Here is a 72,089-nt window from a genome sequence, read left to right as displayed (position 1 = left end):
CCTAGCGCGGCCTGATGTCTAGTGGGCCACCTGGCCCAACTCTAGCGCCCATCTTCTGGTATATATTCTCCTCTGACCTAAAAAAATTAAAGAGGGGACTTTAGGGACGAAGAACCACCGTCTCGAGGCAGAACATGGGCAGGAGCACTTTTGCCCTCCGGCGGAGCGATTCCGTCGGAGGGGGAAATTGTGTCCATCGTCATCGCCAACAACGCTCTAATCTTGGGGAGGACAATCTTCATAAACATCTTCACCAGAACCATCTCCTATCAAAACCCTAGTTCATATCTTGTACTCAATCTTGTACCAGAACCTCGGACTGGTACCCGGGGTGTGTCTAGTAGTGTTAATTGCATCTTGTAGTTGATGCTTTATGGTTTACTTGGTGGAAGATTGTATGTTCAGATCCATTATGTTATTCAATACCTCTCTGATCACGAACACGTTTATCACTTGTGATTAGTTACTTTTGTTCTTGAGGCACGGGATAAATCATGTTGCAAGTAGTCATGTGAAGCTGATATTCGTTCGATATTTTGATGATATGAATGTTGTGATTCCCTTGGTGGTGTTATGAGAACGTCGACTACATAACACTTCACCGTATTTTGGGCCTAAGGGAATGCATTCTGGAGTAGTAATTAGAGGGTGGGTTGCGAGAGTGACAGAAACTTAAACCCCAGTCTGTGCAGTACTTCGTAAGGGGCTGATTTCGATCCCTATGTTTAATGCTATGGTTAGAATTTATTATTAATACTTTTCTCTAGTTGTGGCTGCCTGTAGAAGGTTTAATCATAAGTGAGAGGTTTGTTCAAGTAAGAATATCACCCAAGCACCGGTCCACCCACATATCAAATTATCAAAATACCGAACATGAATTAACCTAACATGACGAAAGTGACTAGATGAAATTCATGTGTGCCCTCAAGAACGATGTGCCTATTATAAGAAATAGTTTTGGCCTGTCCTTTGACACAAAAGGATTGGGATACCTTGCTGGACCTATTGCTACTATTGCTACTTGTCACTTGTTACAATTATCTTCCTACCAAACAACTTCTTACCACTATTTTAGTGCTTGTAGAAATTACCTTGCTGAAAACCGCTTGTCATTTCCTTTTGCTCCTCATTGGGTTCAACACTCTTACTTATCTAAAGGAATAAGATTGACCCCCTATACTTGTGGGTCATCAAGACTCATTTCTGGCACCGTTGCCGGGGAGCGAAGCGCCTTTGGTAAGCAAAATTTGGTAAGTGAAAAATTATATTACGTGCTCAAATTTACCGTTACTTGTCACTATGGAAAGTAATCCTTTGAAGGGCTTGTTCGGGGTATCTTCACCTCGACTGGAAATACCAAGATTTGTGCCTCAACCTGCTGCACCTACTGAAAATATTTATTATGAAATTCCTTCGGATATTATAGAGAAACTGCTAGCTAATTCTTATGCACGAGATGGAAGAAAACATCCCGATTTGCACCTAATCTATGTGGATGAAGTTTGTGGATTATTTAAGCTTGTAGGTTTATCCAGAGATGAAGTCAAGAATAAGGTTTTCCCTTTATATTTGGGGGGGAAAGCATTGACATGGTACAGGCTATGTGATGATACAGGATCTTGAAACTGGAATCAACTGCAATTGGGAGGGGCACTACTTCTAAGGTACAGCAATTAGTGTTGAAACAAATATTATCCAAATCATGACACTGGAGGAGCACATTAGGGCGACCTTCCAGAACACTCCCGAACCCTTAAAAGGAAGAGGTATGTGATACGGTAAGTAAACATGCTTAGAAAAATCCACAAAAATAGTTTTCGTCGGTTTTGGAATTTTAGAAAATATAGGAAACTGAGAAACACACGGGAAGGCAACCCGGGTGCCCACTAGACCCCACGACACGCCAGGTCCCCCTAGCGCGACCTAGTGTCTAGTGGGCCCCTCGGGTACCTTCCTGACTCACTACTAGAAAAAAGGCTATTAGTGGCGCACCTATTTTGTCTATTAATGGCGCACTATAGGTGCGCCACTATTATCACGCCACTACTAATAAATAGTAATGGCGCACTCCTCGTGCGCCACTGTTAATCTACATAACAGTGGCGCACCACCTGGTGCGCCATTACTAGGCCCAGAAGTGCGCCACTGTTGTGGGTTACTAATGGCGCACTTTTAGATGGTGCGCCACTACTATGAATATTAGGGGAAATTTTTTTGCTTTTCTGATATTTGCACATGTTACAAAATACATTACAGCACAGAATATAAGTGATGTAGAAGTAAATGATACATATTCTATACAATAGTTTCATAAAATATCATCACATTATCTCCAAAATAGCGATACATAGTGATGTAGAAGTAATCATCATAGTCAATGAGACATCATATAACAAAAGTTGGTCACTAGTCATAATCACAACTCCTCCTCATCATCATCGTCAACTCTAACACATTGTAGCACATCATCACATCATCTCGGAAATAGCTGATAATCATCATAGTCATTACCACCAATACTATTTAATACATTGTAGCACATCATCACATTAACACATTGTAGCACATAATAACACATTGTACCTAGGACATACTCATCTACTGAGGTAGAATATCATAAAACAAGATAGGCCCTGACTCTTCATTATGGAGGATGGAGATCATTTTGTCTCCAATTCTTGGCCTATGCACAATGTTGCTTCCAAGTACCTCTCTAGGATAGACCATACATTTTTTCCAATCTTTGATTGTCATGACTTCATCGGTTTTAGAAATCCGGTATGGACAGGAGTAAATCAGATACCTAGGTTGACCTGGCCGTGTTGGTCGTATCATCATAACATCAACGTGACCTCTTGGTAACATCAGATGAGGCACACAATCTTCTGGGATTTTCTGTTGAAAAACATAGTATTAGCTTTTTAGCTAGCAATGTAGTTTAGTTTTACAAGAAAGATGCATGGGTGTCGTAATAGTAGAAAATCTTACCATGCAATCTCCATGCATGTTACCGTAGTTCACCACGTGCACTAGTGGCACATATTGACCATAATGTTGGGGAGTTTGCTGATAGGTATTGTAATTCTCAAGATCATTGATAAATTGGACAAGATGATGTTTCTCCTTACAAGTTAATTCTGCTTCATCATTGTAGTAATAGGTTCTGTCTACCATTTTCCGTACATTTTTTGAAGAATGAAAATAAGTTGTCAATGGAAATAAGTTGTCAACTATTTTTAAATAAACAATATAAATTACTTAATAAATGTGGTTGAGAAACTCACATAATGGTAGGACTGGAGGCGTCTGCACATCGACCCAGATGTCGATATTACCTTCAATTTCATCTCTCGGACGAATATCGAAGGTGATAAGCATATTAGGCTCAAATGCATAAGCCTTGCATAGTGCTACCCAAGTTTTGCATTCAAAAAAGGAGTAGGTCTCTGCATTGTACAATTTTACGGCAAAAGTATAACCATGCTCGGTCCTCAAGTGAACTATCTTTACCTCCATATTTATTTCAGTACTGAAACCAATCTTATCCAACACATAATGTCTTGCATGGCAGGGGATACGTAGTAGAATAGTAAAAAAAATAAAAATTATAAGTTGAAGCAAAAGAAGTCATGCTTAATTACGAAAAAAGACTTGTCGTTGTGACTTACTGTATCCACTTCGAAGTCCTCATCCAGCATGATGTTGAAGCGCCTATCATCAACTAGGAAAGGCGTGTCACAAAGGGCGCGCTTGTCTTGGCAGTATTCGCACATAACGAATTCGTCGTCACACGACATTTTCTAAAACAAAGAAAATTTGGGCATTTACTAAAAAGTGGACATATGGAGCGCCTGAAATTTGCCGGAACGGAAATGAATCAACATTCCGGCAAAACAAGAAAAGCTACCAAACATGAAGAGCACTCTTTCGGTGCAAGGGAAGTATCAAAAAGGAAAATCATGAATGAACAAGAATAAAGAACATCGGCATTCTACTTTCATCTTTGTCAGATAATAATTGGTTCGGATTTTCTTTCAGCATGGCAAGCACCCTAGGCAGATAATAATTGTAGTCTGCTCGCAGCTAGCTACTCCAATTAACCATTGAATGTTCGTGGAGCTCCATCTTATGATCATATCATAGGAGGGGAATGTGAGGATTAAACAGCACCATCACAAGTTAACAACAGAAGCTAATAAATTTTTACCCAAGAGAGCATAGCAACAAGGTTTAATCAACCCCATAGATTTCAGAGTGACACTGCTGATATCTTATGATCAACTTAAGATTTAAAAAAAGGTTCGGGTTCACCATAGGGCATAGCTCTCTTGTGGTTGAGATCCAGATAATATAGAGATGACAAGAGCGCAAGTGTTTCCTTCTGGAGATTGTAAAACTACACTACAAGCAGGCCAACAAGATGACAAACAGATAACTATTTCTCAGTCTGAAATTAATTTGTTTTGACGATCAAAATCACAAGATGATAGGAAAAAGGTTTAATCAACTCCATCTTATAGTCATAGCATGGGAGGGGAATGTGAAGAAGATTAAACAGCACCAACCCAAGTTAACAAGAGCAGTTACAACATTTTTCTCCAAGACAGGATAGCAACAAGGTTTAATTAACTCCATAACACTTGGTATTGACGTTGATGCCTTATGATCATAGCGGAGTAGGAGAAGAAAATCTGAAGATTAAAACATCACTAAACTAAGCTACCAGTAGCTAGGAGTACTTGTTGTGACTGATAAACGACACATGGATGGCAGAGGAGGGAGATGAATCTCCATGTCCATCTCCATGTCCTCAAGCAGTAAGAAATTGTCAATCACGTCAATCAATGTTCATCAATCCCCTAGTGACAATGGTTATAAATATGTTTTTGTGCAGGGGAACGAAGGAGGCGTGAAGGGAGGGAGGGGGCGAGAGGGGCGAACCTCGCGGCCGGAGGAGGAGAGCATGGCGGAGGCGGAGGGGGAGGCGGCGGCCTTGTCATCGCCCATCATCGGGGGTCGGTCCGCGCGCGGTGGCCGGCTCGGGTTGGAGGGAGGAGCAGGCCCTCGCTCGTCGGAGGGAGGGGGCACGGACCGGTCGGCGGGGGAGGAACCCTAGCGGCGGCGGCGGCGAGGGAGGAACCCTAGCGGCGGCGCTCGGTCAATCGGCGGGGGAGGACCGGGCGGCGGCGGGAGTGGTTAGGGCCGGCCTTCGGGGGAGGAGACACGTGAGGGAAGAGTCTGGATAGTGGGCGAGGGTTACCAATGGCGCACCTCCTAAGAATGCGCCATTGGTAAATAGGGTTACTAATGGCGCACCTGGTGTGTGGTGCGCCATTACTAGTTTTGAAACAAAAATTGAAAAAAAATGTTAGTAGTGGCGCACCGTGGGTGTGGTGCGCCATTACTAGTTAAAACTAGTAATGGCGCACTTTCCCCTGGTGCGCCACTGCTAAGTCTGGGAAGGGTGTGGGGCCAGGACAAAAACTAGTAATGGCGCACCGCACACCAGGTGCGCCATGAGTAATATGGCCAATAATGGCGCACATGTATCTGGTGCTCCACTACTATATAGCAGTGGAGCACCACATACATGGTGCGTCATTAATGTCCATATTAGCTATAGCCTTTTTTCTAGTAGTGACTCTGTTTTCTTGTGGGACACGTATTTCCTTGTATAAAAAATCTCTACATATATCTCCTGATGATTTGAACCGAGTACCACGGAGAAATCCTCTGTTCTTGTTCCGTGCTATTTTTCTAACAGATCTAGATTACCATGGCCTCATCAAGCTCCTCCAAGGACAAGTTCTTCGAGAAGGTCATCAGCCCCTACTTGACGGAGGTGATGAATCACCCTCAAACCATTGATATGCGTGATGGGGTGCTTCACATTCGGGATGTTTAAGTGTCGAAGAAGATGGGAACTGACACGTCTCCAACGTATCTATAATTTTTTATGGTTTCATGCTATTATCTTGTAAAACTTTGGATGTTTTGCATGCCTTTTATATATTTTTGGGACTAACTTATTAACTCGGTGCCAAGTGCCAGTTCCTGTTTTTTCCATGTTTTTTACCGCTTTCACAGGAGATTTTGAAACGAAGTCCAAACGGAAGAATATCCCCGAAAAGATTTTTTCTGGAACGGGAGAAGATCGGGAAGCTTGGGAACCAAGGCAGGGGAGCCTCAGGGGACCCACAAGCCCCCACCCCGCGGCCAGGGGGGAGGCCGCGCCATCCAGGCTTTTGGGCCCACTGGACGGCCTTTGCCCTAGGTCTTTTGCCTATATATTCCCATAAGTTCCAGAAAAAATCAGGAGATCATCGAAAGTACTTTTCCGCCGCCGCAAGCTTCTGTCTCCGCAAGATCCCATATGGGGCATGTTCTGGTGCCTTGTCGGAGGGAGGATTCAGACACGAAGGGCTTCTCCATCAATACCATGACCTCTCCGATGATGCGTGAGTAGTTCACCATAGACCTACGGGTCCATAGTTAGTAACTAGATGGCTTCTTCTCTCTCTTGGATCTTCAATACAAAGTTCTCCATGATCTTCATGGAGATCTATCCGATGTAATCTTCTTTTGCGGTGTGTTTGTCGAGATCCGATGAATTGTGGATTTATGATCAGATTATCTATGAATCTTATTTGAGTTTCTTCTGATCTCTCTTATGCATGATTTCATATCCTTGTAATTCTCTTCGAGTTGTGGGTTTTGTCTGGCCAACTAGCTCTATGATTCTTGCAATGGGAGAAGTGCTTGGTTTTGGGTTCATACCGTGCGGTGAACTCACCCAGTGACAGAAGGGGTAGCGAGGCACGCATCATGTTGTTGCCATCAAGGGTAAAAAGATGGGGTTTTCATCATTGGTTTGAGATTATCCCTCTACATCATGTCATCTTGCTTAAAGCGTTACTCTATTCGTCATGAACTCAATACACTAGATGCATGCTAGATAGAGGTCGATGTGTGGAGTAATAGTAGTAGATGCAGAAAGTATCGGTCTACTTGTCTCGGACGTGATGCCTATATGTATGATCATTGCCTTAGATATCGTCATGACTTTGCGCGGTTCTATCAATTGCTCGGCAGTAATTTTTTCACCCACCGTAACGCTTGCTATTTTGAGAGAAGCCTCTAGTGAACACTATGGCCCCCAGGGTCTACTCCACACCATATTTTCAGCCTTACACTTTTTACTTCGTTGCACTTTCTGCCTTCAGATCTCACTTTGCAAACAATCTTGAAGGGATTGACAACCCCTTTGAAGCGTTGGGTGCAAGCTTGTTTGTGTTTGCGCAGGTACTCTGGACTTGAGGAGACCCTCCTTCTAGATCGATACCTTGGTTCTCAAACTGAGGGAAATACTTACTGCTCCTTTGTTGCATCACCCTTTCCTCTTCAAGGGAAAAACCAACGCAAGCCCACCCTCTGTCAACGTGTCAATTTCTGGCGCTGTTGTCTGTGGGATAGCGGAAGAATTTCTGGCGTCGTTTCTAGGGAGGAAGATCAAGTCAAGAACTCATCCAAGTAGGTGTCGCAAACTCATCTCTTGCATTTACTTTGTTTGCCAGTTGCCTCTCGTTTTCCTCTCCCCCACTTCACCAATTTGTCTTTTTCGTTCGCCCTTTTCTCTCGCTTGCTTTCTGCTCGTCTGTGTGGGATAGTCTATCCTGATGGCTAGATTCACCACTTCAAATGATACTCCCGAGAGTGAAGTCCTCAATTTCAAACAAATTGAGGAACAAAACCTAAAGGATGCTTGGTATAGGATTTGCAACGCTCAGAGCAGATCTACTCATAAGCAATCCACTACCATCTTGCTTCGCAGTTTTTATGTGGGTGTTTCTCCTTGGAATAGGTATATTCTTGACACCATCGTAGGTGGAAATTTTTTGGGTAGCCATACTGTTGATTCTTACGGAGCTGTGATAAATTTGGTAGGCTCACCCCCACTCTTGGTTAATGGAACTACCTTAACTCTCGAACATGTGATGCGTAGGCTGGACGTTATTGAAAATAAAGTTGCTACTATTGAACTCATTGAGAATTTGGATAAAAAGATCGACAATTAAATCACTTAGTACATATCCAAGGTGGGAATGGTTTTGAAAAATTTAAAGGAGAAGGAACCCACAGTTAACGAAAAGCTAGGTCATGATTCCGCTAGGATTGGCAAACTAGAGGATGTTATAACCAACTTGGATTCCGCTTTTGCCGCTATGCAGAATACTCCAAATTTTGCCCACAATAAAATCACCAAGTCTGTTTTTGTTCCTAAAAGTAGTGGTGAATCTTCTAGCAAGAATGATGAAAACCTTAAGATGATGAGGGCCACTTATGGTTTGAGCACCAAAGACGACGATAAGTGATTCTATCGCTTCTATGCCTAGCTAAGGGCGTTAAACAATAGCGCTTGTTGGGAGGCAACCCAATGAATTTATCTTTTTATTTCTGTTTTTTTGCGTCCACACTTTCATAATTATGTTGTGATTGTGTTTTTTGTGTTTCTTTTTGTGTTTGAGCCAAGCAAAGCCTTTATGACTAGTCTTGGTAATGGTTGTTTGATCCTGCTGGAAAAAGACAGAAACTTTTCGCTCACGAGATGATTTTTAATTTTTATTCAGAAATAGATTTTGAGTTGATTCTTTTTGCTGCTGATTGATATGCTTTTTTACCAGTCCTTAGTAACTTTTCAGATTTTTTTTGAGGTACAATAAGTATACGAAGTATACAGATTGCTACAGACTGGTCTGTTTTTGACAGATTCTGTTTTTGTTGAGTTGGTTGCTTGTTTTGATGAAACTATGGTTAGTATCGGGGGGTACTAGCCATGGAAAAGTGAGAATACAGTATCCCATCATCAATATAGATAGAAGTCAAGTTTGCTACAGTACCAAAAGAAGTGGTAGTTTGTTTTCTTGCACTAATGTTATCACAAGTTTCTGTTTAAGTTTTGTGTTGTGAAGTTTTCAAGTTTTGGGTGATGTTCTCATGGACAAAGAGATAAGGAATGGAAAGAGCTCAAGCTTGGGGATGCCCAAGGCATCCCAAGCCAAATTCAAGGACACCAAAAAGCCTAAGCTTGGGGATGCCCCGGGAAGGCATCCCCTCTTTCATCTTCAATCCATCGGTAACATTACTTGGAGCTATATTTTTATTCACCACATGATATGTATTTTGCTTGGAGCGTCTTGTATCATAGGAGTCTTTTCTTTTTGTTTGGTCACAATCATCCTTGCTGCACACCTTTTTGAGAGATAGAGACATGCACTCATCGTGATTTTGCTAGAATACTCATAGTGCTTCACTTATATCTTTTGAGCTAGATACTTTTTCTCTTGTGCTTCACTTATATCTTTAGAGCATGACGGTGCGTGATTTGGTAGTTGGCTTATGCTATGAAGGTTGTCCAAATGTGCTAGGTACCCAAAGAGGATGCAAAAAACCTCCATCTTCATGTGCATTGAGTAGAAAGAGAAGTTTCGATTCCTCTCAATTAGTTTTGAGACGTGGATTCGGTAATATTAAGAGCTATGTTAGTAGGGTGTTGTGAATCTAGAAATACTTGTGTTGAAGTTAGTGATTCCCGTAGCATGCACGTATGGTGAACCGCTATGTTAGGAAGTCGGAGCATAATTTATCTATTGATTTTCATCATTTGTGTTGAGGTCGGGATCGCGCGATGGTTTACACCTACCAACCCTTCCCCTCGGAGTATGCGTTTAGCACTTTGTTTCGATTACTAATAAAAACTTTTGCAATAAGTATGTGAGTTCTTCATGACTAATTTGAGCCCATGGTATAGATGCACTTTCACCTTCCACCATTGCTAGCCTCTCTTGTGCCGTGCAATTCTTGCCGGTGCACAAACCCACCAAATTCCTTCCTCAAAACAGCCACCATATCTACCTACTATGGCATTTCATAGCCATTCCGAGATATATTGCCATGGAACTCCCACCGTTCCGTCTCATGACTTGTGTCGTCACTCTCATATTGCCATTGCATGATTGTAAGATGGCTAGTGAGATGTTTCAATGCCATACACCATGCTAGATCGTTGCACATCCCGGTACACTCCTGGAGGCATTTCCTATGGAGTCATCATCATTGTGATCTTTGAGCTATGAGTAAATAAAAGTGTGATGATCATCATTATTAGAGCATTGTCCCACATGAGGAAATAAAAAAAGAGGCCAAAGAGCCCAAAAATAAAAAAAGAGAAAAAAAGAGAGGCCTAAGAGCCCAAATGAAAAAAAGAGAAAAAGAGAGAAGGGACAATGCTACTATCTTTTTCCACACTTGTGCTTCATGTTAGCACCATGTTCTTCATGATTGAGAGCTTCTTGCTTTGTCACTACCATATGCTAGTGGGAATCTTCATTATATAACTTGGCTTGTATATTCCAATGATGGGTTTCCACAAAATTGCCCTAGGTCTTCGTGAGCAAGGAGGTTGGATGCACACCACTAGTTTTCCTTTTGAGCTTTCACATACTTATAGCTCTAGTGCATCTCTTGTATGGCAATCCCAACTCATTCACATTGATATCTATTAATGGGCATATCCATATCCTATTGATACGCCGAGTCAGTGTGACCATCTCCTCCTTTTTGTCTCACAACCACCACCACACTCTATTCCACCTATAGTGCTATATCCATGGCTCGCGCTCATGTATTGCGTGATAGTTATAAAAAGTTTGAGAAAGTAAGAGTGCGAAAAAAAAATACTTGGCCAATTCTGGGGTTGTGCATGATTTACATTAGTTGTGTGAGGATGATGGAGCATAGCCAGACTATATGATTTTGTAGGGATAACTTTCTTTGGCCTTGTTATTTTGAAAGTTCATGATTACTTTGCTAGTTTGCTTGAAGTATTATTGTTTTCATGTCAATAGAAAACTATTGTTTTGAATCTTACGGATCTGAACATTCATGTCACGTGAAAGAAGTTGCAAAGTACAACTATGCTAGGTAGCATTCCACATCAAAAATTCATTCTTTATCACTTCCCTACTCGAGGACGAGCAGGACTTAAGCTTGGGGAAGCTTGATACGTCTCCAACGTATCTATAATTTTTTATGGTTTCATGCTATTATCTTGTCAAACTTTGGATGTTTTGCATGCCTTTTATATATTTTTGGGGACTAACTTAATAACTCCATGCCAAGTGCGAGTTCTTGTTTTTTCCATGTTTTTGACCCCTTTCAGAAGAGATTTTGAAACGGAATCCAAACAGAAGAAAATCCCCGAAAAGATTTTTTCTGGAATGGAAGAAGATCGGGAAGCTTGGGAACCAAGGCAGGGGAGCCTCAGGGGCCCCACAAGCCCCCACCCCGCGGCTAGGGGGAGGCTGCGCCATCAAGGCTTGTGGGCCCCCTGGATGCCCTTTGCCCTAGGTCTTTTGCCTATATATTCCCATAAATTCCAGAAAAAATCAGGAGATCATCGAAAGTACTTTTCCGCCGCCGCAAGATTCTGTCTCCGCAAAATCCCATCTGGGGCTTGTTTTGGTGCCCTGCCGGAGGGGGGATTCGGACACGGAGGGCTTCTCCATCAACACCATGACCTCTTCGATGATGCGTGAGTAGTTCACCATAGACCTACGGGTCCATAGTTAGTAACTAGATGGCTTCTTCTCTCTCTTGGATCTTCAATACAAAGTTCTCCAAGATATTCATGGAGATCTATCCGATGTAATCTTCTTTTGCGGTGTGTTTGTCGAGATCCGATGAATTGTGGATTTATGATCAGATTATCTATGAATCTTATTTGAGTTTCTTCTGATCTCTCTTATGCATGATTTCATATCCTTGTAATTCTCTTCGAGTTGTGGGTTTTGTGTGGCCAACTAGATCTATGATTCTTGCAATGGGAGAAGTGCTTGGTTTTGGGTTCATACCGTGCGGTGACCTCACCCTGTGACAGAAGGGGTAGCGAGGCATGCATCATCTTGTTGCCATCAAGGGTAAAAAGATGGGGTTTTCATCATTGGTTTGAGATTATCCCTCTACATCATGTCATCTTGCTTAAAGCGTCACTCTATTCGTCATGAACTCAATACACTAGATGCATGTTGGATAACGGTCGATGTGTGGAGTAATAGTAGTAGATGCAGAAAGTACCGGTCTACTTGTCTCGGACGTGATGCCTATATGTATGATCATTGCCTTAGATATCGTCATGACTTTGCGCGGTTCTATCAATTGCTCGGCAGTAATTTGTTCACCCACCGTAACCCTTGCTATTTTGAGAGAAGCCTCTAGTGAACACTATGGACCCCAGGGTCTACTCCACACCATATTTTCAGCCTTACACTTTTTATTTCGTTGCACTTTCCGCCTTCAGATCTCACTTTGCAAACGATCTTGAAGGGATTGACAACCCCTTTGAAGCGTTGGGTGTAAGCTTGTTTGTGTTTGCGCAGGTACTCTGGACTTGACGAGACCCTCCTTCTGGATCGATACCTTGGTTCTCAAACTGAGGGAAATACTTACTGCTCCTGTGTTGCATCACCCTTTCCTCTTCAAGGGAAAAACCAACGCAAGCCCAGCCTCTGTCAACGTGTCAATTTCTGGCGCTGTTGTCTGTGGGATAGCAGGAACCGTGGAAGCTGGGCTCGAGGCGGTGCAGCACGAGGTCTTCAGGTGCCAAGGTATGCTGGAGTGTGGACTCAGTGCCAACCCCACCATGATCACGGAATTCACCCATGATCTAAAGGTGGATGGCAGGCCCTTGGAGGATATCGTCTTCACCCTTAACAGTCAAATTAAATCTCTGCAAGGCCAAGTCTTTCTTCTCCAAAACCAAATCTTTGAGTATGAAGAGAGGTTTAAAGGTATGAGTTTGGCTGTCAGTTGCAGGACTCTAGAGACTTGTGTCTCTTCTTATAATGTTGAGCCACTGCCATGGAAGCCGGAGGGCAAGTTTGATGTTACCTCATCATCTACACCACCACCTTCACCTTCACCACCAAAGAACGAGACTTGAGTACACGGGTATGGGTACTCCCCTTGGCTTGTGCCCGGTTTGGGGGAGGCGCCCCGGTATCGTATCACCGTCACCCTTCCTTTTCTTTATCCATCCTAATTTTATCATTAGCTATTCATAAATCTAGTCAAATAAAGTTTAGTTCAATCTTTTTCTTTTGAGTTCTAGTTTTGTGATCTATCTATCTATCGATATAATCGAGTGAGAGTTATATAATAAAGTTTAGTTTGATTTTTGCTTCTCTACTTTCTTGCTGCAATCAAAATAAATAAAATAATAAAAAAGATCATATGCTAATCTTATAGTAAGTAGTGAGATCACATAAGGAAAAGTTTAAGTGGTAAAATTTGTTCAAGATTGAAAAACATAGCATTGGTCGGTGATGCAACACATGAAATAATTAATAAAGGAAGAGAAGATTTACATGCAAATACACTATCCTTGACATATTTTATGGTTGTGATCCCCCATTAATTATAATATGTCAAACTGTTGACCTTGGACAAGGAAAACAACGTAATGGTTTATGCTTGTTCACATTCACACAGAAGTTATAATGTTATAGATCCTCTAACATGTGGGGCTTTCCAAACACCTTTGCTAGCCAAAAACTCCGCACTAAGTATAAATACAACTTGTGCATCAAAAACCTTAGACACAAACCTATGTTTCAAGAGTCCACCATACCAACCTATGGATTGAGTAAGATCCTTGAAGTAAGTTGTCATCGGTGCACAAAGTAATAAAAATTGCTTCTAAACATGTTTGATCATTTAGGGTAAAGGAAATTAAGAGTTGTACAAACTTGTGATGATGATAATAAAAGCAAAGGACTGCATAATAATGGTTGCCATCACAAGGGGAAATATAACATAACATTCCCTTGCACTAAGAGATCTAGCATACAACCAAAAAGCACATGACAAACTATGCTTCCCTCTGCGAAGGGCCTATCTTTTACCTTCATAGTTTTACTTTTGTGCAAGAGTCAAAGTATTTTCCTATACTTCCTTTATCTTCCCTTTGGAAAGCATCATGTGGTGGGTAAAGATCTAAACATAGATATCGAGTTGAATGTGGGTGGCATGAATTATTATTGTTGACATCACCCTTGAGGTGAATACGTTGGGATGCAACACTATAAGCCCCAATCTTTCTATGTGTCTGGTTGAAACCTTTTGCTCATATGTATGCGGTGAGTGTTAGCAATCATAGAAGACTAAATGATGGTTGAGTATGTAGACTTGCTTAAAAGCTCCAACATGTGACCCTTCCTGAAAATATGATGAATTGTGTTGCAAAGTTGACTAAGTACATAGTTTCTTAGTTTTAGTTTATGCTTCATACTTCAACGTTGTGATGAATTGCTACTTGTTTATAAGAAGCCTTTATGATAAAAGTTATAGGATGATAATGCTATGCGGAAGTATTTTATAAAGTTTTATTTGTTTTTGTAATAATAATGATGATGTTGTTATGTACGTACTTTGATTTTATCGACACCTCTCTCTAAAAGCATGTGGTCATGATTTTCGCTATCGACTTTCGCTTGAGGAAAAGCGAGGTCTAAGCTTGGGGGAGTTGATACGTCCATTTTGCATCATGTTGTATTACTGTTATTTATAGTGTTTTTATGCTTTTAACATGTTCAACACCCAAGCACCGGTCCACCCACATATCAAATTATCAAAATACCAAATGTGAATTAACCTAACATGTCAAACGTGACTAGATGAAATTCTTGTGTGCCCTCAAGAAAGCTTTGCCTATTATAAGAAATTGTTTTGGCATGTCCTTTGCCACAAAAGGATTGGGCTACCGTGCTGGACCTATTGTTACTATTTCTACTTGCACTTGTTACCGTTATCTTTCTATCAAACAACTTCTTACCACTATTTCAGTGCTTGCAAGAATTACCTTGCTGAAAACCGCTTGTCATTTCCTTCTGCTCCTCGCTGGGTTCGACACACTTACTTATCGAAAGGACTACGATTGAACCCCTATACTTCTGGGTCATCAAGACTCTTTTCTGGCGCTGTTGAAGGGGAGTGAAGCACCTTTGGTAAGCGGAATTTGGTAAGGGAAAATTAATATTACGTGCCAAAATTTACCATTACTTGTCACTATGGAAAGTAATCCTTTGAGGGGCTTGTTCGGGATATCTTCACCTCGACCGGAAACACCAAGAGTTGTCCCTCAACCTGCTGCACCTACTGAAAATATTTATTATCAAATTCCTTCGGGTATGATAGAGAACCTACGAGCTAATCCTTATACACGAGATGGAACAAAACATCCCGATTTGCACCTAATCTATGTGGATGAAGTTTGTAGATTTTTTAAGCTTGCAGGTTTATCCGGAGATGAAGTCAAGAATAAGGTTTTACCTTCATCTTTGGGGGGGGGGGTCATTGCCATGGTATTGGGTATGCGATGATACACAATCTTGGAACTGGAATTGATTGCAATTGGAGTTTCACCAAAACAATCCTATGCATCTTGTTCACCGTGATCAGAATTTTATCTATAATTTTTGGCCTCGTGAAGGAGAAAGTATCGCTCTAGCTTGGGGGAGGATGAAGTCAATGTTATATTCATGCCCCAATCATGAGCTCTCGAGAGATATTATTGTTCAAAATTTGATATTATGCATTATGCCTAACTAGGGGCATAAAACAATAGCGTTGTTGGGAGGCAACCCAATAGTTACCTTAAATTATTTTTCTTTTACTTTATCTTCTTGTGTGTTCACACACTTAGTAATATTGTAATTATTGTGTTTTATATTTTAGTTAGTGTTTGTGCCAAATAAATCATTTGGGATAATTTGGATGATAGTAGAATTGATCTTGTGCAAATATAGAAACTTTTGCGCCCAGTATTTAGTTTCTATGATTTTGATGGAACGTATTTTTGATCTGAATGTTTTATATAGTATTTATATACAAATTACCCAGGTTTTTCTAAAGTTTCAGAATTGTTTGAGTTCCATAAGTATAATTACAGAGTGTTCTATTTTAGATAGATTATGATTTTTGCTTGCATAGTTTGCTTGTTTTAATGATCTATGGATTATATCGGGGGGTATAAGTCATGGAGAAGTTGAATACATTAATTATTATGCATTAATAAAATATGAATTAGTTTTTAATAGTACCTAAAGTTTATGATATATTTATTATACTAACGGATCTCACGAGGTTTCTGTTGAGTTATGTGTGCTGAAGTTTTCAAGTTTTGGTTCACATAACGATGGATGACGGAATAAGGAGCGGCAAGATACTAACATTGGGGATGCCCATGGAACCCCAAGGTAATATTCAAGGAACACCTAGGCGTCTAAGCTTGGGGATGCCCCGGATGGCATTCCCTCTTTCGTATATTATCCATTGGTATGTTGCTTGAAGCTACATTTTTATTCATCACATGATATGAGTTTTGGTTGGAGCATCGTGTATTATAGTTTGTTTTCTTTTTAGGTTGCAACAATTGTTTTGCTGGACACACCTTTTAAGAGAGGGGCACACATTTATCATGATCTATTAGAATACTCTATGTGCTTCACTTATATCTTTTGAGCTAGGAAGTTGTTCTAGTTCTTTACTTATATCTTTTAGAGCATGGTAGCGGTTATATTTTATATAAATGGTTGCACTATCATGCTTCACTTAGATATATTTGAGAGTCTAGATACTATTAATCGCAATATGCACGTGTTATAAGACTAGTCCGAAAAGGATAGGTATTCAAGGGGTTATAATAAAAAAATCATGTAGATCACTAAATATGAATACGTATAGCTTAATTATATTGATGACATAATATGAAATGATATTTTTTCCTGATCATTGGTTTCTAGAAATATTGACATTAAATTTTGTTATTAACTTCTCATCTAAATGTTGGTCATGGCAGCGATGACATATTCACATTTTTATTTCTGATTGAAATCCCTGAGTGTTGTTATAATCGGATGTGCACGATGGTTAACTCCTACCAACCAAGTCCCTAGGGGCATGCGAGTAGTACTTTGCTACGAGGGCTAACAAGGTTTTCACAATAAGTATATGAGTTCTTTATGACTAATGTGAGTCCATGGATTATACACACTCCTACCTTTCCACACTTTGCTAGCCTCTCCCGTACCGTGCATTGCCCTTTCTCACCTCGAGAGTTGGTGCAAAAAAATTTGGTGCATACATACCCCCTGATATGATACACTCTATCACACATAAACCTCCTTATATATTCCTCAAAATAGCCACCATACCTATCTATTATGGCATTTCCATAGCCATTCCGAGATATATTGCCATGTAACTTCCACCGTTCCGTCAAATGACTTATGTGTTCATCATCATATTCCTTTGCATGATCATATCGAGTTGATATGATATTTGTGGCAAAGCCACTGTTCATCATTATTATACATGTTACACTAGATCATTTCACATCATGGTACACCGCCAGAGACATTCATATAGATTCATCTTATCGAGTTGTAATATCGAGTTGTAAGTAAATACAAGTGTGATAATAATCATTATTTGAGAATTTTCCCAGTGATGAAAGGATGATGGAGACTATGATTCCCCCATGAGTCGGGATGAGACTCCAGACAAAAAAATGTTGAGAGGAAAAAAGGGAGAGAAGGGGCAATGTTACTATATTTTTACCACACTTGTGCTTCAAAGTAGCACCATGTTCTTCATATAGATCTCCTAAGTTATAACTTACATATACTAGTGGGAATTTGTCATTATAGAACTTGGCTTGTATATTATGATGATGGGCTTACGCAAATGCTTGAGGTCTTCATGATCAATAAAGTTGGATGCACACCCACTTAGTTTCCATCCAGCTTTCATACACTTATAGCTCTTAGTGCATCCGTTGCATGGCAATCCCTACTCCTCGCATCGACATTAATTAATGGGCATCTCCATAGCTCGTTGATCCACCTAGTTGATGCGAGACCTTCTTCCTTTTTCCTTTTGATCTCCACCACCACATTCCATTCCACCTATAGTGTTACATACATGTATCACGCTCATGTATTGTGTGAAGTTGAAAATGCCGAAGTGCATTAGTAGTACGATCCAATTTCCTGGTTTAACACCGGGGTGCTCATGATTTATGCTTATGTGGTGAAGACAGAGTCGTGCCATGCTAATATGATAAAATGAGTTTGGTTAAATATTCATTAAGGATCATATATTTTGAAAAAGTAATGCTTATGTTTCTTATATTTCTGAATACTATTATGTTGATATCAATTACTTCATCATTTTCAATATTTATACCGTGATTAAGATTACATGATACACATGTTAGGTAGCATTCAACATAAAACATTATTTTTTTATCATTTACCTACTCGAAGATGAGGAGGGATTAAGTAGGGACGGTCCTGAGATTTCTTGGGGCCGGGGCGAGACTAGAAACACGGGCCCCTCAATATATGTATATGTGAAATATTATTAATAAACACTAGTAAAGTGCATCCAAATTTAAATAATTTATATTACCTTAAAATTTTCCTCTAACATTCCTAGATGCGATTATATTTACTATGGTATCAATATAAATCTCAATCAATATTTTCTAAAGTTACCAAACTATTTAAGCTCCCATGGAGTATATAGCTATTTAAAAGATGTTCATGCTTCTTATGGTATGACAATAACTATCACATAAGGCAGCATACCTCGGCCATCATTCACACATCCAGTGCCTCCGTATACATATCTTTCTTTCTAAAAGAAATTGTTCAAAGCATTAGAACTATCTTCTAAGCTCCAGAGATAACATGGATAATGGATTGAATGTCACAGACTATACGAGAAACCGTTGAACAGAAGATTCAGTATATTACTAGATATCATCTCCAGATCTAAAAGGCAGTCTTTTATACTAACTTTGATACTCGAGATATATGTTGAAACTTTCTACAAGAATAGATCAAAAATAGAGCAAAGTGATCCTTACCAGGGCCTGAAGGCGAGCCTACATGTGTACTCCTCCTCCCTTGCCGTCGTCATAGCACCAGCAGCGATGTCCTTGCCGTGATTGGGTTCTAAAGTTTGGTGGTGGTGGCGGGCGATGCGCATCCACAACGGGAAAATAAAGGACACGAGGGCGTTGTGCGCTATGCATTGGGTCAGGCCCAGTTTCTCAGCGATAGGGATGGATGTATCGCAACAATGAAAACATGACAACGTACGAGGTGATCTTCATCATCTAAAAAAAGTATGACGTGATTTGACCTGATGGTGCATACGGCATACCTGATCAGAGGGGCCCCCTAGATTTGGGGGCCCGGGGCGGCCGCCCCGTGCCCCCCTCAAGGTCGGCCCTGGGATTAAGCTTCGGGATGCCGATACGTCTCCAACGTATGTATAATTTTTTATTGTTTCAGGCTATTAAAATCTTGGATGCTTTCTATGCATTCATGTGTTATTTTATATTATTTTTGGGCACTAATCTATTAACCCAATGCCCAGTGCTAGTTACTATTTTTTTTTCTTTGTGTTTTTTATCAAAAAATCAATACCAAACAAAGTCCAAACACGATGAAATTTTACGGTGATTTTATCTGGACCAAAAGGGACGGTGGAAGCTTTGGGAGAAGGCCAAATGATCCGCGGGAGAGCCACGAGCTCGTTTGGGGCGCCTTCGGGGTAGGGCATGCCCTGTACGCTCGTGACTCCCTCGTTATGCCTTTTGACCTAATTCCACCTCTATATATTCCCATATATTGCCAGACCAACAAGAGATACCCATAACACTTTTTCCTTCACCGCAAGCCTTTGTACTTGTGTGATCCCATATGAAGGACTTTTCATGTACTTTGTCACACGGGAAATTGATCACGGAGACCATCTACATCAACCTTGCTGCATCCATGATGATGTCTGAGTAGTTCAACCTTGTTGCTTCCACAAACCTTGTAGGAAATATGCCCTAGAGGCAATAATAAATTGGTTATTATTATATTTCCTTGTTCATGATAATCATTTATTATCCATGCTAGAATTGTATTGATTGGAAACTCAAATACATGTGTGGATACATAGCCAACACACTGTCCCTAGTGAGCCTCTAGTTGACTAGCTCGTTGATCAAAGATGGTCAAGGTTTCCTGGCCATAGACAAGTGTTGTCACTTGATGAATGATGTGATGGACAAGACCCAAACTATAAACGTAGCATATGATCGTGTCACTTTATTCCTACTGTTTTCTACATGTCAATGTATCTGTTCCTATGACCATGAGATCATGAAACTACCGAACACCGGAGGAATACCTTGTGTGTACCAAACGTTGCAACGTTACTGGATGACTATAAAGGTGCTCTACAGGTATTTCCAAAGGTGTGTGTTGGGTTGGCGTGGATCAAGGCTGGGATTTGTCACCCCGTGTAACGAAGAGGTATCTCGGGGCCCACTCGGTAATACAACATCACAACAAGCCTTGCAAGCAATGTGACTAAGGAGTTAGTCATGGGATCTTGTATTACGGAACGAGAAAAGAGACCTGTCGGTAATGACATTGAACTAGGTATGGAGATACCGACGATCGAATCTCGGGCAAGAAACATACTGAAGGACAAAGGGAACAGCATACGGGATTAACTAAATCCTTCACATAGAGGTTCAACCTATAAAGATCTTCGTAGAATATGTAGGAGCCAATATGGGCATCCAGGTCCCGCTATTGGTTATTGCCCGGGGAGTGTCTCACATCATGTCTGCATAGTTCTCGAAGGGTCTGCACACTTAAGGTTCGGTGACGTTTCGGTATAGTTGAGTTATAGGTGTTGGTGACCGAAGGTTGTTCCGAGTCCCGGATGAGATCCAGGACGTCATGAGGAGCTCTGAAATGGTCCAGAGGTAAAGATTGATATATAGGAGGTCATGTTTTGGTCACCGGAAAGGTTTCGGCCTCATTGGTAGTGTACTGGGAGTGCGGGGAGGGTGCCAGGGGACCACCGGGAGGGGTGTGACGACCCGAGAGCCTTATGGGCTATAGAGGAGGTGTACCAGCCCTTGGTGGGCTGTACGAAGCCTCTCTCAAAATCCCACGCGTCTAGGAGTGGAGATAAAAGGCAAAAGTCCTTGAAAAGGAAAGGAAGGAGGAATCCTCCCAAAGTAGTCCACCTCCCTTGTGGGAAGGTGGACTCTTTATTGTAGGGTTCGGCCGACCCTTTCTCCTTGGATTAGGGGCCAAGGCTGCCTCCTCTCCTCTCCTCCTATATATACTAGAGGTATTGAGGGTTTTGGATATATAGAAGTCAGCCACGGCTGCCTCTCTCTCTCTCTAGATCTGTTTTTCCTCTAGTCTAGTTCGGCAGTGCTTAGGTGAAGCCGTGTTGGACTAGTTCGCCACCACCACCACCACGCCTCCATGCTGGAGAACTCATCTAACTCTTCACCCCTCTTTCTGGATCAAGAAGGCGGGGATCGTCATCGAGATGTACGTGTGCTAAACGTGGAGGTGTCGTTCGTTCGGCACTAGGTCAGAGTGGATCGTGATGGGATCATGGGACGGATCGTGATGAGATCGTGGGACGGGCTGCGATTTGGAATGCAAAGATGTTCCACTACATCAACTGTGTTATATACGCTTCCGCTTAGAGATCTACAAGGGTATGTAGATTCACTCTCCCCTCTCGTAGATGATCATCACCATGGATAGGTATTGCGTGCGCATAGGAAATTTTTTGTTTCCCATGCAACGTTCCCCAACAGTGGCATCATGAGCCAGGTTTATGCGTAGATGATATCTCGAGTAGGACACAACGGAGTTTGTGGGCGTTGATGTTCAATTTGCTGCCCTCCTTAGTCTTTTCTTGATTCGTTGGTATTGTTGGATTGAAGCGGCCCAGACCAACATTACTCGTACACTTACGAGAGACCGGTTTCATCGACTAACATGCAACTTGTTGCATAAAGATGACTGGCGGGTGTCTATTTCTTCAACTCTAGTTGAATCGGATTTGACCAAGGCAGTCCTTGGAGAAGGTTACATAGCAACTTGCATATCACCATTGTGGTTTTGCGTAAGTAAGATGCGATCATACTAGATACCCATAGCAGCCACGTAAAACATGCAACAACAAATTAGAGGATGTCTAACTTGTTTTTGCAGGGTATGCATGTGATGTGATATGGCTAAAGACATGATATGATACATTGGATGTATGAGATGATCATGTTGTAATAGTTAAATATCGACTTGCACGTTGATGCTACGGCAATCGGTAGGAGACATAGGGTTGTCTTTAATTATTTTTCTCTTGGAGATGCTTTGCTTTATCGCTAGTAGTAGCTTTAGTAGTAACAACATAGTTAGCGCGGCAACCTCAATGGCAGAACAATGATGGAGATAATGATGATGGAGATCATGGTGTGGCACCGGTGACGATAGAGATCATGTCGGTGCTTTGGTGATGGAGATCAAGAAGCACAAGTTCATGGCCATATCATGTCACTTATGATTTGCATGTGATGTTAATCCTTTTATGCACCTTGTTTTGCTTAGGACGACGGTAGCATTATAAGGTGATCCCTCTCCAAAATTTCAAGATAAAATTGTGTTCTCCCCGACTGTGCAATGTTGCTACAGTCCCTCGTTTCGAGACACCACGTGATGATCGGGTGTGATGGACTCAACGTTCACATACAATGGGTGCAAAACAGTTGCATACGCGGAACACTCGGGTTAAACTTGACGAGCCTAGCATGTATAAACATGGCCTCGGAATACAGGAGACCGAAAAGTCAAGCATGAGTCATATAGTGGATATGATCAACATGGAGATGTTCACCGTTGAAGCTAAACTCAACGCACGTGATGATCGGACTTGAGTTAGTGAATTTGGATCATGTGACACTCGAATGATTAGAGGGATGTCAATTTGAGTGGGAGTTCTTAAGTAATATGATTAATTGAACTCATTATCATGAACATAGTCAAAGGTCTTTGCAAATTATGTTGTAGCTTGCGCTGTAGCTCTACTATTTTTGATATGTTCCTAGAGAAAACTTAGTTGAAAGATGATAGTAGCAATTATTCGGACTGGGTCCGTAAACTAAGGATTGTCCTCATTGCTGCACAGAAGGCTTATGTCCTTGATGCATCCCTAGGCGTGTTGAACCCCGAACGTCGTCTTTGGATGTTGCGAACATCTGACATACCCGTTTTTTATGACTACGTGATAGTTCAGTGCGTAGTACTTAACGGCTTAGAATTGAGGCGCCGAAGACGTTTTGAACATCACAGAACATATGAGATGTTCCAAGAGCTGAAATTGGGATTTCAGGCTCGTGCCCACGTCAAGAGGTATGAGACCTCCGACAAGTTTTTGGCCTGCGAAGTAAGGGAGAAAAGCTCAATCGTTGAGCATGTGCTCAGATTGTCCGAGTACTACAATCGCTTGAATCGAGTGCGAGTTGATCTTCCAGATAAGATAGTGATTGACATAGTTCTCCAAAGTCACTGTCACCAAGCTATAGAGCTTCATGATGAATTATAATATATCAGGGATAGATATGATGGTCCTTTAGCTATTCGCGATGTTTGACACCGCGAAAGTAGAAATCAAGTAGGAGCATCAAGTGTTGATGGTTAGTAAAACCACTAGTTTCGAGAAGGGCAAGGGTAAGAAGGGATACTTCATGAAAGGCAAACCATTTCCCGCTCTAGTGAAGAAACCCAAGGTTAAACCAAACCCGAGACTAAGTGCTTCTATTATGAGGGGAACAGTCACTGGAGCGGAACTACCCTAGTTACTTGGTAGATGAGAAGACTGGCAAAGTCGACAAAAGTATATTGGATATACATGATATTGATGTGTACTTTACTAGTACTCCTAGTAGCACCGGGGTATGAGATATCGGTTCAGTTGCTAAGTGTTAGTAACTCGAAATAAAGGCTATGGAATAACGAAGACTAGCTAAAGGCGAGGTGACGATGTGTGTTGGAAGTGTTTCCAAGGTTGATCTGATCACCATCGCACGCTCCTTCTACTTTCGAGATTAGTGTTGAACCTAAATAAGTGTTATTTGGTGTTTGCATTGAGAATGAAGATGATTAGATTGTGTTTACTTCAATACGATTATTCATTTAAAGAGAATAATGGTTATTCTATTTGCTTGATTAAATACCTTCAATGTTTATTGAATCTCGATCGTAGTGATACATATGTTCATGATACTGATGCCAAAAGATACAAAGTAGTAATGATAGTACCACTTACTTGGGGCACTGCCGCTTGAGTCATATTGGTGGATCTATGGACTCACTCGTTTTTTAAACGTTTGAGACATGCGAACCATGTCTATTGGTATAAACGCATGAAGAAACTCCATACAGATGGATCGTTTGGACTCGCTTGATTTTGAATCACTTGAGACATGCAAATCATACCACATGGGCAAGATGACTGAAGGCCTCATTTTCCAATGAGATGGAACAAGAGAGTAACTTGTTGGAAGTAATACATTTTGATGTATGCAGTCAATTGAGTGCTGAGGCACGCAGTGGATATCATTATGTTTTTACTTCACAGATGATTTGAGTGGATACTGGTATATTTACTTGATGAAACACAAGCCTGAATTATTGAAGGGTTCAAGTAATTTCAGAGTGAAGTTGAAAATCATCGTGACAAGAGGATAAAATGTCTACGATATGATCATATATATGAATACTTGAGTTGCGAGTTTGGTACACATTTAAGAGAATGTGGAAATTGTTTCACAACGAATGCCACCTGGAACACCATGGTGTGATGGTGTGTCTGAACGTCGTATCCATGCCCTATTGGATATGGTGCGTTCTATGATGTTTGTTATCGAAATTACCATTATCGTTTTTGGGTTAGGCATTAGAGACAACCGCATTCACTTTAAATAGGGCACCACGTAATTCCGTTGAGATGACACCGTATGAACTATGGTTTGGACAAACCTAAGCTGTCGTTTCTTAAAAATTTGGGGCTACGACTCTTATGTGAAAAAGTTTCGGCCTAATAAGCTCGAACCCAAAGCGGATAAATGCATCTTCATAGGATACCCAAAACAGTTGGGTATATCTCCTATCTCAGATCCGGCAGCAAAGTGTTTGTTTCTAGAAACGTGTCCTTTCTCGAGAAAAAGTTTCTCTCGAAAGAATTGAGTGGGAGGGTTGTGGAACTTGATGAGGTTATTGAACCGTCACTTCAAACAGTGTGTAGCAGGGCGCGGGAAGTTGTTCCTGTGGCGCCCACACCAATTGAAGTGGAAGTTGATGATAGTGATCGTGAAGCTTCGAGATCAAGTTACTACAAACCTCATAGGTCGACAAGGTCACGTACTGCTCCAGAGTGGTACGATAACCCTGTCTTGGAGGTCATGTTGTTGGACAACAATGAACCTACGAGCTATGGAGAAGTAATGGTGGGCCTGGATTTGGATGAATGGTTGGACGCCATGAAATCCGAGGTAGGATCCATGTATGAAAACAAAGTGTAGACTTTGGAAGAACTACTTGATGGTCGTAAGGCTGTTGGGTACAAATGGATTTTTAAAAAGGAATACGGACAATGATGGTAAGTGTCACTATTAAGAAAGCTCGACTTGTCGCAAAGATGTTTCTGACATGTTCAAGGAGTTGACTACGATGAGACTTTGTCACTCGTAGGAATGCTAAGAGTTTGTTGGAATTATGAGAGCAGTTGCTACATTATTTATGAAATCTTGCAGATAGGATGTCGAAACATTGTTTCCTTGAGGAAAGGTTTTATGTGATACAATCAGAAGGTTTTTTCAATCCTAAAGTATGCTAACAAGTATGCAAGCTCCAGCAATCCATCTATGGACTCGAGCAAGCATCTCGGAGTTGGAATATATGCTTTGATGAGATGATCAAAGTTTTTGGTTTTATACAAAGTTTATGAGAAACTTGTATTTCCAAAGAAGTGAGTGGGAGCACTATAGAATTTCTGATAAATATATGTTGTTGACATATTTTGATCGGAAATAATGTAAAATTTCTGGAAAGCATAAAGGGTTGTTTGAAAGGAGTTTTTCAAAGGAAAACCTAGATTAAGCTACTTGAACATTGAGCACCAAGATCTTTGGAGATAGATTAAAGCGCTTAATAGAACTTTCAACGAAATGCATGCCTTGACAAGTTTTTCAAGGATTTCAAAATAGATCGGCAAAGAAGGAGTTCTTGGCTGTGTTGTAAGGTGTGAATTTGAGTAAGACTCAAAGCCCGACCACGACAGAAGAAAGAGAAAGGACGAAGGTCGTCCCCTATGCCTTAGCCATAGGCTCTAAAGTATGCCATGTTGTGTACCGCACCTGATATGTGCCTTGCCATGAGTCTGACAAGGGGTACAAAGAGTGATCCAAGATTGAATCACTGAACATAGGTCAAAGTTATCCTTAGTAACTAGTGGACTAGGGATTTTTTCTCGATTATGGAGGTGATTAAAGAGTTAGTCATAAAGGGTTACGTCGATGCAAGCTTTGACATTAATCTTAATAACTTTGAGTAGTAAATCGGATTCGTATAGTGGAGCAGTCATTTGGAATAGTTCGAAATGGCGCGTGGTAGCAACATCTATAGGATGACATAGAGATTTGTAAAGCACACACGGATCTGAAAAGTTCAGACCCGTTGACTAAAACCTCTCTCACAAGCAAGACATGATCAAGCCCCAGAACTGTATGGGTGTTAGATTCATTACAATCACATAGTGATGTGAACTAGATTATTGACTCTAGTGCAAGTGGGAGACTATTGGAAATATGCCCTAGAGGCAATAATAAATTGGTTATTATTATATTTCCTTGTTCATGATAATTGTTTATCATCCATGCTAGAATTGTATTGATTGGAAACTCAAATACATGTGTGGATACATAAACCACACAATATCCCTAGTGAGCCTTTAGTTGACTAGCTCATTGATCAAAGATGGTCAAGGTTTCCTCGCCATAGACAATTGTTGTCACTTGATAACGGGATCACATCATTAGGAGAATGATGTGATGGACAAGACCCAAACTATAAACATAGCATATGATCGTGTAAGTTTATTGCTACTGTTTTTGCATGTCAATGTATCTGTTCCTATGACCATGAGATCATGCAACTCCCGGACACCGGAGGAATACCTTGTGTGTATCAAACGTCGCAACGTTACTGGGTGACTATAAAGGTGCTCTACAGGTATCTCCAAAGGTGTGTGTTGGGTTGGCGTGGATCAAGACTGGGATTTCTCACTCCGTGTGACGGAGAGCTATCTCGGGGCCCACTCGGTAATACAACATCACAACAAGCCTTGCAAGCAATGTGACTAAGGAGTTAGTCATGGGATCTTGTATTACGAAACGAGTAAAGAGACTTGTCAGTAAAGAGATTGAACTAGGTATGGAGATACCGACGATTGAATCTCGGGCAAGTAACATACCGAAGGACAAAGGGAACAACATACGGGATTAACTGAATCCATGACATAGAGGTTCAGCCGATAGAGATCTTCGTAGAATATGTAGGAGCCAATATGTGAATCCAGGTCCCGTTATTGGTTATTGACCGGGGAGTGTCTCGGTTCATGTTTGCATAGTTGTCGAACCCGCATGGTCTACACATTTAAGGTTCGGTGACGTTTCGGTATAGTTGAGTTATAGGCTTTGGTAGCCGAAGGTTGTTCAGAGTCCCGGATGAGATCCTGGACGTAACGAGGAGCTCCAAAATGGTCCGTAGGTAAATATTGATATATAGAAAGTCCTGTTTTGGTCACCGAAAAGGTTTCGGGCTCATCGATAGTGTATTGGGAGTGTCGGGAGGGTGCCGGTGGACCACCGGGAGGGGTGTGATGACCCAAGAGCCTTATGGGTTGTGAGAGGAGGTGGACCAGCCCCTGGTGGTCTGGGCGAAGCCTCTCTCAAAACCCCATGCGGCTAGGAGTGGAGATAAAAGGCAAAAGTCCTTTAAAAGGAAAGGAAGGAGGAGTCCTCCCAAAGTAGTCCACCTCCCTTGTGGGAAGGTGGACTCTTCCTTGTAGGGTTCGGCCAACCCCTTCTCCTTAGAGTAGGGGCCAAGGCTGCCTCGTGTCCTCCCCTTGTATATATAGTAGAGGTATTAGGGGTTTTTGGATACACAGAAAAGAGCCACGGCTGCCTCTCTCTCTAGATCTGTTTCTCCTCTAGTCTAGTTCGACGGTGCTTAGGCGAAGCCCTGCTGGATTAGTTCACCATCACAACCACCACACCTCCGTGCTGGAGAACTCATCTAACTCTCCGCCCCTCTTGCTGGATCAAGAAGGCGGGAATCGTCATCGAGCTGTACGTGTGCTGAACGCGGAGGTGCCGTCCGTTCGGCACTAGATCGAGATGGATCGTGATGGGATTCTTTCCGATGTAATCTTCTTTTACTATGTGTTCTCCGCGATCTCTTGGAATTCTTTCCGATGTAATCTTCTTTTACTATGTGTTAGTTGGGATCTGATGAATTGTGGGTTTATGATCTATTCATTCAAAGTAATTGAGTCTTTTCTTAACCTTATTATTCATGATTGTTATAGCTTTGTATTTCTCTCTCATTTATCCGTTTGGTTTGGCCAATTAGATTGATTTATCTTTAGTGGGGGGAGGTGTTTTCTAATGGGTTGAATTTTGCGATGTGATACTTTTGATCTGCGTTGGATTTTTCCCCGAAGAGGAGCGAATGATGCAACACAGTATTGATAAGTATTTGCCTCAGTGAGAACCAAGGTTATCGAACCAATAAAAGGACCACGCAATTTCCCTTTGTTGCCACCTACACACAAAAGAGAAAACACTTGCATCCAACGCGGACAAGAGGTTATCAATTCCCTTGAACTCGATACTTGAAAGCGATAAGTAGTGATAGATAGAAAGTTGAAATATATTAAATATAAAAAGTAAATACAAATAATAAAAGGCGGCTTGTATTTAGAGTATTTTTAAATATATTTATGAATAAACCCGGGGCCATAGTTTTCGCTAGAGGCTTGTCTCTTGTAGAAAGCATACACCGGGTAAACAAATTATTGTTGGGCAAATGATAGAAAAACGAATAGTTATGCAATATTTATTAATGACAATGATCATTACATATAAAAATCATGTCCGTAAGCAAGTAGACTGATAGGTCTCCAACGTATCGATAATTTATGAAGTATTCATGTCAATATTTTACAACTTTTATATACTTTTAACATCATTTTATATTATTTTTGGGACTAACTTACTTACTTAGTGCCGATTAACTTACTTATTCACTGTCGAGTGTCAGTACCTGTTTTTTTTTGTGTTTTCGTGGAAAATCCATATCAAACTAAGTCCAAACGCGATAAAAATTTACGAAGATTTTTTTAAAAATATATGTGAATTTTGAAAAACATAATCAACGTAACACGATGTCCTAGGGGCCAACAAGCCAACATGGCGCGACCAGGGTGGCCATCTCCAAAGTTAGTGAGGCTAGCTTTTTAGATATAGAAAATATATGGTGACCAATGTCTTCTCTTTCTCCATGGCCCATGGGATAACACACATGAACGCTCACGTTAAAAATACAATATGAATTATTTATTTTATTTATCATACAATATGGGATTTCTTGTTTGTAAATATATATATTCACAAATATGTGTGATGCTAAATATCAATTATTATTATTATTTCAAAATCCATAGAAGATATATATTTGCTGATACAAATAAAGCTGAGATCAAATATCGCAATCATCAATGCCTTCAGTCTCGCGCTCTATAGCTGTCATTTGTAACTTGATTAGTACTCCCTCCGTCTCAAAATAATTATCTTAATTTTATACTAGTTTTAGTGTAAAATTATATTAAAATTAAGATATTTATTTTGGGACGGAGGGAGTATTAAGAAGAGTTCAAACTTCAAACTAGGTGTAGCGAAAGTAACTAACCTAGTAGCTTGGAGCAAGCACGCTTAACGAATACGAAGAGTGCAATAACTAGCCAGCTCGCGAGGACCCTATGTTGTGGTCCTAACCGGCGCTGGGACCACCAGCTCGACGGCTTCCGGCCGGCGCCCCTGCTGGCCATGCCGATCAGCATGCCTATGGATTCCCAGCTCCCTGCCGGCCCACACCTCCATGTCCTCGTCGGTGTCGGTGGTCGCCGGGCTGTGGTGGTGGTGGTCGTGGTGCGCCACGCGGCCGTCCTTGAGGCACCGCACCAGGGCGCAGATGAGCAGCCTAACCGCGACGACGGCCGCGACGACGATGAGCACAGCGAGGAAGTAGTCGAGCGCCGTTCGGTGGACGTGCTGGCACTCGGCGACGCCCATGCAAACCATTGTTGCACTCGTCGCAGCTCAGCGCCATCGAGCTGGCTATATAAGGTAAGTTGAGAGAGAACAAGGTATTCCTTGCTTGGCTCGGGGCAGGGGAGAGGATGGAGATGGTTGCACCTTTGCGGTGCGGTGCCTTCCTTTGGCCTTTTATTTTTTCAGCTTTGGAAGATCCTTGGAGCCTTTCGAATGTGGTTGCATCTTCGGAAAAGACTGATCAATGGCTTTTGCTTCAAAGTGCTCGTGGAGTGGGCTCAGGTGAAGCTTGATCTGCAAGGGACGGGGACATTGGCGATTCTCCCCGGCTGTTCCAGGATTGAGCAAAGTAACAAGTATAGTGCCTGAAAGTTGATCTAATTGACCCAAGATAAAGCGATTGCAATTGACTGCGACAGAACTAGGATGCTCATAGGACGGGAAATCTTATATTACTGGAAGGTTTTCTCTGGCATTCAAAATCCATATATACAAAGGCTGATAGCCTAAAGTCTCACAAAATATTGAAAACTACCTACGGAAGGCAATACCACCACCACCCAATCCATAGCATTCCTTGGGCGCTTGTTGAAAATGACACTCCCACAAACTGCTAATCCAGCGTTATGTGAAACCTTGATCGTCATATTTGTACCAAAGAAAGCACCGGTGAAGTTCGACGAATCCCACAGCACCAAACTTATGCACCCGAAGCACCACATGAGCCTCTGGGTAAGAGGCAACCGTCGATCTCATTCCATCATTTGTAGTAAACTTCAATTGGGCGGTCAAAACCAGCGACGGATCCGACCAATCCGTTGGTAATCACCTCTACTGACCTGAATCCTACCTGCAAGTACAACTGCATGGTTTACAACGATTCTGCTGCAGGGAACTGGAAAAGAACATAGCATTAGTCGCCGATATAGAACGCACCTTGTCCAGAAGTACCTCCCGGAATTTCTCAGGGTATATACAGATATACTTGAAGTTTTCTTTGGCAAACTGAAATCCACCAGATAAAAGGACAGGACGATGTGAGTTAACTTCACCCCATGAAAGATTGAGAAGAAATATTTTTGCATCGATGGATCAGTATTTTGTTACTACTCATTCTAAGATGCATAAGATTGTGCGATCAGGGGAAACAAAAGCAGGTTGGGTGAGAGTAAGACCCTGTCGTAAATGATGAAAGACTTATTCAGAATGAAAAACAAGTAAATGATGACAGAGCAGGAAGCAATTCAAACCAAGGAGTACATCTAGCATTGAAACACGCAAGGGACCAAAAGAACAGTTCGATGCAACATACTCATGGCTACCCTTCAGCATTCACAAACAGAGTTAGAGCTTTAAAGTTGAAACTACCATCTCAAGCCAAAAACAAATCATGTAGCATCAGTCATCAGTATGACAATCAGAAATTACCTCTGACACTAATCTGTTTTTCCTATACGAGGTCCAAGGTTGAGGCTCCATGATAAAAATCCCTCCCTGCATAACAAGAGAAGCCAGAGGAAAGAAGACAATGTATTGTTAGTTTTTCCTCTTGCCACAGAGATCCAACATAGCGACAGCAAAAGAGAAATAGATACCGGTCTTAGAAGACTCCATATCTTCACAAACAAAGTGATTATGCCATCATCACCCCAGTTCAGGTGGATCCATTTTGTCACGCTCAAACTTTAAGAGAACAAAAGCACAACAAATCAAGATGACATTCAATTTGGATGGTGACTATACAAATAAACCAAAAAATCTATGGCATGTCTCTCTTGTAAATTTGCAACTTACCACATGATGGTGTCATACTGTTCTGAACATTTGCGTCTCTGTATAAAATTTTCAGACCGAAAAGAGACAATTTCAAAAAGATCAGGCCGAGCGTGCTTAGAAATATTTCCATTTGGCATCCCAGATACCACTTCTTCTTGATGGCTCTGAGTTGTGGACTCTGACGAGTTATGAACCTTGGCACTTTCTGGAGCCATGTTGCCTGTTCGGGATATCCTTCTTAAATTCCACTTAGCAAGGTCAATCAAACCTACAAGGTTAAGATCAGAATCAGTTTCATTTGACAAACCCAACCCAGCCAACCATACTACATTTAACAAGGCAAGAACAAACAAACATTACGTAACTACAAGGAACTATTCAAGTATGCTTGATGATATTTATTGGTAATCTGTCAAATATTTTTACTTAATTACGAACCGTGCATCTAACGTCAGAAAATTACAGAAATCCAAGTTTCGCTGTCATAAATGCACATTCTACTAAAAAACAAATTATAACACTATAAATCGCATAGAGTTTCATAATTTCAATTTTCAATATAGGTTGAGTTATCAATACAAAAACATCAAATTTGTGAACAGGAAGGTGTGGACATCAGCAAGGATTTTATACCATTTTAAAAATAAATAAAATTCTACTTCTTTATACTTGCAACCACAACACGCCTCACAAGCATTCTGTCGATACAATAATTACAAATTACTATTAACAACACTGAGATGGGATATGCAGTAACTGGTCGAACAGGACTAGATTTTCTTATTGGCACTTTATATTGTTCAGAAATGAGCATTAATACTCTCAGCACACAACATTATGTATATAAAAACACAAAATGTACATAAAGGCTGCTGTGAGACAAGCATCAATCAGATCTTTAGATTGTTTATTTGAAACATTCCAGCTACCAGCTACTTCATGCACTAAAAATAAACAGTATGAAATCGTATTACAAATAGACAATATTACTTCATTAAATATTAAAATAATAGTTTAAACCTTCATCGATGTCAACTCCAAGGATGCTTTGACATTCAAACTTCATCGCTGCAGACCAAAAAATTAGAGATGAGAAACTGTGTTTGTCACGAAATTTATCTAGAGAAAAAACATTCTACAATCCCTCTCCCTCTCCCTCTCCCTCTCCCTCCTCTCCCTCTCTCTCAATTGTCACATCTGCCCCCAAAAAATTGCATATGTCACCTTGATGTATTGATTTCTAACAAATGAGTGTCAGAAGAGCCACTAAGCCATCAATGCAAAGAATAATGAAGCACAAGACCAGCTACAGCTAATTGGCATTCTGTTCTTATACGGTCAAGAGTCGTGAAATGAAAATTATGCTATTGCAGACCAATATAATACTCAATACTGATAATACTACCTCTGTAAAGTAATATAAGATGTTTTAGATCACTATTTTAGTGATCGAAAACGTCTTATATTACTTTACGGAGGGAGTAATAAGTTAACAAAGGTAGCTGACATTTTCTATCCAATGCTTCATTTCTTTCTTCGATTGGATAAATATAACCGAAACGGGAGTAATCATCTGTGAATGTTATGAACGAATCATAACCATCCACACTTTTCACCGGAAATGGTCCACAAATATCAGTGTGAATAATTTCCAGTGTTCTTGTGCTTCGGTTTGCACCTTTTTTGATTTGTTTAGATATTTTCCTTTAACGCAATCTATGCATTGTTCTAAGTCAGAGAACTCCAACTGAGGAAGAATTTCACTTTTGACTAATCTTTCTATTCTCCCCCTGGAAATATGGCCCAAGCGACAATGCCATAATTTTGAGGAGTCCCGAGTTCTCTTTCTTTTCTTTTGTTCTTTGTTCGACGAGGAACTTTGCTCATTCACATTATATGCATAGTGCACTTTTTCACGAAGTGATAACAGATAAAGCTCATTATGGAGGAAGGCATCGCCTACATAATCATTATTATACCAAATGGCACATTTGTCATGTACAAAAAAACATTCATAATTGTCTTTATCCAAGCATGAAACACTTATTAAATTTCTATTACATGAAGACACGAATAGTACATCTCTAAGCAAAAGCTTGAATCCTTCGACGAGGAGCTAGCCGAAGGATTCAAGCTTTTGCTTAGAGATGTACTATTCGTGTCTTCATGTAATAGAAATTTAATAAGTGTTTCATGCTTGGATAAAGACAATTATGAATGTTTTTTTGTACATGGCAAATGTGCCATTTGGTATAATAATGATTATGTAGGCGATGCCTTCCTCCATAATGAGCTTTATCTGTTATCACTTCGTGAAAAAGTGCACTATGCATATAATGTGAATGAGCAAAGTTCCTCATCGAACAAAGAACAAAAGAAAAGAAAGAGAACTCGGGACTCCTCAAAATTATGGCACTGTCACTTGGGCCATATTTCCAGGGGGGAGAATAGAAAGATTAGTCAAAAGTGAAATTCTTCCTCAGTTGAAGTTCTCTGACTTAGAACAATGCATAGATTGCGTTAAAGGAAAATATGTAAAACAAATCAAAAAGGATGCAAACCGAAGCACAAGAACACTGAAAATTATTCACACTGATATTTGTGGACCATTTCCGATGAAAAGTGTGGATGGTTATGATTCATTCATAACATCCATATATGATTACTCCCGTTTCGGTTATATTTATCCAATCTAAGAAAGAAATGAAGCATTGGATAAATTCAAAATATTCAAAGCTGAAGTTGAAAATCAGCTTGACAAAAAGATAAAGATAGTGAGGTCAGACCGTGGGGGGGAGTACTACGGTCGACACACTCCATATGGCCAAGTCCCTGGACCTTTTGCAAAGTTCTTGCAGGAGAATGGCATAGTTGCCCAGTATTCAATGTCGGGCGAGCCTTAGCAAAATGGAGTAGCTGAAAGGCGCAACCGTATCCTTATGGATATGGTGCGCAGCATGATGAGTTACTTCAACCTGCCATTGGGATTATGGATGGAGGCGCTTAAAACCGCCATTCACATTTTTTTCCCCGAGAAAACGCAAAAGACTTTGCGTTTCATTGCATTGAAAAGAGGGGGGGACATCCTCCTAAGAGGCTAGTACAACGGTGTTACCAATGGATCAATGAACGTCCCAGGAGGGTGGCAGGGTGACCCTAAGCCCTTTGGCCCCTGCCTTAGCCCAACTCCTGGACTCATCCTTGATCGCATCAGCGAGCTCAACTAGCGATGGGGTTACATGGTCAAAAACACACGCGTTCCTATGCTTCCAGATCATCCAAGGCACAAGGAGCGCAACCGAGGCCAGCGCTTTGCAGAGCGGGGGTGGCGTGGCATCGCGAGCACGCAGCCACCAATCCTGGAGCGTGGCGTCCTGGTCAGGCACCGGAGTCGGGAGGCGCAGCCAGGACATGATCCCGTGCCAGGTCTACTTCGCGAATGGGCAGGTGAGTAGCAGGTGCTGTATCGTCTCCGGTTCTTGGTCGCAAAGGAGGCACCGAGGGTGATGTGTCAGGCCATGGCGAGCAAGGCGCTCAGCAGTCCAGCAGCGGTCCTGATTGGCGAGCCAGTGGAAGAACTTGACCTTCGACGGGGCCCAACCCTTCCAGATCAACTTCCAAGACCGGCAAGTGATAGATCTGTGGAAGGTGGCTAGGTAACAAGACCTAGCTGTGTAGCTGCCGCTGGCTGTCCACTTCCAGGATAGCGTGTCCGGCTCTGAGGAGAGGGTGGTGCGGGACACCAGCAGCCATATCTGGAGGTACTGCCCAATCTCCTGTAGGCCAAGGGTGTCGTGAATATCCCTCGCCCAAGCATTGCCGGCAATGCCCTCCGCCACCGTCCGAGATTTTCTGCGATGTTTGGGGATGCACATGTACAGCTAGGGCGCGTGCTCGCGGATGGAGAGGCCGAGAAGCCATCGGTCCTCCCAGAAAAGTGATGTCGTTCCGTCTCCAATCTGCATGGTGGTGGAGGCATAGAAAAGGTCGTGCTCCTCGGGGGTGAACTGCAAGTCCAGGCCATGCCAGGCGCGGCTAGTGTCCGTCCGCGATAGCCATAGCCATCTGAGCCTAAGGGCAAGCCCCGTGCGCTCTAGGTCGCGGACTCCCAGACCGCCGTACTCAATCGGTCGGCATACCCGGCGCCAGTTCACGTGACAGTGCCCACCGAGGGCAGCCTCGCGTCCGGCCCAGAGGAACCCACGCTGAATCTTCTCGAGCTGCTTCAGGGTTTTCTTCGGAGGTGTTAGGGCGAGCATTTGGTGGATGGGGATGGCGCTAAGCACAGACTTGACGAGCGCCAGCTGCCCGGCCTTGTTCATGAGCCACGCCTTCCACGATGGTAGGCGGCCGGCCACCTTGTCAACTAGTGGTTGCATCTGAGCCGCTGAGGGGCGGCGCGTGGAGAGGGGGATACCCAGATATGTGATGGGCAGGTCCGCCGCCTGGCAGCCAAGAATCGCTAGCGATTCGGTGGTCGACTCATCTCCATGTAATGCTGTGGCAGAGCTCTTGCCGTAGTTCACATGCAGGCCGGAGGCGGAACCAAAGACCCCTAAGATGCCCTTCACAGCGAGGACCTCGTCGGTCGAGGCGTGGCAGAACAACATCACATCATCGGCGTAAAGCGAGATAGCCGGGATGTTGTGTCGGGGGTGGAGGCTCCGGAGAATGCCGGCCTGGAGCGCCCATTGCATGAGGCAGCTGAGCGTGTCGACGGCCAGGACGAAGAGTTGTGGAGATGTCGAGTCACCCTGTCGCAACCCACGACGGTGCCAGATCGGGGGTCCCGGCACTCCATTGAGCAAGACGCGGGTGCTGGCCGATGAGAGGAGGATGGCCAGCCACTCCCGGAACCTCGCTCCGAACCCATATTGGCGCAAGGCCTCGAAGAGGAAGGGCCATGATATGGAGTCGAAGGCCCGGGTGAGGTCTAGCTTGAGCATGATCCTCGGCGCGCCCAGTTGGTGCAGAAGCTTGAGGGATTGCCGGACTAGGATGAAGTTGTCGTGGAGAGTACGTCCGGCGATGAATGCATTCTAGTAGCGGCTCACCAGGCCGTCGAGCATCAGGGCCAAGCACAAGGAGAGGACCTTCGCGAAGAGCTTAGCCACAATATGTATCAGGCAGATCGGCCAATAGTCGCCAAGTCTGTGGGCATCGGCGCGCTTTGGCAATAAGGTGAGCAGTGCTTGGTTGAGCTTGTGGAATCCGCGCCCCCTCAGCACATAGAGCTGCTCAAAGACCTCAAGCACGTCCTGCTTAATGGTGCTCCAGCACGCGCGCAGGAACTCCGCGGTGAAGCCGTCCGGTCCCGGTGCCTTGTGCACCGGCATGCGTCGCACAGCCTCCCAAATCTCCTCAGGGCTGAACGGCACCTCTAGGGCCGTCAGGTCAGCTGGCCCGGTGAGGTGCTCGAAGTCTAGCGTGTGGGCACGGTCGGCCGCTGTGCCAAGCAGCCCGTCGAAGTGAGCAAAGGCCGCCTGGGCCATCTCCTCATGCTCGCTGAGCATCTGCCCATCGACAAGCAGGCTGTACACTCTGTTCTTCTGCTGACGATATGTGCATTGCCTGTGGAAGAAGCTCGTGTTCGCGTCGCCGTCCGAGAGGGAGGAGAGGCGAGCACGCTGCCGGGCGATCGTGCGCTCAAGCGAGGCCAAGCCCAGGTAGGACATCTTGGTCTGCTTGCGCAACCAGTCCTCCGGGGGGGAGAGCGTGCGGATCTCCATCGCCTGGTCGAAGCGCAGGATTAGCTCGCGGGAGATGGCGAGCTTGTCCCTGATGTTGCCCGTGGACTTGGCGCTCCAGCTCGTGAGGGCGCGGCCCGTGGCCTGCAGGCGCCTGACCAGCCGTCTGAAAGGGTCTGGGTCGGACACCGAGCCCCAGGCCGCGGCTACCGTGTCGTGGAAGCCGTCGAGACGCATCCAAAACTCCTCGAAGTGGAATCGTTTGTGATCCGAGGGCATGGGTGAGCAGTCCAGAAGCAGAGGGCAGTGGTCAGATACAACGGATGCCAGGCAACGGAGGTGGCACTCGCCATGGCTGTCCTCCCAGTCTGCGGTGCAGAGCACCCGGTCAAGGCACACGAGCGTAGGAGGGGATTGCTCGTTGGACCACGTGAAGCGACGCCCATTGAGGTAAACCTCCTTCAGAGTCAGGTCGTTGATGACGCGGCGGAACCTACCCATCATGCGATGGTTCACGTTGCCCGAGCTTTTGTCCGAGGCGCGACATATCAAGTTGAAGTCCCCGCACAACATCCACGGGCCTGGGCTGGTATCGCGAATGTCGCGCAGCTCCTGCAGGAACAGCAGCTTGTCCTGGTCACTTTGGGGCCTGTAGACCGTGGTGAGCCACCAGGGGTTGCTATTGGGCGCGCGTACCTTCGCAGTCACCGCGTGCTGCGTGAAACAGGAGGTCAGAGAGCGTGACAGCCCTGGTTTTCCAAGCCAGGAGAATGCCACCACGCGTGCCATCGGCCGGGAGGTAAGTGGAACCATCAAATTCAGACCCCAGCGTTTCCAGCACAACAGACGACGAGATCAAAGCCATCTTAGTTTCTTGAAGACATATAATGGACGCGCGGGTGGTACAGAGAAGCGATCGAATCGCGCAGCGCCTAGCGCGCGAGTTAAGGCCTCTAACATTCCATACAACAATCTGCAAGCCGTGATCCATGAGCAAGGGGTCGACGTGTGGCGAGCGGCGCCGCTAACTCGCGCAGGCGGCAGCATCGCTGGGCACAGCCGTCAGACATGCCGGAATCTCCCTGTCAACAAGGGCCGCGATAGCCTGCAAGACCGACAGCTGGAGCGGCGTGGCGAACAAATCGTCGTAGGCCTTCATCTCGACGGCGGAGATGGGTTGGTTGATGCCGACAATGCCGAGGGTGCGTAGAATCTGCACTTGGGCGCGCCTCTCGGCCCTTGGCGACGTTGCCGCAGCCATGTGTGCAGCAGCGGATCGTCCCCGCCGAGGACTAAAGTTCAGAGGTGGCCACGGTCGTTTCCCCGGGGATGGCAAGGTGGCATTAAGTTGCTTCATGGCTGCTGACAAGAATTGTCCCAGCGTCCAGGAGGAGGGACCGGAGACCGGCCGGCTGCGCGGTCGTAGCAAGGTGATCGGGGGCGAAGCAAATCGGTTCGGCGCAGGCACGCGCGGCGCGACATCAGGGGCGCCATCAGGATCACGACGTGCGGGCCGCTGCAGGATGGTGATCGGGGATGGGCCGGGGCGGCCTATGTCCTCGCCATTCGCTGCAGGAGGGGGCCCAAAGGAGGGAGTCCCAGGTGAGGCTGGCTCGGGGGAGGCCTGCTCGACAGTGGGCGTCCCTGCAGCGGGCTGGCAGGTGGGCAGGGGCCCAGGAGCCAAATCCGGCGGGGCGGCAGCGATGACCAGGTTTCCCGCGCGTGGCAAAGCGCTGCCCGCGCTGGCCTGCGGCGTCTGATCTGAGACGTCAGGCGGGTCCCGCGTAGCAGGGGGATCATTGCGCAGCTTTGGCCCGACCAGGCAGCAGGCGTGACTGGCACAGTTGGGGCGTCTGGCTGTGAATCAAAGACTTGGCTGGCGAGCGTGAGCTCAGCCGATGCAGAGGTGGCCCCGATCGAATCAGCTTCCGGCACAAGGGTACATGCGGTCCTGAGCACAACAGCCCTGGTCGTGGTGGGGACGCGTGGATTTGAAACGGCAGGAGGAATTAGGGCGTCGCCAGCCAACCGCGGCTCGCCGGCTGTCGCCGAGGCAGGAGCCGCTCTGACGCTGTCCGAGAGTTGCGCAGGTAGGTGTGCGCGGGCCCCCGACGAACCTCCCTTTTGCAGGCTGATGACGCGGTCCCTCTCTCCTTTGTTGACGCGCTGACGAGGGTGTGTGGGTCCCTGCGGCCTGGGCCAGGCCAGCATGCCCAGCCTGGCAGGACGAGAGCCGCTCGGCGGCGCCGCTGCGCCAGGCCAGGAAGCCGCCATGGTAAGCTCCGCCATGGTAAGCTCGATGGAGATGGGGTAGGACAGGGTCCTGATGGCGGGGGCTTCCGAGGGCACGCGAGCAGGGAGCTGCTCGACGATAGCCAGCACCACAGCGCGTCGGATGTCAGCGCGATCGTGAGCGCGGCCGACGAGACGGAAGACGGCAAGGTCGTCGCGCGACCGCGTGCGGCGGTGCAGCCGTTCAATCCAGCAGCTCGATCCCAGCACATGCTCGGCCATGGAAAGATGCCACGCGTGGGCCGGGATGCCGCGAAGCTCCAGCTCCACGCGGTATCCGAGGTCGTCGGCGGTGGCATGTGCCGATTTGCACCATGGCCGCAGAGAGAGGGCAGAACGGGGTGAGCAAAGGATGTGGTCGCCATTGAACCGGCGCATGGTGGCCAACGAGGAGAAGATGAGGAGGAAGTCCTCTGGATGATGCGCGTGCACGGTGAAGTCGCCCTCGGCGAGGTCCAGCGAGCTCAGGAGCAGCTCGACCACCTCGGCCGGAGATACTCGCGACCGATTGCGCGTGATGGTAACCACCATGGCACGGGCAAGGACAAGCTCGGCGTCATCCATCTCCGTCGTCTGCGCCACGATAACCCGCGCGGGGCCATCAACGGGCGACGGGGCGGCCGGAGCCGGGAGGGGAGCAGGCGCCGGAAGGACGGTGCGGGGTTGCACGGCGGTGGGAGGGATCCTGGCGACCACGCCGCGAGAGGGGGGTGCTGCACGGCCGCAGATGCGCGCGGGTGCTGCCTGGGAGCATCCTTGGCGCGAGGTTGCGCGGCGTCCGTGCGCGTGGGCTGCCGAGCCGCGTCGGCGGCGCGACGGCCGCCACAGGCGCGGGAGGCGTGGCCAAAGACGAGGCAGTGGCGGCACCGGACGTCGTTGGGGCAGTCGCGCACGTGATGCCTGTGGTCGAGGCAGCGGAAGCAGAGGCCGGCGACCTCCTCCGGGGACGGGCTGCGGCGATGCGACGGGGATGCCGGGCTGGGCGGGGCACCACGGCGCGGACGGCGGTGATGATGCTTGCGGCGGGGCTGCTGGAATCCGGCCGCGTCGAGCACCGGCCCTCCCGACGCGCGGTGCACCTCCAAGCGGGGGCCGAGGCGGTCCTGCACCGCGAGACGGGGAGCAGGCGCAGCACGTCCGGAGGCGGTGGCGGCGCGCCTGGGGGCAGCGGCGGCCGGCGGGCCTTCGGGAGACGCGCGTGCGACGTCGCTGTACGACCTCGTCGAGGACTCTCCCTCCGAGCTGCTCCAGCGTTCCCCGTAGGAGACGCGCTCGCCGGAGGGGGTCTCTCGGGGGTCGACAGGGTCAGCAGCGGCGAAGGCAGCCATCACGCGGGGCCTGAGGGGGAGCGGAAGCAGGGCGGAGCGCTGGTGCGGGCGGCGGCGGCTGATGGACGGCGAGGCTAGGCTAGGCGTGGGGAGCGGGGGCATTTCTAAACGGAGATTTAGAAGAAGATGTTTACATGAAACAACCCAAGGGTTTTATCATGGAAAGCAAGGAAGATATGGGATGCCGCCTAAAGAAATCCATTTATGGACTAAGGCAAGCCTCTAAACACTGGTATCTAAAGTTTAACGATACTATTAAAAGGTTTGGATTTCAAGAAAATGTTGAGGATAACTGTGTTTATGCAAAGTTTAGAAGTGGGAAATACATTTTCCTAATCTTGTATGTGGATGATATCTTGCTTGCAAGCAATGGTGTTAGTTTACTACAAGAGACAAAGAAATTTTTATCCTCAAACTTTGATATGAAAGACCTTGGTGATGCTTCATATGTTTTGGGCATTGAAATTCACCGAGATGGGAAAAATGGAGTCTTAGGACTGTCGCGGAAAGCATATTTAGAGAAAGTTCTCAAAAAGTATAATATGCATAAATGTAAAGCCACACCTGCTCCTATAGTCAAGGGCGGTAGTTTTGGGAATTACCAATGTCCCAAGAATCAGTACGAGCTCGATGAGATGAAAACAGTGCCATATACTTCGGCTGTTGGAAGTTTAGAGTATGCACAAGTGTGCACATGCCCTGACTTAGCTTTTATCACCGGGGTACTCGGTAGATATCAAGCAAATCCAGGCCAAGAGCACTGGAAGATGGCAAAGAAAGCATTGCGTTATGCGCAAGGCACAAAGGAAATCATGCCAACATACAGAAGATCTGATTCCCTAGAGATAAAAGGGTATTCAAACGCAGATTTTGCGGGAGATAGAGATGATAGAAAATCCACGTCTGGATACGTGTTCACTCTCGCTGGAGGAGCTATTTCATGGAAAAGCTCAAAACAGACCACCCAGTGTGTTCATGGAACACTTAGCCGCTAACGAAAGGGCTTACCACCCAGTGTGTTCAAGGAACACTTAGCCGGCATGGGTTTGATGGAAAGCCTATGATTCCTGGATCATAAGAGGCCCAAAAGTAAATGAATTTGTTTCAAAACAAAACGTGTGTTGTAGCTGTATGATTCTATCGGCAATTAAGCTGTGACGATGAGACATGCTCTACATGCCTATATGTGATGGAACAAATAAACTAGAAAGTATAAAGTCAAAAGTAAAAGTTGAGATCAAGGGGGAGAATGTTAGGTTGATCTCCTCCCGAGTGGGCCCAATGGCCCACCGGACCTTGATCTATGCGCCTTGATCGGGGACGCCCAACCCGTTATGGTTGGTGGGCCCCTATGACCCGCGCTATATAAAAGAAGGTGGGGTGTCGAGGCACGACTTATGAGGTTCACCGCCGTCACACTCCCACCTACAAACCCATCCGATCTAGGGTTAGCGCAGTGCTCACGGGAAGCACCACCCACGCCACACTCTTCCCTGTTACCACCGCCATCACCACCTCGCGATGGACGCCGGTGCGAGCTCGTCAAGCTCGGGACAAGGTAAAAACCACGACTAATACCGTGACCCATCTAACCTAGAGGATCCACGGGATCTATCAGTCTCAACCATATTACAAGTGACAACCTACAATAGATGACACATACTCGACTAAAATTATCCTACTGTAACCATATGAATAAATCAAAGAATTACAATAATTAGCTAAACAATGTTTTTGTTAATATGGATAAGACTTTCATATTCAAAATAGAAACTAAAACAATGTAACTGCACAGTAACAGAAGTCTGGTAATTCAAGAACAGAAGCTATAACATTGAAGTTGAAAGACATGGCAATAAGACCGGAAGATCATTAACCAAACAAAACAGAACAAAATTATTATCCCCAGAACATTACCTAGACCGATTGTGACCAAACCTTGGTTGCATCCAATATCAAGACAATCCTTGCCTGCAAACCACTCCTTCTTGAATATCTCAAGACGGGGATCCTCACCAACATTACGATCAATCTGTTGAGCATCAAGAGATTGAAGTTATCAGCTAAGATTTGTTGATCCGGCCATTGACTGCCTTTTTGTCGTATTAAGTGAACTATCATGTGCAGCATATAGAACAATTAAATGTCCAATCTAATGAAAAGACCCTCTATCCGTCTATCTGCCTCCTTTGAGCAGGTGAATTTAGCATAAGTAGATCTGTGAAAACAAGTACGTGCAACTAGGGTCCGTGCTTGCTTACTTCTTCTCTGCCAATTGCCATTACAGTAACACCTTGGGGCATTTACTAATCAGAAATTATACTGCATGTCCAATATGGGGTTAAAGGCTCAAAGCAGTGGTCTCGTTCCAAAACTCAAGTTCTGCAAGCTCTGAGACACAGATCAATGCCGAAACCTATCTGCGCATTTCATCAAACAGCTTGGGCGCGTCCTAAGCAAAAGCTCCAGCGCTTTCAACAAAGAGTCCTAGTCCGTATAAACCATCCCAGTCCCAGGAACATAGCAATCTCCAGCAAATCATTTCACCAGATAACTCCACGGCATGCACAACACATTGAAGATTCACCGTTTGTTAGAGAGGCCACCGAGTGGAGGGGAGAAGCGCGGTTCAACTCACTCGGTAGCCGTAGTAGTTCCTGTAGTTTCCGTAGATGAAAGCACCTCCCTTGTTCTTCCGCTTCTTCCCTCTACGTCCACCCCCACCACCTGCACCGCCGCCGCCGCCGCTGCCACCGCAGCCGTTACCTCCTCTTTCCTGTGCGTCGCTCTGTTTCCTCTCCGCCTCGCCTTTGGGCCCGTTGACCGCGGAAGGTGGCTGCGCGACGCCCTCCGGCGCAGCTGTGGTGACCATCCTCTGAGGAGGGGTGGCTCTCTTCGCCGCCGCGTTGTTTCGCTTCCCGCGGACGGTAGTGGGGAACAGCGCGCGGACGGCGAGGCGGAGGAGAAGAAACCCTTCGAGGCGCGAGGCTTTTGCGGCGCCGACTTGAGCAGGGAACAGGAAGAGGCCAGCGCAAAAAGAAAAAAGGAGGAAGGACCCGGCGAACAGACCTGGCCGGATGGGTCGGTACGGCACGGCCTGGCCTAAACGGGCCAGGCACTGCACGGCCCACCCAGGCACGCCTAATATAAGGGCCGTGTAGGGCTGGCACTCGTGTCCACTACCTGGCCCAAATACGGCACAACGTGTAAACGGGCCAACCCTCAAACCTTCAAAAAAACATGTAAACTGGCCGGCACGTTAGCCCACCAGCCCGCCTGATTTTGGGTTGTTTTTGGTCTATTTGGGCTATTTTTAGGAGCCAATATATAAATAAAGTTTGTTATTTTCTTCATGCACCAACTACGGCTCATTCGACTTTCTGCTAAACACATGCTGACATATGTAAAGAATATCTTAAGTGTAGGCCTAAATTTTAGCAAGTCATCACCCAATGTTGTTAGTGTTTTTTCTGACTCTGACTGGACAGGCTGCTTAGACGATAGAAGGTCTACAGGTGATTTTGCAATTTTCTTTGAGCCTAATTTACGATCATGATGTGCAAAAAACAGGCTACGGTTTGAAAATCAAGTACTGAGACAGAATACAAAGCATTGGCGAATGGAAGAGCGGAAATTGTCTGGGTCAAGTCCATGCTAAAGAGCTTGGAATATGTCACACACACACTTCATGTCTTTCATGTGATAATCTTGCTGCCATATATTTATCTTCTAATCTCATATTTCATGCAAGAACTAAGCATATCAATATTGATTATTATTTTGTGAGAGAAATAGTTGCCGACAAGGAGTTAGAGATCCGGTTTGTCCACTCAAAACATCAAGTTCCATATGACTTTATAAAAGCTTTGTTCACAAGACCATTTGAAGAATTTATGTGTAATCTTAACTTGGTGAAATTCTGATTAAGGAAGGGTGTTAAACACATCATACAGTTATGCGCATAACTTGTGCGTATCTTGTGTTTCATCGCTCAGTTAAGAAATAGTTAGAGATAGACATTTCATGTTTAACTTATGTTATCTCTTATCTCTGTCTCCCCTCTATAATCTCCTCTTGGTTGGACCCTCAACTGAACGTCTGTACCCATGCGAGAGATCCTCCCGGCAGACCAATATCTCTCCCTAATAATAAAGCAAATACGGTTTCTGATCGTCCGTCATGGAAATTACCTTTAAAGTTTGCATAAATTACCCACTATGTCACCGGTAAGTAATAGAAAACGTTTCACAAAGCACAAAATCTTGGACTGGTCCGGCCCATGTAAAAACCTCCTATATTATGCTCTGCATGCTGGGAGAATATCCAGCACACCGTATGGGCCGGCCCATGCACAAGCGCCTGCTTTTAGTTCATTTACTTATTTATTTTCAGTTCCGTTTTATTTTTTGTATTATAAATAATTTAGAACTTTAAATATTCTTTAAATTTTTAATAAACTGAAAATTATAAATCAACATATTAAATAAAAAAATGTTTGTGACTTCAAAAACTACTCGGAGTTTTGTAAAAAATGCTCGCATATACAATAAAATGTTTGCAATTTTAGAAAATTGTTTATACAATAAGAAATGTCCATGATTTCAAATACAATTCCATGTATTAAAAATTATTAAAGGCATTTAACAAAATGCTTTCTAATTCAAAATATGTTAATGCATTTCAAAAATGTCTTAAAATTTTAAAAATAGCTAATGTCTGTTTTGATAGTATCTTTTTTTATTTAAAATTTTCCGTTCCATTTTATTTTATTTATAATTGAAATAATTTAGAATTAAAAAAACTTTGGCATATTAAAAATAGGAATTTTGAATTAAAATGTTGACGAAAACATAAAAAGGTTTGTGGATTCAAAAAAAGCGCCGGTTTTTTATTTTTTTTGCAAATTCCAAAACAATGTCCATGAATTTAATAAATATATTACTGATTTATAAAAATGTTTGTTTATTCTGAAAAACTTCATGCGTTTCAAAAAATATTTGTGAATTTACAATAAAATCCTCCAACATCAAAAATTATGTTCATCTTTTCTTGAATTGGTCGCCAATTGAAAAGAAAATATTTAAACCCGTTCGAAATATAAAAAATATTCACGTTTTTTAGTAAATGTTTGTAAATTGTAAAAAATGTTCTCGATTTTAAAATTGTTACCATATTTGTAAAATTGTTCACGAAAGATCTAATGTATGTAGTTAAACATTAATGCTTCTAAGTCTTTGTGACAATATACTTGTGTGAATTTTGAAAAATTAACTGTTGGATGGATCGAATTATTATTGTATGTTTTTAAAAAAAATCTTGAAATTCAGAATAAATCTTTGAGTTACCAAGATTTTTGACAACCATGATATATATTTTTTGAAAATGTAAAGATTGCTTCAACTTGTGAATAATTTAAAAGAAGATACATTTTCTTGCATTTGTACACAAAATTTTAAAATCAAACGATGATACGTGAACATAATGTGATCATCATCATTGAAGATTATGTTTTTTTTCTTTCGTAGCATCGCACGGGCCATTTTGTTAGTATATATCAATGCAGGTTCCCATGTTGGGGATTTAGACGCTTTACCCAATTTGACAAAGATCACTAGCCTGTGCCGATGCACAGGTTGATGACTCGTATACATATTTTGAAGAAAAAAAATACGAACAGTCCAATAACTAGCCAGCTCACTAGGACCCTGTGCCATGGTCCTACCCGGCAGTGAGAGAGAGAAGGGATTCCTTGCTTGGCTTTGGGGCAGGGGAGAGGATGGAGATGGTTGCACCTCTGCTGTGCCGTGCCTTCTTTTGGGCTTCTTTTTTTATTTTTTGGAAGATCCTTGGAGCTTTTGGAACGTGGATGCATCTTCTTGCTTTGGGCTTCCTTTTTATTTTTGGAATATCCTTGGAGCTTTTGGAATGTGGTTGTGGAGTGGGCTCATGGAGTGAGCCCAGGTGAAGCTTGAGCTGCAAGGGACCGAGACATTGGCGATTCTCCTCAGTTGCTCCAGTGTCTGAAAGTTGATCTAATCAACCCAAGATATGCCGGGTAAAGATGTGCGGGGTTATTATTATGATAAAATGGTCGCAATTGTAAAACCGCCACAAAACTAGGATCTTCATAGGAAGGAAAATCTTATATTACTGGAAGGTTTTCTCTGGCATCCAAAACTCATCTACACAAAGGCTAATTGCCTAAAGTCTGACAAAATTATCAAAAACTACCTAGGAAGTAATTCAAACGTATGCACCCCAAGCATCACATGAGCCTCTGGGCAATCCCACAGCACCAAACTTATGCACCCGAAGCACCACATGAGCCTCTGAGCAAGAGCAAGCACCAATCTCATTCCATCATTTGTGGTAAACTTCAATTGGGCGGTCAAAACCAGCAACAGAACCAACCAATCTGTTGGTAATCACCTCTGCTGACCTGAATCCTACCTGCAAGCACCACTGCATGGTTTACAACAACTCTGCTGCAGGGAACTGGAAAAGAACATATCATTAGTTGCCGATATAGAACGCACCTTGTCCAGAAGTATCTCCCGGAATTTCTCAGGATATATACAGATATCATTGAAGTTTTCTTTGGCAACCTGAAATCCACCAGAAAAAAGGACATGACAATGTGCGTTAACTTCACCCCACGGAAGATTGAGAAGAAATAATTGTTTCATCGATGGATCAGGATTTATTTTACTACTCACTCTAAGATGCATAAGATTGTGTGCTCAGGGGAAACAAAAGCAGGTAGGGTGAGAGTAAGACCCAACGTAAATGATGAAAGACTTAAAAAATAAATATAAATGATGAAAGACCAGGAAGTAATTCAAACCAAGGAGTACATCTAGCTTTGAAACGAGAAAGGGGCCAAAATAACAGTTCAATGCAAGATACTCATGGCTACCCTTCAGGCCTTCAAAAACAGAGTCAGAGCTTTAAAGTTGAAACTACACCATCTCAAGCCAAAAACAAATCATGTAGCATCAGTCATCAGTCTGACAATCAGAAATTACCTCTGACACTAATCTGTTTTTCCTATACGAGCTCCAAGGTTGAGGTTCCATGATAAAAATCCCTCCCTGCAAAACAAGAGAAGCCAGAGGAAAGAAGAGAAGGTATTGTTAGTTTTTCCTCTTACCACAGAGATCCAATTTATGGACAGCAAAAGAGAAATAGATACCGGTCTTAGAAGACTCCATATCTTCACAAACAAAGTGGTTATACCATCATCACCCCAGTTCAGGTGGATCCATTTTGTCACGCTCAAACTGCAAGAGAACAAAAGCATAAAAAATCAAGATGACATTCAATTTGGATAGTGACTAATACAAATAAACCAAAATATCTCTGACATGTCTCTCTTGTAAATTTGCAACTTACCACATGATGGTGTCATACTGTTCTGCATATCTGTGTGTGCTCTGTACAAAATTTTCAGACCGAAAAGAGACAATTTTAAAAAGATCAGGTTGTTCGTGCTTAGAGATATTTCCATTTCGCATCTCAGATACCACTTCTTCTCGACAGCTCTGAGTTGTGGAGTCTGACGAGTTATGAACCTTTGCACTTTCCGGAGCCACGTTGCCTGTTCGAGATATCCTTCTTAAATTCCAGTTAGCAGTTTCAATCAAACCTACAAGTTTAAGATCAGAATCAGTTTCATTTGACAAACCCAACATAGCCAACCATACTACATTTGGCAAGGCAAGAACACACAAACATTCCGTAACTACAAGGAACTATTCAAGTATGGTTGATAATATTTATTGGCAATCTGTCAAATATTATTACTTAATTAAGAACCATGAATCTAACGTGAGAAAATTACAGAAATCCAAGTTTGACTGTCATAAATGCACATTCTGCTAAAAAAACAAATTAACATTATAAATCTCATACAGAGTTTCATAATTTCAAGATAGGTTCAGTTATCAATACAGAAACATGGGATTTGCACACATGAAGGCGTTGGCGTTAGCAAATATTTTATGCCACTTAAAAATATATGTCCCACCAAATCCTATTTTTTTAGACTCGCAAACACAACACACCTCACAAGCATTGTGTCATTAGAATAATTACGAACTACTAACAACACCGAGCTAGGATATGCAATAACCGGTCGAACAGGACTAGAATTTTTTTCATTGGCATTTTATATTGTTCAGAAATGAGCATTAATGTTCTCAGCACACAACATTATATACAGTAAAACACAAAATGTACATAAAGGCTGCTGTGAGACAAGCATCAATCAGATCTTCAGATTGTTTTTTGAAAAGATTCCAGCTATCAGGTACTTCATGCACTAAAAACAAACAATATGAAATCTGTATTACAAATATACAATATTACAATAACTGTTTAAACCTTTATCGATGTCAACTCCCAGGATGCTTCGACACTCAAACTTCATCGCTGCACAAGGTAAAGAAAATTAGAGATGAGAAACTGTGTTTGTCATGAAATTATTTAGAGAAAAAATATTCTACGGTATATCTCTCTCTTGCAATTGTAGCATCTGTCCAAAAACATTGTACATGTCACCTGTGATGTATTGATTTCTAACGAATGAACGTCAGAAGAACCGCTAATCACTGCACAGAATAATGAAGCAGAAGACCAGCTACATCTAATTGGCATTCCGTTCTTATATGGTCAAGGGCTGTCAAATGAAAACTATGCTATGGCAGACCATAATAATAATAAGTTAACAAAGGTGTCTGACATGTTTATGTAGGGTGGTCTCAACCGTATTACAAGTGACAATCTAAAATAGATGGCACATACTCGACTAAACTTATCCTAACGTGGCCATATGAATAAATCAAAGAATATTTACAATAATTTGCTAAATAACGCTCATGTTAATCTGGATAAGACTTTCATAATGAACAAGAGAAACTAAAACAATGTGACTGCAGAGTAACAGCAGTCTGGTAATTCAAGAACAGATGCTATAACATTGAAGTTGAAAGGCATGTGAATAAGACCAGAAGATCATTAACCAAAGAACACAGAACAAAATTATTATCCCCGGAACATTACCTAGACCGATTGTGACCAAACCTTGGTTGCATCCAATATCGAGACAATCCTTGCCTGCAAACCACTCCTTCTTGAATATCTCAAGGCGGGGATCTTCACCAACGTTGCGATCAATCTGTTGGACATCAAAAGATTGAAGTTATCAGCTAAGATTGGTTGATTGAGCCATTGAGTGCCTTTTTGTTGTATTACGTGAACTATCATGTGCAGCATAGAACAATTAAATGTCCAATCTAATGAATATACCCTCTGTCCGTCTATCAGCCTCCTTTGTACAGGTGAATTTAGCATGAACAGATCTGACAAAACAAGTACGTGCAACTAGGCACCGTGCTTGCTTGCTCCTTCTCTGCCAATAGCCATTACAGTAACACCACCTGTGGGGCATTTATTAATCAGAAATTATTCTACATTCCAATATGGGGTCAAAGGCAAAGCAGTGGTGATTACTGCCTTCTCCTAAAATTCGACAGCCATGTCACACACAGTACCACAAAGGTTGGATTGTGTAAACCAATCAAATGATGAAAGGTATGGCGTAAAATTGGCAATTTTAACACCAAAATACCCAACAGATAACGTCTATGCTGGTCTACCGCAAACTACAATCAAACAAAACAGTATATTCTCCTCACTCCAGTTTCCATTCGATACAAGAAAAATGGGAACCACGGGTCCTGGTTGCAAAACTCAAGTTCTGCAAGCTCCGAGACACAAATCAATGCCGAAACCTATCAGCGCATTTCATCAAACAGCTTGGGCGCGTCTTGAGCAAAAGCTTCACCACTTTCAACTAAGAGTCATAATCCGTATATACCATCCCAGTCCCAAGAACATCGCAATCTCTAGCAAATCATTTCACCAAATAACTCCACGGCATGCACGACACATTGAAGATTCACCGTTTGTTAGAGAGGCCACCGAGTGGAGGGGAGAAGCGAAGTTCAACTCACTCGGTAGCCGTAGTAGTTCCTGTAGTTCCCGTAGATGAAAACCTCCTTGTTCTTCCGCTTCTTCCCTCTACCTCCACCCCCGCCACCTTCACCGCCGCCGCCGTTTCCTCCTCTTCCCTGTGCGTCGCTCTGTTTCCTCTCCGCCTCTCCTTTGGGCCCCTTGGGCGCGGAAGGTGGCAGCGCAACGTCCTCCGGCGCACCCGTGGTGACCATCCTCTGAGGAGGGGTGGCTCTCTTCGTCGCCGCCTTGTCTCGCTTCGCGCCGGGGGTAGTGGGGAACAGCGCGCGGACGTCGAGGCGGAGAAGAGGCCTTTGCGGCGCCGACTTCTCTCCTCTCTCCCTAATAATAATAATATAATCTTTACCTACTAATCTTTATCTTTACTTCTGTCCCTATATATAGGAAAAGTCTTACCTTCCACCGGCGGATCTGTGCGATCCATCCGCCGGCTCCTCATCCATCGATTTTCTTTTCCATCCCGCGTCCAACGTTTTTCTGCAACTGGGCAGTTGTTTCAGAAACTGTCGAGTCCGTTGTCAGCCTACCGCAGCCCCCGCGCGCACGCCGTCACCGGCCTGCCGCGGGCCCGCCGTCACCGGCCTGCCGCGGGCCCACCGCCCCTGCTCCGCCGCCCTCCGCCCGTCGGCTTGTGCGCTGCCCCGCCGCCCTCCACCGCCGGCTAGCCCGTCGCCAGATCCCCACCTCGCCGGATCGCCGGATCCCCACCTCGCGCGGCGTACGAGGAGGTGTGGGGCGCGGATGCCGGCGAGCTCCCGTCGCTGGGGAGCTTAATCTCTTGAACCAACCCCTCCAGATCCATGCACGAGCTCCCACCTTCCATCACCGCGGCCGCCGCTTCCGCCGCCAGCTCCTTAGCATGTGCGCGCACTCCGCGACCTCCCTTTCCGTCAGCGTCAGCCAGCACAGCCGCGAGCTCGCCCGCGTCCGGGCAGACGCTGATCCCGCCCGCACACGGCGACGCCCGCTGGCCAGCCCCGCCGCCGCCCTCCACCGCCGGCCTGCCCGCGGCCCGCGCACCGGCCTGCTCCGCAACTAAGTTCTGCAACTCGACCTCTGTTGCAAAAAAAATCTGCAACACGATATTGGTGGCAAAAAATTCTTCCGTAAAAATACCTATGTTAGAGGAAGATGAAGAAAAAAAATTACAACAAGGAAATTGTTTCTGAAACTCGACCGTTGTTTCAGTAATTAACGGATTCAAAGTTTATTTTTTGTAATAAAGCGAAAGTTTCTGCAACTCGAACGTCGTTTCAGGAATTAAGTCCAGAGCGGATCGGACGGACCGGATCGGACGGCTACACGTGCGAGATCGAACGGTTGTCGAGGTGGTGGATGCTTAATAAATATCCACCGGTAGTATATATATATATATATATATATATCTACCTAATAATAAAGAGGCTATCGCTTCCGTCGGAAAACCCACCACGGCATTTTTATAAAAAAGCCCTTGTATTTTTTGTTATTCAACCCACGCTCCATCATTTATCTGCAACGCAAAAGGAAAAAACGATTCGCTGCAAAAATTATACCCATACGCATTGCCTCCTCCCGTCGATCCTGGGCCACCCTAGCGTGTGCCCAGGCCGCCGCCACACCACTCGCCGCCGCGGCCGACCTCAACCGCCACCGCTGTCGATCTCAACCCACCCGCCTCCGCGGCCGTACCTCTCCCCGCTCACTGCCCCCGTTGCGGCGCTCGAGCGCATCGCGTCGACCCTGGTCCACCCTGGCGTGTGCCCAAGTCGCTGCCACACCACTCGTCGCCGCGGCCGACCTCAACCACCACCGTTGTCGATCTCAACCCACCCGCCTCCGTGGCCGTACCTCTGTCCGCTTGCTGCCCCCGTTTCGGCGCTCGAGCACAGCTTCTGGATCAAATCAACGCGACAGCTACAGTGACTGGGGATGATGCGTCTGCTCAATGCAGAACGGCGGCGGCGCAGCGGAGCGAAGTACTTGCAGGTGGAGGCGGGCCTCCATGGCTCACACGGGGAACTCCGAGGTTATGGCGCGGCAACGGCGACTCCTTATGACCAGATAGAGGCGCCTAAACCTTGCTCCCCTCATCGTATCTCCTCCTCCGGCAGGAACTCATCATCTGGTGAGATCCCCTCCACATGCCTCCAACCGTGTGCCAAGCACCCGCAAGAAATTTTGTTTTGTGGGGATATGTTTGCTGATGAATGAATGTATTAAATGTAAGATTATATTGTTGTAGAGACAGATAATGGAACACCACCTTCAGTTTGTCATCTGATCCCACATTCTTTACCCAATGAGTGAAATAAGATAACAGTCCATTGATCAATTCACGTAGCATCTTTGTTTTGCTTTGCTTGTCCTGCTCAATTTCTCATCATGGTGGAATTAACAATGAATGGCTTGATTTTTCAACAAAATAGGATAGGACTGACTACATTAGTTAGTTAGCTTATTATTTTAATAAATCAAAATGATTATAAAAAGATTAAAAGTGTGTGGTATTTTTTTCTCCCGTTGCAACGCACGGGTCCTTTTGCTAGTATAATAATAAAGCGCCGACTGCTTCGGTCGTCCGTCGTGGCATGTTTGTAAAAAAAACCTTCTGTTTTTGGTAAATCAATCCGCAGTCCCTCCTTAAGTGGATCTGAGAAAACACTTCATTGTTTCAAAAAGCCCCCTACATTTGTAAGAATTTCAATGAGCATCATAGCTTATCCAATCCCTTCTCCACCGACGGGCAAGGAGGCGATGGAGCTCGGGGAGCCTCCGGAGGGGCCTTCTCGCCGGCGAAACGAGGCCGAGGGGCCGGGCGGAGGCCGAAGCGGGGCGGCGTGGGAGGCCAGCGGGCAGGGGTGGTGCAGACGACCGGGACCGTGCGAGCGCGCGGAGGCGGAGAGGGTCGGGCGTGGCGACGCGGACGGTCGGGCCGAAGCGGGGCGGCGCGGGAGGCCAGCGGACAGGGGCGGCGCGGACGACCGGGACTGCGCGGGGCGGAGTGGCGCTTGGGCGGCCGGAGCGGCGGAGTCCATGGCAACGTGTAAGGCGGACAGGGCGGCGTCGTTGGCTTTTTACTTAGACATTTTCAATCCAGATGCTCATATTATCATGAGAACAAGGAAGGCAGAAGCCAGGCGGCGTCGCACGTCCGTGCGGAGACAACGACACCCACTGGAGGATCTTGATCTGCCACCCAATCAATCCAAGCATCAACCCGACCGCTACTCCTCCACATCTTCAGGTGGTGCTGCTCCACGATGTCGCTCCATGTGTATGTTGTGGCCCGAGCCCTGTCCACACTCGTTCCTCCGCCGCAGCGGGATGCAACCTTCTTGGAGCAGCGTGTGAGACGCATCTCTTGTGTGTGTTTGGGTGCGTGCAACGAAAAATTATTTATTTGGTCACTTTTCCAGCCGGTGCAGCTCGCTAGGATGCTCTGGCGATAGGTTTGTTCTTTCCATTAGTTCGATTGATTCAGGTTTGCCTCGGTTGGTTTGGGTTCAAGGCAACTTTGATGTTGTTGTACGGTGGCATGTACGTGCTTTACTGCTTTTGTTTGTTCTCTCGACCCTGTCACTCTCCCTTGGATTTTAGGAATTTTGCCCTGTGTGCTGCAGTCCTCCTCTCCATGTCCTTTTGTTCTTTCTATTGTGTTTTTTGGTCTTGCTTACAGTTTGTTGGTCATTCTTAACATACTCTTGCCTGCAGTTAGACATTTGTAGCTGAAAGAGAAGTATATTATGTAATATAGAGGAACTCTATGAATTACTCTTTGCCTGGTAACCTTTTTCTATATTTACATTTGTTTCAGGTCCTGTTGGAGTTTATCTACTGCAAATGTTCTGCTGCGATTTAGCTCGAAGCGCTGCCTCGAGTGCTTACTTTCATCTTGTCGAGGTTTCATTTTCATGTGCCAACCTTATTTTCTTGTGCATGTATTATATTCAGTCTTTTACTCAATTCTAACTGCGTGTGCTCTGTGCGTTGTGTCCTTTCTTACCTGCTGTTGCTATCTCCCTTCTCTTTTTCACTCATTTCTTTGATTTAACGATAGAATATCTCATCTTTGTTCGTGTAGATTCGTTTTTGTATCTGCCTATGAGGCGGTTGATGAAAATCCAAGCTACTGCAGTGGAAGATTAATATATGTGTAACAAATTATGCTTGATAATCCGCTCAAAATTTTCATGACATTTAGTCTCGGTCCTTGATTATTTTCTTTGGAAAGAGGGTTCCAGTGTTTGAAATCTATGGATTTAATCCTTTTGGATCTCTCTCTCTCTCACACACACAGTCACACACACGCGTGCACGCACGCACATACATGGGTTTGCCATGACCGGAGCACTTTCTTGATTCTAATTTCTAACAAGACATAGTTAAGTGCCTTCTTTCTGATGGCTTGCATAGAAAACGTCTTCAAAATGTTAAAGTCAAATGGGCTAGCAAACAATAATGATAATTGATTTGTTTTCATGTCCACCTTTTTGTACACAGCTTGGGAGAGAACGTGACTCATGATACAAACTTGACATAGGTGCGGCCTTGAATGTCATGATTTTTATGAGTAGCCTGATCCTGTTGTTCCCTATAGATCCACAATTCAAAAGATCATTGGGATATTGTTTCAGAAATACAAGATCAATGTCCTGATGCATTTCAACTTTCGTTGTGTTCTAGGGACCAAGTGTTATTGATCTTGAGGTGTGTAATCTTTGTACTATCTCTGTTTCTAAATAGATGGTGTTTTTTTTGTAGTTTGTGAATGATGGGGTCATAGTCCTAGGGTAGGGTCATAGGCCTGCCCTGTAGATCCAACCCAAGGACTACCCCTCATAAGGGACAAGGCCCTTAGTCAGTTCCGACTGAACTAAGGAGTTCCCTTCATCCAGTCGGTAACAGATCCTTGACCATCCAGTCGGAGATTAGCATTCGGAGTTTATCAAACTAACCGACTGGATTCCACTCTGTGCATCCTAACCCCCTGGAGGGAAACGGTCATACGTTTCCATGTGCCTTTATTAGCATTTAAGACGTACGTTACCGGTAACGTAGGCATTTATTCGCCACTACTCCACCCGTGTGCACCGAACCGTTGTGGAGGGCAGCGCACTCTATATAAGCCACCCTCCCCCACTGGTGCAGGGGTTAGCAAATCATTGTATTCCATATTCCACTCGACAACAAGCTCCCAGAGCACTGATACGTAGGGCTATTACCTCCACCGCAGAGGGGCCTGAACTCATACAACCTCGCCGTAGCTAAGGCTCTGCCCATCCTTTCGTACCCTACACATCTACTGTCAGGCTTATACCCACGACAATTGGCGCCCACCGTGGGGCAGACGTCTAAGCAACTTCCGGCGAGTTTGCGACTACATCATTTCGTCATGTCGTCCGGTGGAGATTCGAGCATGAGTCACGAGATCTTCTTCGGCGCTCTCTCCTTCATCGTCGACGGTTCGGCATGGCTTCGGGACGCCCCTCTCGACGTCGAGGCGCTTCCCCGCCGCGGGGCTACGCACTTCCGTGCCGGCGCCCGCGGCATTCTTCTTCTCCAACAGTCGGCTCCGGTGTCGACCTACACCGCCGTCACGCGCCGCAACAAGCGGTCCCGCCGTCCGCGGCTCCAGCGTTGGGTGCAACACGCCCAGGCACGCCAGAACGCGTCTTCACAAGTGGCGGTTCTAGAGTCGGTTGTGGTTGCCCCGCCGTCCCAGCGCTCGGACTCGGTTCCGACTGAGTTTCCTTCCGAGTACGCAGGTCGCGGGCCTGCAGCAGAAGTACACATGGCCAACTCCCATGAAGATCCCCGTCAAGCTGGCCGGAACGAGCACGAGATCGGCGAAACGTCCGGTGCGCGTCGTCCGCCTCGCCGTTCTGCCAGTCGGCACACTCGGCGGAGCAACGTGGAGTTGTTCCGCACACCCCTCCTCAACTTGGCTGCGGCTGCCAAGATAGTCGATTCCCTTCAGCCGACTGATTCAGAGGCTGGCAGGGGGATCAAGCAAATCCGCGCCCTGTTGCACACGGCGCAGTAGCAAAATTCGGCTGTCTCCCAGTCGCACATAAGGATCCACAATAGTTCTGTTCATGCGAATACGCATCGGTCAATTCACAGCCCTGGTTCTCATCAGCGACACAAGGGAGGCAGCCGTTCCATAAATCCCGAAGATCGTCGCCGTTCACGCACCCCTCCGCGGGGTGGGCCCTACGGGCCCCGACATCATGATGATCGGCGTTCAGTCAGTGAAACTTACGACCCAAGGCCCGACGCGAGAGGGCATATCGCCCAGCGGAGGGTCGACAGGGGCCGAGCCCACCGCGATGGTTACGATATTGACCGTCCGAGTGGAAACATGACCATCGTTTCTGGTCCCGAGTGTTTCAGTCGAGCCATCCGTTCGGCTGACATCCCTCCCAACTTCTGATTGGCGACGGGAATTAGCAAGTTTACAGGAGAGTCCAAGCCAGAAACGTGGCTGGATGATTACCGAGTAGCAGTCCAGATCGGAGGAGGAGACGACCATGTCGCCATGAAGCACCTCCCTCTGATGCTCGACGGCTCGGCGCGAGCGTGGCTGAACCAGTTGGCCCCCTCAAGCATCTACAGTTGGGCAGATCTGGCCCGAGTGTTCATCAGGACCTTCGAAGGGACGTGCAAGCGCCCTGCGGGCCTCGTGGAGCTCCAACATTGCGTCCAGAAGCAGAATGAGCCCCTGCGTGATTTCATTCAGCGTTGGACAACTCTCTACCACACGGTGGAGAACGTCACAGAGCATCAAGCAGTCTGTGCCTTCAAGGCAGGCGTGCGGTACAGGGATTTGTACCTAAAGTTTGGCCGAACAGGTGACATCTCCATGAGCAAGATGATGGAGACAGCAGCACGCTATGCAAATGGCGAAGAAGAGGACCGCATCCGAAGCGGCAAGCACAAGACAGTCGGCGATGGAGATGGGAGTAACACTCGGAAGCAGAAGCAGAAAGCTCCGTCCACTCCGCAGGCAGAAGCTGCAGCCGTAACCAATGCCAAGTTCAAGGGCAAAGGGAAGGCTCAGTTTACCCCCAAGAAGAAGCAGTTCAATAATCCCATCCTGGACCAGCCATGTTCGGTTCATACGAAGATGGATGAAGAGGGCAACCCCATATATCCGAAGCATACCACTCGACAGTGTCGCCTCCTGATCCAGGGGTTAGGCGAAGGGCAACCGAGTGAAAAGGACAATGAACAGGATGAGGAGGATAAGGAGGATCCGTTCCCCCAAGTCCATGCAACACTGATGATTTTTGCTGACGTTGAGAGCAAGAGTCGACTGAAGCTGGTGAACAGGGAGGTGAACATGATCGCCCCTACCAACCCCAAGTTCCTCAAATGGTCTCACATTGCGATCACCTTTGACCAGTCGGATCATCCAGCACACGTACCCACCCCAGGGAGACAGGCTCTGGTCATCGACCCGGTGGTGGAAGGAGTCCGACTGCGCAAAGTCCTCATGGACGGTGGCAGCAGCTTGAACATCATGTACGCCGACACTCTCAAGGGGATGGGCATTCCGATGTCCAAACTCAGCGAGAGCAACATGCAGTTCCATGGAGTCGTCCCTGGACGGAAGGCCAAGTCACTCGGCCAGATCGCGTTGGACGTCGTTTTCGGCTCCGACAAGAACTTCCGCAAAGAAAAGCTGACGTTCGAAGTGGTGGACTTCTAGAGCGCTTACCACACAATTCTGGGCCGCCCAGCGTATGCACGTTTCATGGCCCGTCGGTGTTACGTATACCTGAAGCTGAAGATGCCAGGCCCGAAAGGTGTGATCACCATCACGGGCAATCGACAGCGGGCCGAAGAGTGTCTGCAGCAGGGATCAAGAATCGCCGACCAGCAGATGGTCGTCCTCGAGCTCGACGAGTACAAGAAAACAGTCGACCCGCTGACTTGATGCGCTCGAAGAAGCCAGCTTTGGAGTCTGCATTCCAGTCGGCGGGAGAGACGAAGAAGGTCAGCATCCACCCGACGGACGACACTGCTGCCCCGACGAACATCTCCACCACCCTCGATCCTAAATAGGCAGCCGAGCTCACCCAATTCCTCCATGAGAACTGGGACATCTTCGCATGGAAACCCTCTGACATGCCAGGTGTACCCAGGGAGTTGGATGAGCACCGACTGCATGTGGATCCCACCGCTCGGCCTGTCCGAGAACGCCTGCGACGGTTCGCCGCGCACAAGAGGAAGGCAATCGGAGAAGAGGTAGCCAAGCTTTTGGCAGCCAACTTCATTCGCGAGGTTCACCACTCCGAGTGGATCACCAATGTTGTCATGGTTCCCAAGAAGGACAAGTCGCTCCGAATGTGAATCGACTTCAAGCACCTCAATAAGGTCTGCCCGAAAGACCATTTTCCGCTCCCCGCATCGATCAAATTGTCGATTCGACTGCGGGCTGCGAACGTTTGTCATTTCTTGATGCCTACTCGGGCTATCATCAGATCCGTCTGTATGGCCCCGATGAATTAAAAACAGCCTTCATCACCCCATTCGGGTGCTTCTGCTACATCACTATGCCATTCGGTTTGAAGAATGCAGGAGCTACCTTTATGCGCATGATCCAAAAATGCCTCCTCGACCAGATCGGTCGGAATGTGGAGGCGTATATGGATGATATCGTAGTCAAGTCACGCAAAGGTTCCGACTTGCTGACTGACTTGGCAGAAACATTCGCCAACCTTCGTAGGTACGATATCAAGCTCAACCCCGCCAAATGTTCGTTCGGCGTTCCCAGCGGAAAGTTACTCGGTTTCTTCGTTTCCGAACGAGGGATCGATGTCAACCCCGAAAAGATCGGGACCATCGTCCAAATGGAGAGGCCGTTCAGAATACACGATGTTCAACGGCTCATAGGTTGCCTAGCGGCTTTGAGCAGGTTCATCAGTCGACTCGGCGAGAAAGCACTTCCTCTGTACCGACTCATGAAGAAATTAGATACTTTCGAGTGGACAGACGAAGCCCAAATCGCATTCGACGACCTCAAAGTCCTACTTTCCACCCAGCCGGTTCTTACTGCTCCGCTCAGTAAAGAGCCCCTTCTTCTGTATATCGCGGCTACAAATCAAGTCGTCAGCACTGTTCTTACAGTCGAACGAGAAGAAGAAGGCAAAGCATACAAAGTTCAGCGGCCAGTGTATTACGTCTCCGAAGTCCTGACTCCTTCCAAGCAGAGGTATCCCGACTATCAAAAACTTATCTACGGGATTTACATGACTGCGAAGAAGGTAGCCCATTATTTCCAAGACCACTCGGTGTCTGTTGTTTCTGATGCCCCGTTGTCAGAAATCCTCCACAATCGGGACGCATCAGGCCGAGTGGCGAAGTGGGCAATGGAGATGTTGTACTGCGATATCAAGTTCGAGGCCAAGAAAGCTATAAAGTCTCAAGCCCTGGCTGACTTCATAGCAGAATGGGTAGAGCAACAGCAACCAACCCACATCTACTCGGCTCATTGGACAATGTTCTTTGATGGGTCCAAGATGTTGAATGGCTCCGGCGTTGGCGTTGTGATCGTATCGCCAGAGGGCGACAAACTCAAAAATGTGCTGCAGATACACTTTGATTCCTCCAACAATGAGGCAGAGTATGAAGCTCTCCTTTATGGACTGCGTATGGCCATCGCACTCGGCGTCCATCGCCTGATGGTCTATGGCGATTCGGATTTGGTGGTTAATCAAGTGATGAAAGAGTGGGACGTCAGGAACCCCACCATGACCACGTACTGCAATGCAGTGAGGAAGCTCGAGAAGAAGTTTGAAGGTCTAGAACTCCACCATGTTCCGCGACTGAAGAACCAAGCAACTGATGAGTTGGCAAAACTCGGATCCACTCGGAGACCAGTCCCGAGTGACGTCTGCCTCGAGCACCTCCACCTTCCCCCAGTCAAAGAAGATCCTTTCACAGAGGAACCAGTACAACCAAAGAGTTCGACAGATCCGACTGAAGTCGACGTACCTGCTGTGGTTGATCTGATCATGGAGATTCTTGCTGTCATCCCCGATTGGACTGTGCCGATCATTGCATATATCCTGAGGCAGGAATTACCAGAAGACGAAGTCCAGGCCAGGCAGATGGTCCGCAGGTCGAAGTCGTTTACTGTCGTTGATGGCCAGTTGTACAAGGAAAGCGTTTCAGGCGTTCTTCAACGATGCATCTCCCCAGAGGAGGGGCAGCTAATCCTGGAAGAAATTCACTCGGGAACCTGCGGTCATCACGCCTCTTCGAGAGCAATCGTCGCCAAAGTATTCAGAGCTGGTTTCTTTTGGCTGCAGGCAAACGAAATGGCTAAAGATATGGTCGACCGATGTGAGGGCTGTCAGTTCTACTCCAACAAGTCCCACAAGCCAACATCTGTGTCGAAGACAATCCCTCTTGTGTGGCCGTTTGCAGTATGGGGATTAGATACAGTCGGTCCATTCAGGACAGGCCAAGGAGGATACACACATCTGTTGGTGGCAGTCGACAAGTTCACAAAATGGATTGAAGCCAAGCCCATCAAGAAGCTCGACGCCCTAAAAACCATCAAGTTTGTCAGGGACATCATCTCCAGATTCGGTGTACCTCACAGCATAATCACGGACAACGGGACAAACTTTGACTCGGACAGATTCAAAGGTTTCTGTGCAAGCCAAGGTATCCGAGTGGATTTTGCTTCCGTGGCGCATCCTCAATCCAATGGACAAGCAGAGCGGGCGAATGGACTTATTCTGCAAGGTTTGAAGCCCCGACTCCTGCGAGAGGTGGGACATGCCGCTGGCGCATGGGTCACCGAGCTACCTTCAGTGCTTTGGGGTCTCCGCACAACCCCGAACGAATCTACAAGGCGATCACCGTTCTTCCTCGTTTACGGAGCAGAAGCAGTCCTTCCGAGTGACTTGCTTCACAATGCTCCATGAGTCGAACTCTTCTCCGAAGCTGAAGCAGAATAAGCAAGGCAAGACGGAGTGGACCTTCTAGAGGAGGAGCGCCAGATGGCACTGACTCGCTCAACCATTTATCAACAAGATCTGCGGCATTTTCACGCACGACACGTCAGGAGTCGCATGTTCCAAGCAGGCGACCTGGTGCTCCGAGCGGATCAGCAAAGATCTCACAAGTTGGCTCCTGCCTGGGAAGGACCCTTCATCATCTCCAAGGTGCTCAACAACGGAGCATACAGACTCTACAACATCGACAGGGAGACAGACGAGCCGCGAGCATGTAACGGAGATCTCCTGAAGCACTTCTACACGTGACCGTCGACTGAAGCAATGTAAAGAACAAGTATTGATGAAATAATATAAAGCAGATTGAGATTTTGCAGATTCAAAATTCTTCCGCGGTCGCAGACTCCGGTCTCAAAAAAAAAACTTAGCTGCGATCCAGAATCGCCTAAGTTCTAACTTTATCCAAGTGTGCACTAAACGTCGCACTCGGGGACTTAGCTGCGATCACGAATCGCCTAAGTACTAACTTTCTCCGAGTGTGCACTAAACGTCGCACTCGGGGACTTAGCTGCGATCACGAATCGTCTAAGTACTAACTTTCTCCGAGTGTGCACTAAAACGTCGCACTCGGGGACTTAGCTGCGATCAAGAATCGCCTAAGTAATAACTTTCTCCGAGTGTGCACTAAACGTCGCACTCGGGGACTTAGCTGCGATCAAGAATCGCCTAAGTACTAACTTTCTCCGAGTGTGCACTAAACGTCGCACTTGGGGACTTAGCTGCGATCAAGAATCGCCTAAGTACTAATTTCTCCGAGTGTGCACTCAACGTCGCACTCGGGGACTTAGCTGCGATCAAGAATCGCCTAAGTAATAACTTTCTCCGAGTGTGCACTAAACGTCGCACTCGGGGACTTAGCTGCGATCAAGAATCGCCTAAGTACTAATTTCTCCGAGTGTGCACTAAAACGTCGCACTCAGGGACTTAGCTGCGATCAAGAATCGCCTAAGTAATAACTTTCTCCGAGTGTGCACTAAACGTCGCACTCGGGGACTTAGTTGCGATCAAGAATCGCCTAAGTACTAACTTTCTCCGAGTATGCACTAAACGTCGCACTCGGGGACTTAGCTGCGATAAAGAATCGCCTAAGTAATAACTTTATCCGAGTGTGCACTAAACGTAACACTCGGGGACTTAGCTGCGATCAAGAATCGCCTAAGTAATAACTTTCTCCGAGCGTGCACTACTCGTCACACTCGAATACTTAACTGCGATCAAGAATTGCTGAAATGGGAAAGCTTCCCGCGACTGTATCCTACAGATACATTGGAGGACTCAGCAGACCCTCATTGAGGCTCATGTGGATGTCAAGACCACTGACAATTACATGAGTAGCAGACCCTCATTGAGGCTCATGTGGATGTCAAGACAACTGACAATTACATGAGTAGCAGACCCTCATTGAGGCTCATGTGGATGTCAAGACAACTGACGATTACATGAGTGACAACTCGCCTCGAGTGCGGCATGATCGTTGCACTCGACGACTTAGCCGCGATCATGAATCGCCTAAGTACGCTATTACCTCCGAGTGTATCCTGCAGATCCACTCGGGGACTCAGCAGACCCTCATTGAGGCTCATGTGGATGTCAAGACCATTGACAATTACATGAGTAACAACTCGCTCCGAGTGCGGCATATCCCTCGCACTCGAAGACTTAGCCGCGATCATGAATCGCCTAAGTACTCTATTACCCTTGAGTGTATCTTACAGATCCACGCGGAGACTCGGCAGACCCTCAGAGAGGCTCATGCAGTTGTCAAGACAACCGACACTGACATGCTCCGCATGTTTGCCATTGGCTTCACCAAGAAACGCCAAACAAAAACTCAAGCCAAAATTGCAGCAGAAGAGCAAAAGATTTGATTTAGATTCGAAGTTCACCTAAAGATAGTTGACTCGGTGCGGATCAAGCTTACCCGCACCGAACCAAGAATGTGACGGCCAACAGAAGTGGCAAAGGTTTCTTACAACCAACACTCGGCATACCGAGGTAAAAGTTTTCTTAAGCGTCCTCCGGATTGGCGCCAGGACTGGAGGGCTCCACGAATCTATCCAGGTCGATCCCGTCGGCGATGCGGGTGGCACTCTCAAGGAAGGTTTCCATGAAGTCTTCGAATCGAAGTTTCTTCGTGTTGGAAACCTTCAACCCTTTCAGCTTTTCTTCGCGCACCTCCTTGCAATGCACTCGGACCAGGGACAGGGCAACGTCTGCACCACAACGAGCCGCAGACTTCTTCCATGACTGCACTCGGTTTGGAACCTCCTCCAGTCGAGTCATCAGGCCTTCCATCTCATGCCGCGACTCGTCTTCAGTCCAAAGCTCCTTATCGATCCGGCCGACGACTTCTCTCAGTCGACCGATGAAAGGCCCAACTTTGCCCAGGCGAATGTGCGCTCGGAGCAGATCCCGATTGGCGTCCTCGCCGAGTGGAATGTTCTCGCGAATCGACCGCTCCACGTCAGCTCCTTCAGCTTCAGTGTCCATGCAAAAATCTGCAAACACAGGACAAGCAAACAATAAGCGCTGAGTGTAACGTACATACCACAAGAACTCGGAAAAACAAGACTTACCACCCAGACGCGTTATCATCCGCCGAGCCCAGTCACTGACGTATTTTTCCTGCGCTATACACCGCTTGTTCAGCACATTCATTTGGCCCATCAGCTCAGACCTATGCACCTTCATCTTCTCAACTCCAGCAGTCAGTGCTTTGTTTGCTTCACGGGCCTGCTCCAACGACTTCTCCCGTTCCACCAGAACATCCTTCATGTCAGCCATTGCAACCAATGCCGCATCCAGCTCACCAGCATGCTGAACCTTTTCAGCCCTAAGAGTCTCGTACGCTGTCCCCATCTCGCAAGTTTTCTGCCAGCCAGCGCCAAGAGACGATCAGACAAATCCTACAATAAAAAGTCTAAGTTCTACAGACCCCTGCCGACGCAAGCAGTCGACAGCGGTCTCGGGGACTACACCCAATGGGTTCACTGAGAGTGACCCCACTGGCTTGAAACTCAAACAGGTCCACCCTATTGAGCTTCATGACAACACCTACGCTTACGAGGCTAATACTACCCGAACTGAGTAAAATTACTCTCGGGCACTCTTACAGTAGGTGCACTCCGAGTACACCAACTGTTAGCATTTGACCAGAATAATTATGGATCTGATAAAGTCAAAGACAATGTGTATAAAGACAACTGCCGGTGCAAGCACTCGACAGAAGTCTCGGGGACTATACCCACTGGGTTCACTAAGAGTGAACCCATTGCAAACATCATACTATATCCGAGCACACCCAGTGGGTTACAAGAGAAAAGTAAATACTTACTAGCCCACTTACTCGGATATCGTCCCGCAGCTCCAAGCTTCGCTGGTACAGGGATGCGATGGAGTCATACGCCTTCTTGGCTTCTCCCGCCATCAGCTCCGCCTGCACCATGCCCCCCTTGGCCGCTCCCACCTGATCCTCCGGGAGGCGCTGGACGTTGTACTCGACATTCGACGGGCCTGGCATCGTTGGAGGCTCCTTGGGCATCCCAAGGCTTGCTCCAGTCGGTTCAGCAGCAACCGACACCATTTCAGTCGACGACATCGCTTCAGTCGGCGGCACGTCCGTAGCGAGAGCAGTAGCTGGTGGAGCAGCCTCAAGGACAGGCACCGCAGCTTGCTCAGGTCTTCCCTGGTCGCCCTCATCCACATAAATCACCCCTGAGGGAAGCCAGACCGAACGGCGTGAGATCTCAGAAAAAGAAAGGAGAAAGACCGAAGACAGAATTCGTGATGCGATAATGTAAACTCTCGGAATCGCTACGACGCACCTGGCTGGGACGAGACAACATTGTCCGCGTCCATGGGATCATCCTCCTAGCGCACCGGAGAGGTGGCAGAGGTGGCAACCCTGTCGAGTGAAATTCATTCGACCGTCAAACAGGAGTTCAATCGCATATCAGAAGAAGAAGAAGAACAATGCACTTACATTGAGGTGACGGGAACAGTGACCCTCATCCGCGGCAAAGCCTTCCGAGGTTTAGATCCGCTCGGTTTGGCCACCTTGGAAGGCTGACCCGCAGGCTCAGCAGCAACGTCCCTGGTCCTCTTGGTGCTCCGAGCACTCGGGACCACGGGAGCGGTGGGCGGAGCACTCGAGGATGCTGGAGGGGCCGAGGGAACTGCAGGTTCATGTCGGCGCTTGGTTCGGTGCTCTGGCAGCGGGGGCGGCGAGTCCTGCTCTTCGTCTTCCTCCTCTTCCTCACTAGACTCTTCCTCCGTTTCCCCACTGTCGGAGACATACTCGGCGCTTTCCACGCTGCCCTCCTGGCTGCCCTCCTCCTCCTCCTCGGCCGGGTTCGCGTTCGAGACATGGGAAAACCAGTTGGTCCACTTCTGCATAGAATACAGTCGGCGACATCAGACGCCAGGCAGAGATTCAAGAAAGCGATAAAACTAAGACAGATACGTGCACTCGACAAATGGTACTCACCTAGTTCGGAGGAGGATTGTCCGCGCAGAAAGCCCTCACTCGCCGAGACCCTCTGGGGTTCTCACAGGCGCCTGTGATCTGGAGCACCCACGACGCCACCTTCTCCTCGGTCACACCCAAGACGTTGGTCCGAGTGGAGTCTTTGGGCCCCGTGTAGTGCCACATGGCGTGGTCGCGAGCCTGCAGTGGTTGTATGCGCCGACCGAGGAAATCTCCAGCAAATCTATGCCGGTGACTCCCCTTCTGACGACATCTACAAGTGCGTCGACCAGAGGCTGGATGTCGACCTTCTCCCCCTTCGTGAGCGCAAGCTGCTTAGGCGGAGCCGGTCGATCTAAGCTAAAATGAGGCAACCCTGTCGTGGCATTCGGGCAGGCAACGTCCTGGCAATAGAACCACATCGACTGCCAGTTCCTAACCGATTCACTCAGCTGAAGAGCAGGATAACTACTTCTACTCTTCTTCTGGAAACCCAAGCCTCCGCAGAGCTGGAGAAGGTGTGTCTTATCATCCGACTAGTGAAGTCGTTTGATAGTTTGGGATCTAGCAGAGAAAATATGTCTGAAAAGCCCCCAATGGGGGGGGGGACAGCCGATGAAGCACTCACACAAGAGTATGAAAGCAGAGAGGTGAGCTATAGCATTCAGGGGAAAGTGGTGAAGCTGAGCCCCGAAGTGGTTCATTATGCCTTTGAAGAAAGGATGCAGGGGCAGGGAGAAACCTCGATATACGTGGCTGAGCAGCAGGACGCGCTCCCCCTCCCGGGGCGCCGGCTCGATCTCATTCTCCGCCGGCAGCCTCCACGACTTGTGCACGATCATCCCGTGCTCCACCAGCTGCAGCAGGTCCCCCTCCATCACCGTGGAGGGGAGGAAGTCCCCTGAGCAGGAACCGCCGCCTTCCCCTTCTTCTTCTTCGCCTCCAGCTTGCTAGTCTGTCCCTTGGTCATGGCGGAAGCTGCGGGTCCGCGAAGGAGAAGGAAAAGGAGGAAGCTTGGGTGCGCAGGAGAAGACGAGAGGAGCGGAGCAAGCAAAGGCAAGAGATCTGGCGAGCGTAACGAGAAAACCCTCGCCGTTGAGGTTTAAGTAAGGTTCCGACTACGTCACTGGCAGGTGGCCCCGAAACCTTATCCCCCGACCACGCGGCGATATCAGTGGAGAAGATGAAGGCGCGAGAATCGAGGCGTCAGGCGCTACTCGAGCGCGATGTCATCATCCCCGCTGAGCGTGCGGTAACCGAAATTTGAGGATCCCGGAAAATCCGGCACTGTCAGTTGACTGGTCACGTCAGGAGATACCCTGGAAGCACTCGGTTTCCGACAGTTTGTTCCACAAATACTTCCACTTGGATCGTCGGTCAGAAAAGATAAAATGGATCGAGGCAAGCAACGCCAAAGTCGCATCCGTTTCAGTCGGATCCAAACTTCAAGCATCGCTTCGTCGTTCCAACCCCAATCCATTCGGGGACTAATGATGGGGTCATAGTCCTAGGGTAGGGTCATAGGCCTGCCCTGTAGATCCAACCCAAGGACTACCCCTCATAAGGGACAAGGCCCTTAGTCAGTTCCGACTGAACTAAGGAGTTCCCTTCATCCAGTCGGTAACATATCTTCGACCACCAGTCAGAGATTAGCATTCGGAGTTTATCAAACTAACCGACTGGATTCCACTCTGTGCATCGTAACCCCCATGGAGGGAAACGGTCATACGTTTCCATGTGCCTTTATTAGCATTTAAGACGTACGTTACCGGTAATGTAGGCATTTATTCGCCACTACTCCACCCCTGTGCACCGAACCGTTGTGGAGGGTAGCGCACTCTATATAAGCCACCCTCCCCCACTGGTGGAGGGGTTAGCAAATCATTGTATTCCATATTCCACTCGAAAACAAGCTCCCAGAGCACTGATACGTAGGGCTATTACCTCCACCGCAGAGGGGCCTGAACTCATACAACCTCGCCGTAGCTAAGGCTCTGCCCATCCTTTCGTACCCTACACATCTACTGTCTGGCTTATACCCACGACAGTGAAGAAGCATTAAATGCAAGACACCAACAAAGAAGCCTGTCGCTGCTGATTCTCGGAATCATAGCTTGGTGTGCATCTGGAACTAGCAGCAGCTTGCAAATAGCAACTTGAAGGTTCAAACAAATGTACATAGTGAAATTTAGAGTTCCAGCAGTACAATATTGCAGGAGTGCTGTTCACTCGGAACTTGTTGTGGTGGAGACGTTCGACAAAATAAATGTGCGTAGGCCCCGGAACTTTATTAGGTAATTTATTTAGTAATTCGGCCCGTCAGTACAGTTCTGCATAAATACAAAAAATGTCAGATCAAAGTACACTTGTTTATACTTTATTTTTTGTTGCATCGTTTCACTGATGATATTTCGATTTGGGGAAATAAAAATCATATGCATATGTAGCTCACTACCATTGATCAATTTACTGAATGTTGTATAATCAAGATAATGAGTTAGTTGTAGACATGTAAAGTAATGAATCATATTTTTTGTTAAACCTAGAACTTGACAAATCTGTTTTTATACCCCATGTGATATTGTAGTAGGAGATAACTCCATAGGACACTATTCTATCTGATAATGGATTCTTTCCAAGAATGGATCTTGGTACTTCTCAATAATTTTAAACTACTGTATTGTTTTGTTTCTTGCAAAGTTGTTTGAGGGGTATGTGCAAACAGTTGTTTGAGTGTTAATCTATTGTAATTTCCAAGCACATGTTTATTTGTTTTACTGGTACTCACACCGACCCTAAGAAGTCCATCTATGCACGCATGAACGATACAAATAGAACAAAGTAGGAATCATGTGCAAGACAGAGACACCATCAATCAGTTGTCCATCTGGTCTATGACGTGAAATGTTGACGCCCATAGCCCAAGGCGGTGCTTTTCGTAGTAAACAACCTAGCAAGTGCATCAGTGACCAATCTGTACGTCATTTTGGCTAGAAGAATGTACCTTTTCCCTACTACAATTCCTTCTTCCATGCAACCACAATGTGCTTAGTGGCGTTAATTTCTTTGCCCGCCGCAACGCACGGGCATTTGTACTAGTTACTAATAAAGCAAATAGTGCTTCTTCCGTACGTCATCCAAATTGCCCTTAAAGTTGACTAAAATTACCCACCAATGCCACCTATAAGTCATAAAAAACGTTTCAAACAAGAAAATATCCAGACTGGGCCGGCCCATGTAGGCACCTCCTATATTACGGTCTGGGCGTTGGAAAAAGATGCAGCACACCTATTTGGGCCGGCCCATGCGTGGGCGCCTGTTTTTTAGTTTATTTTTTATTTTTCTTTTCAGTTCCATTTTTTTCTACTTTAAATAATTTAGAACTTCAAACAACTTTTCTCAATTTTAAGAAACTGAGAATTTCGAAATAAAATATTCAAAAAATCATTTTTTTGAGAATTCAAAAACTACTCAGGAGTTTTGAAAAATGTTTAAACTTTGAAATTTTTTCCATAAAATAAAAAAGTCAACGATTTTAAACAAAAGTCCGTGTAAAAATCTTAAAAACTGTTCGTGCCTCTGTTTTTAGTCTCATTTTTTATTTTCATTTTTCTGTTCCATTTTTTAGTTTAAATAATTTAGAACTTTGAAAAACTTTTGAAATTTATAAAACTGGGAATTTTGAAATAAAAGTTTGAAGAAAATATAAAATGTTTGTGAATTCAAAAAATGCTTGGGATTTTTGTAAAAATATTCGCATATTCAGAAAAATGTTCATAATTTTGAGAACAATGTTGGTGAAAACAATAAAAGTCCAGGATTTTGAAAAAAAGTTTGTGTGTTATTTTTTGAGTGCAATTGAAAAAAATGTTTGCTAATTCAAAAAATGTTCATGCATTTCAAGAAATGTCCTAAAATTTTAAAGACATAATATAATCAGCATCATTGGAGATTATTATTGTTTTTCTCCCGTTGCAACGCACGAGTCCTTTTGCTAGTAATAATAAAGCAAATAGTGTTTCTGTCGTCCGTCATAAAAATTACCCTCGAAGTTGACCTAAATTACCCACTATGTCACCGGTAAGTGAGAAAAACGATTCAATTTTATTTCCTGTCAAAGTCGCTGTTCTGCATGGTTCTTAAAGAACGAGACTCTCATCTAGCACTAACATGTTTGAGGCCTAGTGGTTCGACCTCCTCTCTTCCAGCAAGAAGAACTAGGTTCGATCCTTGGTTTTGACACTTTTTTCTCCCTCTTTTTTTAAGAACATTTTTTCTCTTTATTAGCAGCAAGCATGCACCTCTTTTTTTATGTTACATAATCCCACCTCGCTCTTTTATACAGATTTCGACCGATTTCTCTCTTTATTAGCAGCAAGCATGCACCTCTTTTTTTATGTCACATAATCCCACCTCGCTCTTTTATACAGATTTCAACCGGTTTATATAGAATCACATGTTTCATAGCAGCATTTCAATGCATCTGATCCAGCTGATCAACTATGTGAAATGCATCTGATCTAGCTGATCAACTATGTCTGGGTTTTGGCACCAGGGTTCACAGAATCAAGGCAAGGATGCTGTGGGACAAGGACGGTGGAGGCTACGGTGTTTCTCTGCATACTTGTCCAAACGCAACAACGTACGTGTTCTAGGATTCAATCCACCCCACAGAAGCGGCAAACAAATGGATCGCGGATTCCCTCATTGATGGCATCAACCTTCTTGTAATGTAAATCATATTGCTGGCACTATTTATATGCTTGATCTTAAGTGTGTCAGACTGTCAGCTATGCAGCCTTTCAGCCAAAATACCTTGATTTGACCATCGTAGAACTGCTAATCTGTTGGAGCGCACAGACACTTTCTTACTCTAGATGGGGAGCCACCAACCACGCCTCGATGATCCATGGTGTGTAAATGTGTAGACAGTACGACGAGGATGTTCCAACGGACGAGGAGGAGCTCACTATTTCCTAGGACGAGGAGGAGCTTGCGATTTCTAGACTCCTCTTGCCCGACATGCCGACACACTAGGAGTACTAGGATCCGATGTTTTCTTTGTACATGCTCCCGGTGCAACGCACGGGTTCTTTTGCTAGTGAGGAGAAAAGGATGAAGGACCCGACGAACAGCAAGATAATTTACATGTACGCCCCTAAATTAGGTTTGAAT

At 45.6% G+C, this 72,089-nt stretch overlaps 2 protein-coding genes across 2 annotated transcripts; both read right to left on the bottom strand.

The window, feature by feature from the left end:
- Positions 1–30,755: 30,755 nt before the first annotated feature.
- Positions 30,756–44,430, bottom strand: LOC123408742 (probable RNA methyltransferase At5g51130). Its single transcript, XM_045101789.1, has 8 exons — positions 44,044–44,430; positions 43,323–43,437; positions 33,119–33,166; positions 32,117–32,366; positions 31,918–32,005; positions 31,751–31,816; positions 31,259–31,327; positions 30,756–31,172 (listed from the first exon to the last, which is right to left on the bottom strand). The coding sequence occupies exons 1-8, from the start codon at positions 44,275–44,277 to the stop codon at positions 31,083–31,085; spliced, it is 960 nt and encodes a 319-aa protein (XP_044957724.1). The 5' UTR covers positions 44,278–44,430; the 3' UTR covers positions 30,756–31,082.
- Positions 44,431–47,649: 3,219 nt separating this feature from the next.
- LOC123408741 (probable RNA methyltransferase At5g51130) lies at positions 47,650–51,771 on the bottom strand. The gene is made up of 8 exons (XM_045101788.1): positions 51,419–51,771; positions 50,466–50,580; positions 49,788–49,835; positions 48,798–49,050; positions 48,598–48,685; positions 48,431–48,496; positions 47,942–48,010; positions 47,650–47,855 (listed from the first exon to the last, which is right to left on the bottom strand). Exons 1-8 carry the CDS (start codon positions 51,629–51,631, stop codon positions 47,766–47,768), a joined length of 942 nt encoding a protein of 313 aa, XP_044957723.1. The 5' UTR covers positions 51,632–51,771; the 3' UTR covers positions 47,650–47,765.
- Between the last annotated feature and the right edge of the window lie 20,318 nt (positions 51,772–72,089).

The sequence above is a fragment of the Hordeum vulgare genome, chromosome 7H (genome assembly GCF_904849725.1).
Source record: "Hordeum vulgare subsp. vulgare chromosome 7H, MorexV3_pseudomolecules_assembly, whole genome shotgun sequence".
Lineage (NCBI taxonomy): Eukaryota > Viridiplantae > Streptophyta > Magnoliopsida > Poales > Poaceae > Hordeum > Hordeum vulgare.
This window is presented reverse-complemented; position numbering and strand designations above follow the sequence as displayed.

Bases quoted from the DNA above. Each gene is read 5' to 3' on its own strand.
- LOC123408742 (XM_045101789.1), bottom strand. From the start codon at position 44,277: ATGGTCACCACAGCTGCGCCGGAGGGCGTCGCGCAGCCACCTTCCGCG. The intron at 32,367-33,118 runs GTTTAAACTATT...TTAACCTTGTAG, and splicing joins TGGAGTTGACATCGATGAAG to GTTTGATTGACCTTGCTAAG. The intron at 31,173-31,258 runs GTGCGTTCTATA...TTGTACTTGCAG, and splicing joins GGGAGGTACTTCTGGACAAG to GTAGGATTCAGGTCAGTAGA.
- LOC123408741 (XM_045101788.1), bottom strand. From the start codon at position 51,631: ATGGTCACCACGGGTGCGCCGGAGGACGTTGCGCTGCCACCTTCCGCG. The intron at 48,497-48,597 runs GTATCTATTTCT...CTTGTTTTGCAG, and splicing joins TATGGAGTCTTCTAAGACCG to GGAGGGATTTTTATCATGGA. The intron at 48,011-48,430 runs GTAATTTCTGAT...GGTGGATTTCAG, and splicing joins AAAACAGATTAGTGTCAGAG to GTTGCCAAAGAAAACTTCAA.